Source organism: Carassius gibelio, chromosome B21 (assembly GCF_023724105.1).
Source record: "Carassius gibelio isolate Cgi1373 ecotype wild population from Czech Republic chromosome B21, carGib1.2-hapl.c, whole genome shotgun sequence".
Taxonomy (NCBI): domain Eukaryota; kingdom Metazoa; phylum Chordata; class Actinopteri; order Cypriniformes; family Cyprinidae; genus Carassius; species Carassius gibelio.
In genome coordinates this window covers 9,050,019-9,122,107 of record NC_068416.1, presented here as the reverse complement: position 1 = coordinate 9,122,107, position 72,089 = coordinate 9,050,019, and the positions used below count along the sequence as shown (strand labels likewise).

At 37.6% G+C, this 72,089-nt stretch overlaps 3 protein-coding genes across 4 annotated transcripts in view; 2 read left to right on the top strand and 1 right to left on the bottom strand.

Moving 5' to 3' along the window:
* The window catches only part of LOC127985682 (serine/threonine-protein phosphatase 2A 55 kDa regulatory subunit B beta isoform), a 72,622-nt gene extending 65,612 nt beyond the window's left edge, over positions 1 to 7,010 (bottom strand). Inside the window, exon 1 of the mRNA XM_052587735.1 lies at positions 6,623 to 7,010. Within this exon, the coding sequence (XP_052443695.1) occupies positions 6,623 to 6,701 (79 nt within the window). The 5' untranslated portion in view covers positions 6,702 to 7,010. The remainder of the gene's footprint in view (positions 1 to 6,622) is intronic.
* Positions 7,011 to 17,511: 10,501 nt separating this feature from the next.
* On the top strand, positions 17,512 to 24,619 carry LOC127986072 (prenylcysteine oxidase-like). The gene is made up of 6 exons (XM_052588270.1): positions 17,512 to 17,883; positions 17,983 to 18,189; positions 18,363 to 18,537; positions 18,831 to 19,042; positions 20,188 to 20,328; positions 23,417 to 24,619. The coding sequence occupies exons 1-6, from the start codon at positions 17,790 to 17,792 to the stop codon at positions 24,076 to 24,078; spliced, it is 1,491 nt and encodes a 496-aa protein (XP_052444230.1). The 5' UTR covers positions 17,512 to 17,789; the 3' UTR covers positions 24,079 to 24,619.
* Positions 24,620 to 33,989: 9,370 nt separating this feature from the next.
* LOC127986433 (CREB3 regulatory factor) lies at positions 33,990 to 70,029 on the top strand. Of its 2 annotated transcripts, XM_052588680.1 has the most exons (10): positions 33,990 to 34,147; positions 47,012 to 47,209; positions 47,300 to 47,425; positions 55,537 to 55,632; positions 56,966 to 58,154; positions 59,747 to 59,941; positions 60,919 to 61,108; positions 61,332 to 61,405; positions 61,609 to 61,731; positions 62,437 to 70,029. In XM_052588680.1, the coding sequence occupies exons 2-10, from the start codon at positions 47,093 to 47,095 to the stop codon at positions 62,553 to 62,555; spliced, it is 2,229 nt and encodes a 742-aa protein (XP_052444640.1). In that variant the 5' UTR covers positions 33,990 to 34,147; positions 47,012 to 47,092; the 3' UTR covers positions 62,556 to 70,029. The 2 variants fall into 2 exon arrangements, with proteins under 2 accessions (XP_052444640.1, XP_052444641.1); XM_052588681.1 differs by lacking the exon at positions 55,537 to 55,632.
* The last annotated feature ends 2,060 nt before the right edge of the window (positions 70,030 to 72,089 follow it).

The following is a 72,089-nucleotide window of genomic DNA, read 5'->3' as shown; positions in this document are numbered from 1 at the left end:
GGAGAGGCTAGGGATACACATCTCAATGTTTGGATTTTTTTGCAATCTATCGCCCTCGGCTGACTGCCTGGCTGCGATAGTGAAACATTTATTGTGTTTAATGAGTTGGGGGAGCACGTCGCCCTCAGCCTGTGGCCTGGATGCGATAATGCATTTTTTATTAAACATTCCCCTGAACTGATGGGCGTTTGAAAACCCAGTGTAAGTGCTTGGTGACACTTGAGAACGTTTTGAACTTGATTGCTTATAGCTGGAGCCCTTACTGAACTGAGAACAACAGGGCTGGACCCCCTCTTTCTCTTTGCGGGCGGAGAGAGAAGTGACGGGGAACATTCGCGTGTCAGGTCGCACGCTTCTTCTTCCGATCCTCGGGGTGGGGTGGGCGGTTTCTCGCCGCCGCGGCCGCAAATGAATGTTTCCCCCCGGGTCCGGAGCCATCAGATCTCGGACGATAGCCCACTTGCTGTCCGCTGGGAGGCGGTCTCACACTCCTAGCTCCCGTCTGCCTTCCTCTCGCCGCAGCGGCTGCTGCAAAACCTTGCCGTGCTGGCTGAGAGGGTGGTCGCGGTGTTTGCTTGCGCGGTAAACAGAGGTTAAAAGCCTCGTCCTCCTGTTTCCTGAGGGTGCTGGTTTCTCTCATTTTCTCGAGAGCTGGTCCGAAAAGGCCCTTAGTTGGGTCGAACGCAGCGTCCATCACCTCAGCTTTTTGAGCGTCGCCTAAACCAGACAGGTTCAGCCATAACGCTCTCTCACCTGAAACGGCCAAGCCCATAACACGGCCACAGCCCTGAACCGCGCCACGAGAAGAGCGGAGAATTAGGTCGTTTACCACACAAATCTCGTCCCAGAGAGCTGGGTTCGGCACTCCTGTATCTAATTGTCGCCCCATCTCCTCCAAAATCTCCGCCTGGTACGCTGACAGTAAAGTCACCGCGTTCAGCGAGCACACTGACTGCGCCGCATACTTGTACATCCTCTGATAGATGGACGCGGTCAGGCGCTCCATCTTGTTCGGCAGCGAAATTTGGGAAGAGGCAGAAATAGATCGACGATATGGATGGAGGTGATAGGCCACTGAAGACTCTATCGCTGGGGGTCCGGTCAGCCCCAGCTCTCCCATTCCTTGGATCTCAAGTTTAGAGCATCCCTTGGTCGGGAGCTTGCTCTTAAAGGGGCTACCCCAATGGCGGGACATCTCCTTCATGCACGCCGGCACGGCGGGTAGGAGTTGTCTCGTTGTGGTTAGAGCAGGCGGTAGCCTTTTCCCGTCATAAAGGTCCCTCTCTGCTCCCTCTGAATCCTGGGCCGCGGGCCACGCTAGGCCCAGTTTTGCCGCGGCTCGCTTGCATACCTCGTGCAGGTTACTGTCTGCCTGCGAGCCAGTGTCAGTCGCGCTAGGAGGTCTAGACTGCTGGACAGGGAAGAGAGAGTTGTCTTCCTCCTCCTCTTCGTCCATGTCCAAGTCGAGGAGGTCAGAGTTAGCATCGCCCTCTGCGTCCTCGTCTCCCGGCTCCTCATCCTCGTGTGCGAGAAGGCCATCGAACAGAGGAGGCATATCCGGGGATTCGGCTTCCATCATCTCAGCCCAGCTCGTCGTAGTAGCTCGCTGATGATCGTTAGCCTTAGTTTTCGCGATGGTTCCAGCCAGACATGGGTCCTGCTGACTAGCCACCGCCACTCTCAGCCTTCTCTCCAAAATTTTAACCGGCAATGACGCACAGTGAACGCACGTTTGTGGGTCCGCAAGCGACGTTTGAGCGTGCTTGGCGCCCATGCACACAATGCACATGGGATGGGGATCCCTGCCCGAGACGGTTGCTCCACATGATGATGGACACGGGCGGGGTGCGGGTTCCTTCTTCGACTCATTCCCTTTGGCGGGGGTAATGACTGTCGACATGACGGCTGGAGAGAGAAAGAGAGATTCGAAGACTCGTCGTAACACGTTAGTCCGATTAATGGTTCACAGGGTAGTTAGCCCTTTTCGCGGCTCGCCCTGACGCGTAAAGCCTATGGTGGCTTGACACCACTGAAAATCCTATCGTCGTGATAACACGCGATAATCTGAACAGAATAGCTCGCCTTGACGCGGACACTATTCGGTGTGACACTCAACCCAGTACCAATCCAATCCACTGATGTCGCGTTCGGTAGCGTACTCCAATGACGGCCCGCCAGTTGAACAGTTAAGCGAAATCAGCGAAAAGTTCGGACTTGCTGAGAGAGCTTGTAGTCCCTCACGGGAAGAAAGCGAGAATGACTTCGTAGGGGTCGACCTGAGTAATATAGGTGGGGGCGGAGCCTGATCTCAGGTCGACCTGTCTGTCAAAGACAGACGTGGTGGCATAGGAGCTTCCGTAGTTGGTCACGCCCAAAGCGATTCCCATAGTGAAACACCGAGCGAAGTTAGAAAAAGAACATCTCCTCTGCTTCTACACATGAAATGTTGGATGCTTTGTGACCACTGTATGATGGTATCTTTAGCAGTAAGTGGCCATTTAGCAGCTGCTTTTATACAAAGCAACTGACTGTGCACTCACTAAACACTTTCCCAAACCCTAACCATTAACTACCCTTGAAATCAGATGGAAATAATAAGCTGATAATGGTGTTCGAGCCTCAACAGCATATCTACCATCTGATTGATAAGAATACTGTTATAGAACCAAAGAGATCCAGGAACAAATCTCTCTTGCATTTTTCCGTGAACATATCAGCTGTACCAGCTAGAAACAGCAGTAAAGAAATGGTCGATCAACCTTTACATTTAAATAAGCAGTTGTTTATATACAAGAATAAAAAAAAAAGAATAAGGTCCTCGATATTTACCCCATCCGAACATACTGGTATGTACGACATCATATCAGCAAAATTAGGCTAATACGAAGTTCATTTGGAGTTTTTTCAGCTTGCCAAAGTTGGAAACAAAGCTTGACGTTTAATTAAATGTTGCAGAGCTTATAGAAACATTGTTGCTATGATCGAACTGCTGTTTTCTCACCATTTTTGTTGCGTTTATTTTGTTGAGAGGAAAGCACACAGCACCTTTGTACGCACACTGAATTTGTTTTGCACAAATCAGTTATTCCAGAAGTCGCCAGCTCTTTCCCAGGCCATTATTTTACAGAAAACAAGACTAAAGATGGAACAACAACAGCAAAAACAGAGACTGCAACAACAACAGGTGCCTACATTGAAAAATTAATAAAGTTGCTCAAGTTTTCACGTATAATCAACAAGGTTGCACAAATCATTTCAATTCCAATTACATTAAAGCAACTTAAAAAATTAAGTAAAAAAGTTTGCTTTAACTTATTTTGATAAGTTAGAGTAATGAACAAAAAAAAGTCGCTGTGACTTACTGATCACATCATTTTTTAGTGTTGTCTCTATGTAGCACTGATTTCAAAAATGGTCTTTCTACTGCACAGTGGTGTTGTCAAAAATAAATATTTGAAATGGTTTCAATTTTCAGTTTCCATTGTATTGATACACTGATACCACAACTGCTTTCATGTTCCAGCTTCTTTCTGACAGAGCGCTGAGACACACCAGTGTGTGTATTTTCATTTAGTAATTTAATCTGTTGTGCTGCATGTTTCAGAACAAAGAGCAGGACTGTGTTCTCACACACGAACAGCTCCCAGTATTTTCACTGTCAGAGGGATTCTGGGTCCCCGAGAATGCAGAAAAAATCAGGCGAATTCGAGTAGGAAGTGAGCTTCCTTATGCAGTACTCACTTAGAACAGCAGAGCCCTTGAAGTGGTGACTTTGGAGGGAGAATGGCACTTGTGTGTCATAATGAAGCCGTCTGGAACGCACTTGGTGAAAGGAGCAATGAAAGGCAACTTAATTTCCTCATTATCTTCACCTGGAATGTTACCATGACAACTCTAGGCAGTGACAACAGGAATATATTATTACTGCTGTTAATGTGTTGTAAATGAATATACATTTTATAATGAAGTTTTTCAAATATTATTTGCGCGTGCGTGTGTGTGTGTGTGTGTGTGCGCCCTCTCTGCTCTTAACTTTATAAAACTTGCCTTTTATCTCTTGTTTGAACCCTGCATTTAACTAATATATTTACTATTTAGTGCTGTCAAGCAATTAATCGCATCCAAAATACAAGTTTTTGTTTACATAATATGTGTGTGAACTGTGTATATTTATTATGAATATATATAAATAGACACACAGACAGTATAAACTGTATTTAGAAAATATTTACATGTGTATATTTATTTTCATATTACTGATAAATATATTTAATATATAAACGGAACCTATTTTTCTTAAATGTTAACATGCATATGTGTGTATTAATTGTTTGACAGCACTTATACTATTAAATACATTTCTTCATTATATTGTATTTAATTCATGTATTTATCTTCATAGCACACACACAAACAAGCTTCACTCGTAGTATTGTAGTGCAGCATGTGATCAGCAAAAGCATTTGAATTTTGACATTAACATGGATTTGTTTATTTCTAATTAAGGCAAAAGTACAATGTAGCCTTAAACTGTAAAAATTCCCAATGGAGCTCAGAAGCTTGTCCCATAAAAGGAAACTCCCTGGCACCAGAATGGACTTCAAAACAGAAACTGGTAACATAGGACTGCATAAGACAGTATTGTAATACATCATTGCTAGCAAGGGGACTGTAACCTTTTAAGATCCAATCGATCCGACTTGAGCAGCAGACACAGATGGAGACAGCAAGAGATGAAAGCACAGAGCCATGCATGAAGACAGACAGTCAACGGAAATCTTTCACAAGACTCTGAGAACCACATGATAATCCAGTGTTTGCATCCTCCCGATAAACGAGGAATCAAAGGCAAATGGAAGAGAGCGAGTGGAAAGAGGAGTATGGGAGAAGAAGACGTGTAGCTGCAGGTGTTGTATGGTATTACATGTCCAGTATGTTGGCTACAGGAGGAGTGTTCTGGAGATGGGTTTGTAATGAAATATCTCTTTCCTGACAGAAACTCAAGACTTACTGTTTCAGGGCCCTATAGAGATATCTTCATATATTAGAAACTCTAGTGCTGCACCAGCAAGGTATTTCCCCCTAAGGTCCATTCAGTCCTATATACAGCTAAGACAAGAGGTATGAAGGTAATATGGGCCAAACTGCATCTTTGCAAATGCAATTTTGTGCTGCTATAAAGGAAAATGCTAGGTTACTGTTCAAATAGGCGGCTGAACTCAAGTTGAAATTAACCTACTCATGCATTAGATAATGTTGGATTATTTACAAACTGATTAAATGTAATTAGATTAAATGAAATATTTCAGTACTTCACAGATTTTTGAAAATACACATATTATAATAAATATCCTTAAAAAAAAAAACTAATGTGAAGCTCCTTAGATTAAAATATAAAATGTATGTATAAAATACAAAAATACCTGTAATACAGTACAACGTCCCTCTGGATAAGAGTATATCTGATTTCAATGTAAATGTTATTAAGAAAAACATCTGGTTTAAAGCTGCTGTGGATGCCAACAAAAAAGGTATGTTTCAATTGGGTTCTCATAATGTCTGTACATAACTTTGTACCTCATATTTCCATATATGAGTTGACTGACAACTGAATGCAGGAGACTGGAAGAGTAAGCTCATGCAAGAAGGAAGACATTCTGCTGCCTATAAAAGTTTGAGTTTAGTGAATTCAGACATGCAGTGTGTTAATACTTGTTATCTTCTGTATTTATTAAAAACAATAGCCCTAGAGTGTGATGTCATATCGTGATGGCTGTAACTCTCTGAAGTAAATGTGAAATGTAAAACTGCTAAATTTCTAGACTGATTCGCTATATTCTTTATTAAATATAGTTCTGAAACCTATTCAGTTTAGATGTTAACCCTATTTATCATATTTGTCACATGAAGACCTCTAAATAATGAACATGATTGAAAATTTGCAGAAACGCCTCCTGGTCTGTCATCTGATTTATAGTTCATACTTTTAAAATTAAAAGGCCTTTAAAGTCTAAAAATTTACATCTTCAGGTTGTGGTATGGCTTTTTTGCTGTGATTTTTTTAATAGATGTTTTATAAAGTCAAGGTAAGAATAATTGTTATACTTTTAGTTACAGTATGTTCAAGAGTAACATTTATTTGACTGAATAAGCTTACTTCATCACAGGTCATTTTTAGAAACGTCATGTACAGTACAGTAAATATATAATATGATATAGACTTATAAAGAAAGTTTTTTTTCTCAAACATCGTTGTATTGTCTTGTGTTATAGCCTATGTTGTTACATGCATATATACAACTGATATTTATATGCATGTTTATGTAAGTAGTCTGAAACATATAGAGTACAATAGAGTAAAACCACAAAAGAGTTACCACAAATGTAGTACTTGCAGCATGTTTCGAAATCTGCACAACGCTATGGAGCATCATATACAGTATTTAAACGCGAACGTGCCTATGATGCCCCAAAATGTTGTCTAGATGGATGAAATGTAGAAACGTTGTCTTAGGTAGACGACTGTTTTCACAGCCCCCGTTTCAAACGAAATACGACCCAAAAACATTAACAAACATCTGCTTCTGGTTCTGGCATCGTCTCCCCTCACTCACTCACTCACCCTCGGTGTGACAGCTGGACGAGAGGAGGCTACTCGGCGGTCTGAAGATGTAAGGCAGGTACCGGGAGAAGCATTTCATCTTTTGACTGGATTTACTTATTAACTGTCCTCGTGCAGCTCACGGACACGGTCCTATCCCACGTTCATTATGTCGGTGTCTGTCGGTTAGAAGACATCTGTGTTGCTCCCGTCGCTCGCTGGAGGATGGCTTGTTTTGCCCCAGTCTGGAGGGTGGGAGGGGTGTTTGTTGAAAAAGCTCCTGCGTCTGTCCGCCTACTGGCGGCTTCGAATTTACCGCGTCATCCAGAAGAAACCCTCCGAAGAGCCGAGCTACTGCTGAGCTCAGCCCTAGTGCTGTGTGCTGGCTAGATTTTCATCATGTTTTTATTTCCTTATATATTGGAAACTTACAATATTAAACTGTAAATTGTGTGGTCAGTGAATTTTAAATAATGTAATTATTTTGTTGAGTGAATTGTCCGGTTCTTATTTAGCCTACAAGCAGGAATTGTATTTATTGTTTGATTGTAGGGGGAGCTTGGCTCAAACTAACACTTTTAAAAAACTTTCTTAGTTTGTGTAAATCCACATGGGGTTCAGAGTGTATTTATCCACAGTCTAGTACGGATATGTCGCTTTGTTTCAGAATTACAGGCCTATGTTTTTCTTTATTTACCCTCAAAAAATGGAAGTGAAATGTGACAACATGCCCCATGGGTGTGGCACATTGTAACAACTGAGGGGCACATTAAAACATGACAATATTACAGCTTAAAATGTTATCTTATCTTTAATGAAAAAAAGTATATAGTATATATATATATATATATATATATATATATATATATACAAGACAAACTAAAATATTTTGTCAATAAAATAAAATTATTAACTTTTTCAGATAAAATAATGGCGTATATTTAAGGATTAGAAATATTCTAATTTTGGAGTTTGACAATGAACACGTTGCAACCACGCTTGGGACGGCCCACATAAATGAGCCAAAATGCTTTACAATTCTTGAAATAATAATTTCTGAATATTAAACATTGACTTTCAATCTTTATTCACCTGTGGTTTCTTTCAATTCTTTGAATTTCTACAGTGCATTAAAGTAAATTGTGTAAATTATATCGCTGATGTCATAGAACAGCATAGATATTGTATGTATTGTTATGCTAGAAATATTGAAACCATGTGTGTTACAACTAACCCTACGTTAGTTTGTGCCCTGCGCTCCCACAGTTTCCATCAAATAGAAGTTGAAGTCAGAATTGTAAACCATTGTGCATCTCTGAGCAATAAAGTCAAGGTGTAGTTTTCTTCCTGAATAAATCAGTGAGTGCACTTCAAACACCCAGACGATGCACTTAGGCTTGTACTGAATGGTAGGCCTGCGTCCCTTTCCCAAATGCCACCCTAAACCCTCACGGTCTTCCTCTGAGTCCACACTTTCGTGACGTTATGTGCATCAAAGGTGCATAGCAATCCCTTCTGAAAGCTAAAACGACAAATGGGACACATTGGCCAATGTAAGTTCTCAAAGTGCACATGAAGTGTGGACACATTTAATGATGTTGGATGACAAAATAGCCACATGAAATTCATATGGTAGATAGTAAAGTACACTGTGCATAGTAAAAGCTCATAGAGAATGCTTTTGAACAGATTGAGTCACTTATCTGCACCTGCTGGCAAAAAGATCTCACAGAAAGTATAAATCCCATACCATCAGAGTGGGCATTGCATTTGTTGAAGGACATAGCCCTACATTTAGAAAAGTCTGTGCAAGTATGCATGTGTAGTATAAATAGGTCATGTGACCTATGAGAAGTTCAAGCCTGGTGGGATTAAAACCTACAACCTTTCAGTTTTCCATCCGCATCCTTACATACAACACAGTGGACTCGAAATATGCCAGATAAATCCATTTATTCACATTAAAAAGACAGCAAGACGTTAAGGTAAACAGTTAACAAATAACAACAAGTGACACATTTTAAATGACAGAACAATATAGATAAATAAATGTGAACGTGTATGTGTCAGTTTTTGGTCATCAAAAGTTAATATATATGGAAAAACAGTGAAGCTGAGCAGTAAAAAAGACAAAAATCACCTTAACACAAATAGTTTGTCATAGGTATAAGCAGCACAAAGTACTTCTCTAGTGTGTACATTGCTAATACTCATTACTGTACACTGTAGAATACTGTAACATAGTGTGACCCAAAGTACCGTAATATGTCATATGAATTTTTAACTGCCCACAATCTCTAAATAATTTAGATATTTATACAGCAGCATACTCAAAGACAGCCAAGTCTAACTGGAGCACACAATTGCACTTACTGTATGTTCTTGTTGATTATTATAAAAGAGTTCACATTATGTTGAAGCTGGTTTACACCATTCTCTTGGCTTAAAGGAAGCAAATAGTTCTGTTTATCGTATGTATTCTGATAAAACCTCCCTGTGTGTGTATCTCAGAATAGTTGAGTTGCACAAGGGAAATGTAAACATGACCTTTGATGAGGTCACTGCCAGGAAGCAGCGATTCACGCTTGTCTTATTTCCTCTTTGGGACAGAATGCAGTGTGTGTGACATGTAAGCTTAGAAATGCAAGCCAAAACTTCACATCTCAGCTGATTGATAGAGACATTTTGAGGATAGCATATAGCTGAGCTTCCGTGTCTGGTTTCCTTCAGAGTCTCATATGTAATTATGTCCTTTTTTATAGCAGAAGCTTAATCAATAGCGGGTCCCTGGGTATGCGGAAAAGAGGCCATCTGTGTGGATAAGCATATGAAAGGGCTAACACTCACAGCGCCAGATTCTCCTCTCTGCACTGCCACAACATAATGAGCTGAACACACACATTGATTTTTCCAATGGACACCCACAATGCATTTCAGTGTGTGTGTGTGTGTGTGTGTGTGTGTGTGTGTGAGAGAGAGAGAGAGAGAGAGGAAGAACATTTCTTGAAAATCAGGCAATTTAACATTTATTATATCATGGATTTGTTACTTTTTAAATAAACTTGATAGATTGTAAATACACAAAGCATTCATTCCTGTTTGTTATTACTTATATGTTGATTTAGTTCTTAAAGGGGGCATACTGAGTTTTTTACACTGTTAAAGAGTTGGATTCCCATGCTAAACATGGACAAAGTTTCAAAAATTAAGTTGTACGTTTGAAGGAGTATTTCTGTTCCAAAAATACTCCTTCCGGTTTGTCACACGTTTCGGAAAGTTTTTTTCGAGTATGGCTCTGTGTGACGTTAGATGGAGCGGAATTTCCTTATATGGGTCCTAAGGGCACGTCTGCCGGAAGAGCGCGCGCTCCCGTATAGCAGAGCAATGAGAGGCTGAGCACAGACAATCACTGATCAGAGCGAGAGCGTCGCGAAATGTCACGAAGTGTGTTTTTCGTTGCCAGGGCAAGACAACCCTGCATAGATTACCAAAAGAAAAACAGCATTAAGGGACCAGTGGATGGAGTTTATTTTTACAGAGCATCAACGGAGTTGTGCAAGTGTTTTTGTTTGTTCCCTGCATTTCGAAGATGCTTGTTTTACAAACAAGGCCCAGTTTGACGCCGGATTTGCACATCGTTTATTTCTTAAGGATAATGCAGTCCCAACGAAAAAGGGTCACGATCGTGTGTTGGAACCGCAGGCGGTGAGTAAAACTGCTTCAAATATCTCTGTGTTGTTAACTTAGCTATCGGCGCGTAAGCACAACAAGTAAACAACATGCGATGTTGTCATCAAACTGCACTTTCCACATGTACAGCTTAAAAAAAAAAAAAAAAAAAGACGACAAAGTGGAACTTAGTCATTTTCCAAAACCGCTAAGCAAATATATTCAGTCTCAGTACATACCACATAGAGACGTTGTTGCTGGTGCTGCTCTTGTTAAATTTCAGCCTCTGGATCTGATCTGGATCATAAATATACGCTGAATCTGACTGTTACCCATGGTTTGTTTTGGTTGGTTTTGTCCTCAAGCTTCCAAACGCTCTCAACTCAAAAGCCTACTGGCGCTCGTGATTCTTTAGCTCCGCCCACATGTCACGCCTCCAGTTGGTCGTGTTTTTCCGGGAAAAATCGGTACAGACTATCTTTCTCTTATAAATATAATAAAACTAAAGACTTTTCGGAGTTATGAAGGATGCAGTACTACTCTCTAGGTACTCAAGATTAACAGGATATTGAGTGAAAACGAGCATTTCACCCCCCCTTTAATTGTTGTTTTATATTTAATTTTAGTTGAAAATGTTGTCATTTTTGTCATTTTCAGTCATATATATATATATATATATATATATATATATATATATATATATATATATATATATATTAGAAATATTTATTTCCATTTTAGTTATGTAGTATGTATTGGATGTGGTATATTTTGTATATTTTGTCTTATAGAACAACTGAAATATTTTTTTTTCTCCCCTGTAAAATGTACTGTTATTTATTTATTTTTTTTGCAACTTCAAAAAAGCGGGGTTTTTTTTTTTTTTTTTTTTTTGTGCACTGTAAAATAATATTTTTTAAATGATTATGATTTATGAAAAATTATGATTTTTGGAGTGTGTATAAAGAAAATACTATTTCAGACTACTTCAAAACTTTACTACTTCAAAACTTCATGTTTGATGGTGTTTCTTTATAATTATTTGTTAAATTTACAAGCAAAAAGAGTTTCAATACCATTTTTATTTACTTATTTCAGTTTAGCTGAAAGAAAATAAATCTTATTTCAAGTAACATATTTTTTATGGTTTTATTTTTCGTTAACTAACCCTTGTATGAGACTGTAAAAGGGAGATCTATGCGTTCTTTTTCAGGCAATTATTGATTCAAATGAAAACCTTGAGGATGGCTGTTTAGAACTTGCTACCACAATCCTAACGTGTTTTGGGTGACCGCCAGTTCATTTCTATGGGCTTTCTATTTGTAGCGCGTTGCTGTGTGGTTTCTAAAGTGTCCCGGGCGTTTTTATCCTGTTACTCTGCATTTGCGTAAGGGTTCTGGCCACTTTTAATGTGCTGTTATTTGGTTGCTAAAGTGTTCTGTTTTTTCTAATGTTGTGTTCTGAGTGGATGATTAAAGGCCCAAATCAAAAGAGCCTAATCACTAACTATACAAAAACAAGTAGTAAAACAAACTGCATGAGTTTAAAGTTGTGATATAACAGAAATACAGAAAGGACCTTTTTTCTGTATTGTGACTTATCTGAGTTCAGTGGATTATTGAAAAAGAAAAATGTAGGGTGTTCTATACTCTGTTGTTTAGTTTACCTAAAATAAAAATAATAAATCTGTCATCATGTACTCCCCCTTAAATTGTTCCAAATAGAAGAACATCATCTTTTTTTAACCGACATTCTTCTTCAAAAAAATAAATAAAATAAAATAAAAAATAATCATAGATAAAATATATTCTTTTTTTTTTCAATAGCATAAAGAAACTCATACAGGTTTGGGTCAACTTGAGATTGAGTAAATGATGAAAAAAAAAAAAAACTATTTTTGTTTGGGTGAACTATCCCTGTACCTTGATGGAGGCAGGTCTGAATGCGAGCTTGTAGTTGATTCAGCAGAGAGAAATCTATGATTTTGAATAAAAGTTACAAGGTCAAAAATAAAAAGAATAAAAAGAAAATAAAGAAATAAAGAAACTTGAATGAATCATTCACTGCATGCAATCACAATAGAAAATGGATTTCTAAGAATATTGACATCATTTACAAGAACGCTGTAAACAGTTTTTTTAGCAGTTTAAATGTACTATTTTGATTAAATATCTAAAAACAATTACTATTTAATCATAAATACATAATTTTTAGTCCTGTCAGGCCATCCTTGACAATACAGGACATTTGGAGGTTTTATTTTAAATATGCCAAGAACTGAGTGTGATTTAACAACTGGCCATCAGATAAGAGTATAAAACATAAAATAAAATGCATATGTTATTTTGGTTATCAACTCTTAAAGCAACTTGGTAATAAAATGTAGGAAAATTTGATGAAAATCTCAATTTTGCCGCTGACTAAAAAAAAAATTAAACTTCAAAGTATTTTAGTGATCCAGTTTTAACGAAGTACTGAAAGTTAATAACGAATAATAACGTGTAAAATTAGAATAAAAATGCATATCGTATATCATACTGATATACTTTTTTTCCCCCACAGCATTTCACAACAAACGTTAATCAGTATTACAATAAAAAACTAATATTTAATATAACTGTAATTTGTGCTGAATTATTTTCTTTATCACAAGAAAAATACAGTTTTCATGCTATCATTCTGTCTCGACATCAACAAAGTATAAAAATATACAATGGAGTATTTTCACCAAACAAGTTCTTCACTTAAAAATCTGGGCACTAGTTTTCTATTAAATTCATGACATGATTATCCACAACCAGATAGAATCCACTTAATACAAAGTTGATGAATAATTCAGACTAGTAACTAATTCATTAAGAAAAAAGCGGTCATCTCTAATCTGAAAGAAGAGGACTGGGTTAAAAAAAAAATAATAATAAACCTTGCATAATAAACTGCATCAGTACCTTCCAGTCCAGAAGCAGGCGTTTTGGTTCAGGTCGTAGGTCAGCGTTGATGCCGTGAGCATCCAAACTTAAGAACTGAACTCCGTGGGCTGAATATACAACAGACACCCTTGGAATTCAGTTCTCAAAGCTAGGAGCTCCATTCAGATCTACTGCAAATGCTTCAAGCGGGTGATTTTATTTGACCTAAGCAGAGAACTAAACATAAAGTAATGGTACAATGTCAATAAAAATCACCCAACAAAAGTAGAAAATTTCTCATATGTGATAAGATTAGTGTTTTTTAGATGGTAAAATGTGCAACACAACTACTTCGACTCCCGTGTAGCAGGATTTTTGTCTAGGGTTTCCTCGTTCCTCATCATGACTCCAGCAATTCTGTGTTTGTTCAAGAACATTGTGTTGAAAGTACTGCATGCTCAGATGCATCCTACTAACATTTGTCAAGTTCAGTTCAACTGCCTTGCAAGAAACAAATAAAACTAAGATGAATCCCTATGATAAAGTATAGTTTAAATAATGTTTACAGTCGGTTGAAATTTGTTTCTAGACAACTTCATGCTGACTTTTATTCCTTGTGTGTGAATGTTATCATTACAGTTTCTCAAAATATTTTTTTACGACAAACAAATGTTGTAATATGATTTATATTATTGTTAACAGCTTGTATTATTGTCTATTCTTAAAGTGGCACACAAGAATCCCATCTAACAATGTAAAACGTTTAGGCTGTGTAAGAATTTTTATGTTTTTGAGGATAAAGAACACCTTTTTATTTTAAATAGTAATCTTTTGTAACATGATAATAGTCTTTACTAACTTTTCGGATTAATTAATGCACCCTTGCATAATAACATATAATAGTTCTTTAAAAAAAAAACTATAACTTTGAACTATAGTATATATAAAACTACTGAAAAAATACCTCACAAATTTTTTACCATATGCTACATGTCACTAAATGATGTGTTTTACTTCAACATTTATTAGACGTAAAAGAACTGGCATCATAAATTATACATTTATAAAATTCCTCCAAAACATTTCACTTTTTTTTAATCTTAAGTGCATGAAATGCAACGATAATACCTTTCCCATGGAATTACTCGTGACACTTTCTCTTTTTTTTTTTACTTCTTCAGCTCCATTTACTTCTTCAACCCACATGCACATCTGTCATTTATCTGCTTTTTATCACTCACCTCTTTAGTTTTCCCCTCTTTTCTCGACAGGTCCACATCATCTGTTGTTGGTGAGTCATTTCGGTACCAGTACCAGATGAGGATGCTGAATCATGTCTCTCATGCACCTGCAGCGAATGATAAGACACATGCAGAAAAGCTCTTCTGCCGCCTACTCGCTCGGCGCATCCCTATATAAACCGATCGATTAGCTCGCTCATTTGCATGGGCGTTTGTTCCACACTACACACATAGTCATGGGAAAGTCCCACTGCTATCCATTTTGCTCAAAGTGCAAAGATAGCCATAATTGCACAACACACAACCCATGATAATAGACCCACGTCACACCACCAGAAGCACATGCTGCTGCAATCGTGTTTAATGGATAAAGTTGATCGAATAACATTGTTTTTCCATCAATAGGCTGTTATTGCAGACTAGGCTACGTGTGAGCGACGTTGGTGTTGAGAAAACCCCAACCGCCAGTGCAGGAGGAAATGTTGGTTAAGTATTTAACGCACCATTTCCGCTCTGTAAAGTCCGTGGGTTGAGACGGGGAAATCCTAACCCTGTTCGGTTTGCCAATCAAGAGTGCGAGATCTCGTCTTTGCTAACCGTCATATGGCTGTTATTAGATTAACTTTTTTTTCACTTTCCTTATACATACGAGAGTCCTTTTCAGCCTAGTTTCCAAGGGTACCAAAAACACCGCCGAATGTCAGACCTCCTGCTCTGGAGATCATTTTGGTTTTCGTGCTTTAACGCATTTCCTTGCCCGTATACGAGAATGCCCTGTGTTGTTATTTTTCAACAATAACCAATGATTTCTAAAGACATTTCCATTGAAAGTAGGCCGGCCATTTACTGTGTTTCTTTACCGTTACAACAGCACAACATGACGGTAAGCGTCAGAAACCATTTTGCAAATCCTGGACTGACTTTTCTTTAGATGTTTTTATAGTATCTTATGACATCAGCCATCATGATTTTTCGGTGTGCTTGCATATCATGTCAGTGGCCCCATGTTGCGCCACAGAGTTTCTCTCTCTCTCCTCACATGACAGAGGAAGTGAGTCAGATCATCACAGGCTCCAGATGACCTGAAGTCATGGGCCACTCGTGACGAGAAGACGGCGTATAAATAAACACTGCCCTTTAAAAGTGCAAACGTGTCAAATCCAAGATTAATAGCAGTTTAGGATGTATAAACTGCCTTTATAGTATATAAAACTGTATTACTTATGGTGTCATAGTTCATGCTGTTTTTCCTCCTTTGTTTCAGGAATATTATACATATACATACATGAATTTAAGAATTTTGGTTTGATACATGAAATTTAAGGAAAAAATGTAATGCCTGGAATGTGTAGATAATAATAATAATAATAATAATAATAATCTTTATTTACTGTAGCATTTTAAGGCAATGTTTGAAATGGTGCAAAAATACATTTAGTTGTTTAAATTGTACCCACAGTTCAGCCATTTTTTTTTTTTAAGCTGTTGTTTAAAACTGTAATCTATTCTAAGTCTACAGGGTATGGCCACATCAATATTTCCTGGACATGTATCAAGTCTGTTCCTGGCACCGGTCATTATGACTTTCTATGAAAATCCCTTTTAATCTTGAGCATAATCTTTGTTTGGGAAATTAGCAGGAAAAAACATAGCCTCTAAGAAAGCAGGTGGCTAAAAGGGAATTTCTATTTGACCCAGAATTAACTAACAACTAACACTCCCGTTGATGGCCATCTAACAGAAACACTTAGTTTAAAGGGGATAGTTCACCCGAAAAATGAAAAATCTCTCATAAATTTTTCACCCTTGAGTTGTTCCAGACCCATAAGACCTTCGTTCATCTTTGGAACACAATTTAAGATATTTTTTGATGAAATCCGAGACCTCTCTGACCCTCCCATAAACAACAAGGGTCCTTACACGATCAAGAAAAGTACAAAGATTATCTACAAAAGTCCATGTGATATCAGTGGTGCAACTGTAATGTTACAACGCTACGAGAATACTTTTTTTGCACAAACAAAACAAAAATAACTACTTTATGACACATTTTCTTGTATACTGCGTCACTTGTGGATGTGTGTTCATGGCAGTAGCATGACGCAACCGCAGGTTGAAGTGACCCCAATAACGTGATAATTAGCCCCTGAAATGCTCATTTTACCAGGGGAACCCCACCAAAAAAACTTGAAATGCAATTTTTATAGGGGGACCCCTTCTAAATACAATTGGGCTAGTTTTGGCCAGTTTTGAATAGCAATTGGGCAGGTTTTGTTTTGAAAACCCTTTCAACCATTGTAGCGTCGTAACATTACAGTTGAACCACTGATGTCCCATGGACTACTCTGTTGATCATCTTGGTACTTTTCTGTGTCTTGACCATGAAAGGACCCTTGTTGTCTATGGGAGGGTCAGAGAGGTCTCGGATTTCATCAAAAATTTCTTAAATTGTGTTCCAAAGATGAACGAAGGTCTTACAGGTTTGTAATGACATGAGGTTTAGTAATTATTGACAGAATTTTCAGTTTTGGGTGAACTATCCCTTTTAGTTTTTTTTTTTTTTTTTTTTTTAAAGACAAACAAATAAATAAATACATTCCATGCAATTTATTTGAAAAATAAATTTCTCTGTTCAGTTATTTAATTTAATTATTTAACATTAGTATATTTTAATGGCATTGTATTTATATTAATTGAACATAATTTAATTGAATTGTTTAATAAAAGTGATTCCCTTTTCAGCTTAGTTCTAATTTTAAGACATTTTGATTTCACACAAATGTCCTACTGTCCATATGATATTAGCGTAGAGTCAGGGGAGCGGCCAGCCCCATTTTACCCATACGGAAACACTATCCATCAGTCAGTCATATTGCTTATTTTAAAATGTCTTGTGTTTTAAAAATAGGTCGTGTGATAGACGGCAAGTCGCCGAAATCGCTTTTAACTTTCAATAAAAATTACACTTGACCAGTAGTTTTTAAGAAACCCGTTCCATTATCAGGATTCATTGCATCCCGGAAGAAAGGAGGGTTCTCCTACTCCAATTGGTCGAGTATAAGTTTCAACTGCTCTGATTGGCCAGAAGAGAATATCTTTCGCTCTGATTGGTGAAAAGCGTGCGCATGCAAGATCATGCGCTCTTGTTGTCGTGCGGTAGCCGAATAGCAAGCAATTATTAACGCAAATATCTTTTACTCTTCTGTCGAAACGAACTTGATCTAAATCATTAGATATTTTGCGTATTTTTTTTTTGTATCACAACCGCCAAGAGTTGAGAAGAACTGCACAAAGGTTCCTGCATCCATTCAGCCCGACAGCGCGTGCATCCTCTGTCCATGAAAGGAGTTTCGTCTCTTATAAACAAACATGAATCACTATCTATTTGTTCTTCTTTCTTTCGTGCATGTACTGGCGGATTCGGATTTTGCGAAAATCGATGGTGCTCCGCCTTCAAAAATAGGTAACGTTAGGCCAAATGTACATTATATGAATTATTCTGCAATAAAAGTCATTGTAAAGAAAAGAGCCCATGATAACGAGGTCTGATGTCGTTTTGCAGCTGTTGTTGGAGCTGGAATCGGAGGAACCGCTACAGCTCACTTCCTAAGGCAACATTTCGGACCGGAAGTGAGAATAGATGTGTTTGAGAAAGGGTCAGTCGGGGGTCGTCTGGCTACAGTCACAGTGAACCACCAGGACTACGAGTCCGGGGGATCCATCATTCATTCCCTCAACCTACACATGCAAGACTTTGTCCAGCAACTGGGTGAGCTGCATTCATTCATATTGCTGAAATATATCATTTTGTAACCACTGACTGAATTAATGCTAGTTATGAGCAATAGTCTTGGCAGAGACTTCTTATAATTCTCATATTTAGAGTAATGGGGTTTGTTTTCCTCAGTGCTTTATGCAGTCTCTCATGTCACCCGTCCACAGGGCTGAAGTACAGAAAGAGTGTGGCTGGGAAAACAGCAGTGTTCAATGGAGACGAGTTTATTTTGGAGGAGACGGATTGGTATCTGCTGGACTTGTTTCGCTTGTGGTGGCGCTATGGGATCAGCTTCATCCGCCTGCAGATGTGGGTGGAGGAGATCATGGAGAAGTTCATGAGGTGAGGTGAAGGCTGAAACATCTGGTTTTCTGACACTGAGGAACGAAGGCTCCACAGCTTCGCACTAAACCTGATGGTCTCTGTTATCCAGCATGTTTTGAGAACGTCCCAAATGAAGGAAAGCAAGGAAATCTATGTGAATGATCCATAGCTATGCCAGATGCATCCAAATAGTCTTTTTATATTCTGATCAGCATGACAAAAATTTGTGTGTAGATGCTGGAATTGGGGAACCTTCATCCTCTTTTCTGCTCATTTGCTTTAACACGATCTCCTGTTAATTTTTCTGCCAGAATCTATAAATACCAGGCCCATGGCTATGCCTTCAGTTCAGTAGAAGAGCTGCTGCACTCTCTCGGGGGTTCAGGATTCATCAACATGACCCGCCGCTCACTTTCGGAGTCTCTGTTGGAGCTGGGCGTCTCCCAGCGCTTCATTGATGAAGTCATTGCCCCGATCATGAGGGTCAACTACGGCCAGAACATCAGCATCCCTGCGTTTGTTGGTATGCACAGCACATCCTTGATAGGTTATTAGAATGATACACGAAGCTTTGCACTATTATACACTTCTATATTCTAAAAATAACCCCTAATTCTTTTAGTTTCAGTTTTTATTTTCTATCTTCCCACTGATGAACTACTTATGAAATTATTCACTGACTAATAATCACCTAGTATAGGATAGTAATCACAATTATAGTTATATATAGTATGTAAAGTGATCCTGCTAAAACATTAAATTGAAACAAAATGTTTTAATTTTGTTTTCTTTTTTAATATTTTAATAATAGGTTTTTGCACCAAAGACAGAAGTTTGTGGTCAGACAGTTTTGTTGTTGTAGAATCGCTACTTATATTATTACTACTTATTATTATTACTTATTCAGCATGAATGCATTCAATTTATAAAATGTGGAAGACATAATGTTACAAAGATTTCAAATTAAATATGCTATTCTGAACTTTCTATTCATCAAAGAATCTTGAAGTATACACACAAACACACTTATATATGTATGTATGTATATATATATATATATATATATATATATATATATATATATATATATATACCAGGGTTTCCACAAAAATCTAAAACAGATAAATCGGTTTAACATTGATAATAAGAAGAAATGTGCCTTGAGCACTAAATCAACATTAGAATGATTTAAAATAGCTAATATTTCACAGCTAATACAATTTTAATTGAAATTGTAATAAGATATGTTTTTACTGTACAGTATTTTTAACAACAAAAAACAACAATAAAGACTTCTTTCAAAAAACATGAAAATAATATTTTGAATGGTAGTGTATATTTTTCTATAATGGTTTAATTTTATTAATAATTTTGTGACTTTGTGTAAAAAAAAAAAAAATAATAAAAGAAAAAAGGTTTTGTTGATTGGTTTCAATGAATGTGTTTTGGACACCGTTTTATTTAAAGAGAACAAAAAGAAAGAATCGAGTTTTCCTGATTTGACACCTTGTTTTGTGTTATGAGGCTAAAAGGAGAAGAAAAAGTTCCGAATCATCCTGAAACAAAGCACATAGTAGTATAATACTCATAAATTGATCTGGCCGTCATAGTTGTCTTCTCAGCAGCTGGTTTCGTGTCTGTTCTGAGTCGTCTGCTCCTCTTTGACAGGTGCTGTGTCTCTGGCTGGGGCACAGGCCAATCTCTGGGCTGTGGAGGGAGGAAACAAGCTGGTTTGCTCGGGTCTGCTTAAACTAGCAAGAGCCAATCTCATCCCAAGTCCTGTTACAGCCATTACCCTCCGATCAACAGGTATTCTACGAAACCATCAGTTAAACAAAACATCTTCTCCTTCGTTGATAGTAGTCCCAGCACCTGTCACCTGGTCCCAGTGGTCTCTGATTGTTATGGGTCACTGACAAATAAAAGTGTTTAGCAGTAAAGAACAAGAAAAAACACCCAAAAATGAATGTTTGCTGAAAAGGCCATCCTATATGCAGACAGGTTTCTTTCTTCATCAGAAATGTTGCATTTCTTCACTTGCCCACCAGTGGATGCTCTGCAGTGAATGGGTGCCGTCAGAATGAGAGTCCAAACGGCTGATAAAAACATCATGATATTAATCCACAAGTAATCCGCACGACTCCCGTCAGTTAACATCTTGTGAAGGGAGAAGCTGCATGTTTGGAAGAAACAAATTCATCAAGATGTTCTTTTTTTAACTTCAGACTTTTGCTTTTGACTAAAATACGACAAAATATGTGAGAAGGGTCCAGCTGCAGACTTGCACTTGCTCTCAGACACTTGCGCTTCCGCTAGCAATGTCACTTGCAGTCTTATATATTTAAATTTTGTTCTATTTATTGATTACTTTTTGTTTGAAAATCTCAACATTTTACAACAGTAGCCAGGTGGATAAGACAAGAAAAAAGAAGCTAAATTACAATCTCCACTTCCACTCTCCGCTACCTGCAAAATCACCTGTAATCGACTCAAATCATGCGTGTTGCCAATGGAGACGAGACGCTGGGGTGGTGATTAAACGATTAAAACTAATTTAGTTCTATAACGTACAGGGTCCCGCAAGAAAAAGATAAGACCGGCAAATCCGGGCAACAGAACAGCAGAATATGAACGCATGTGCAAAGTCTCTCGCTAAAAGTTTTCCTCCTGTAGAAAAACATAAACACTTAACATGTCTTAATTTATGAAGTTACATGAAGTTCAATTAAAAGACCAATTTCAATATATAGTTATTATTTAATGTACTACAAGGCAAGCAGATGGCTATGAACACAATGCGCAAACTTTGTCCTCCCATGCAGCAGAACGTTTAATGTGGTGTAATAACGGACTAAGATGAAGAAGACAATTCAATAGGTCTAGTCTATATGTCTTGTTGTTGACTCAAAGTATATACAGACCAGCAAATATGAACGTGCATTATGAAATGCAATAAGTGATTTTAAAAGCATCAACTCCGTATACAGGCAAGCAGATGAGTACAGAACACAGTGCGTTAAATTGTACGTTTAACATTTTCCTCCTATAGAAAATCAGGTAGCACTTTATTTTACAGTCCTGTTCCTCATGTACATACTATGTACTTATTATAGTAATTACAATAACTATGTAATAACTAGGTACTAACCCTGAACCTAAACCTAACCCTACCCCATGTAGTAACCTTGTATTACCAGAACTTTCTTAGATAAATACACTGTAAGTACACTATACGTACATGTTGGTACACGTACTGTAAAATAAAGTGCAACCGAAAATCATTATCAATAAAACACATAATGTAGCTTAATGGACAAAGACAGTGATATAAAAGATCTGTAGACAGTAGTTTAAGAAAAATGCTGAGAGTGCAAGTCTGAAAGTGCAAGTGCAAGTCTGCAGCCGGACCCTGTTGAAATTTGCATAGATCAAGCACCCTTTGCAAGCGAAAACAAATATATCTGTGGTTTTTATGTGAGAAGACGAGGGTATGGACTCATATTTGGGTCAGAAGTTGCTTTAATGATGGATTTGTTTCTTACAAACACAGTTTGCACTACTTGTGGATTATTGTGATGTTTTTATCAGCTGTTTGGACTCTCTGACGGCACCCATTCACTGCTGAGGATCCATTGTTGAGCAAGTGATGAATGCTACATTTTTCCCAATCTGATGAAGAAAGAATGGATGTGCTTCTCAGATTTACATTTTTGGCAGAACTATTCCTTTAAGAATCTAACTTCAAATGTATACGCTAAGTTCTTAGAAATAAACTCTTCGTGTACATGTTGGATTCAAATGGTTTTGATGTTTTAATGACAATTTAATAATCATCAAGAAGAAATGTATGTTGTTTTCTTTAGACCTGAAACATGTGTGTCAACATTTTTGAATATATTTGTAAATATATCATTAATTCATGAATAGGGTTTCGAAAGGGTGGAAAATTTCCAAAAATCCCTGGAATATTCCAAAAACTCCTGCAAAGTTTCCAAAATTTCTGAAATATTTCTAAAATTTACTGGAAATATTCCACCTTTTTGCAACCCTATTCATAAATATAATTTTGATATTTTATAACCGTATATATGTTTTCAATATTTTTTTATCAACATTGTTAAAATAAATACCAAACGACCCCAAAATATCAAAATTAATTTTAATTTTGAAATTAAACTATGTTTATCATAGGCGATATTGTGACCTTATTTTAATGTGTATTTGAATTAATTAATAGATCATATAACCAAATCTTACTGACAAGTAAAGATTTAGAGTTGGTTTGTCATTGAACAGTGCTGTCTTGCTGGTGATCTTATGGACTGATGTTAGGGCTGGGGGTATGACCTAAAATCAAAACCTTGATTAATTGAACACTTTAAGGATTATTGAACTTTTTTTTTTCTTTGCCCTCATAGTTCATTAAAGGTTTGTACTGTAAATATAATCAACTATTAAACGTGGGATTTTGTTTTTCTAATGAAATTTTTTGCAAGCAAATGAATATTGCCATGTCAAAAGTAGAAATAAATCAGAATCTCTTACAAACACAATATATTTAAAATATTGTCACGTGAAAAGTAGCAAATAACTTGTATCTCTTATAAATGAATATTAGTTTAATGCAATGTGAAAAGTAGAAAAGAATAATGTGAGATGCTGTAAAAGACGCAAGCGCAACAATCACGCCTACTACGGTGGTATGTTTTTAAGGGGAAAGTTTGTATAAGATTAAAAAAACAAATTAACCAAAATGGGACAATTGTCACATCAGAGGTTCTGAATTTTGGTTCTAATTCCTTTTCCAATAATCATCCAGCCCTAATTTATATAGTAATATACTTTACATTAAGTAAAAAAAGCAGAATGAACACTTAACAATATTTTATTTCCTCAGGAGATTACCAACAATATGAGCTCACCTACGACTCTGAAACTGAAAAGTCATCAGAGCTCTATGACATTGTAGTAGTAGCGACGCCTCTCCAGGAAAACTTCAACTCGGGCATCTCATTCCAAGGCTTTGAGCCACAACTTCCAGAAATAGCGGGCTCCTATCACCAAACTGTGGCCTCCATCATCCACGGCTACCTAAACTGCTCTTACTTCGGCTTCCCCGACCCAAAGCTCTTCCCATTTTCCAGCATCCTGACCACAGACACTCCGGGACTTTTCTTCAACAGCGCCGCCAGCGTCTGCCCGGTCAACATAACCTCTGGCTTCCGCCGGAAGCAGCCTCAAGAGGCCGGCGTCTACAAGGTCTTTTCCCCAAAACCTCTGGAGAAGAGCGAACTGAAGACACTTTTTAAGTCCTACTACTCCGTGCAGGTCACAGATTGGTTGGCGTACCCTCACTACGGAAGCACCCAGGGCTTGCCTCCGGTGGTGCTGCATGAGAACTTGTACTTCCTGAATGGAATGGAATGGGCTGGGAGTGCGATGGAGATGAGCTCGGTGGCAGCTAAGAATATAGCACTGTTGGCCTACCACCGCTGGAACAGACAGCTGGAAATGATTGACCAGAAGGACCTCATGCACAAAGTAAAGACAGAATTGTGACGCAGCTCGTACTGTACGTCATTATGAAGACACTGTGAAGTATGATAACAGGGATTATATTTGTCAAACCTACTTAGAGACTAAGTAAGCAACAGCATGTTTTAGATTCAGCACAACGCGGCTTATGTCTTAGTTTTCTTTTTTGATGCAAGATGCTGAAAGGTTGCATGTCTGCTTGTGTGCCAGATGTTGTGTGATCTGTATCAGGCGGCGGTAATGTGTGGGACGATTTCTCCATTGCTGACCAGCTTGGTGCGTCTGTGAGCTCACTTGTCATGAGCTTATGTGATGAAGTGAAATCGTTGCGTGGAAAGACGTGAGAGTAATTCTCCATTTGTTTAGGATTTTTTTTCAGTTTGCTGAAGAAATCTTATGGTTTCCAATTGATCTTGTGTTTTACATGCTATGTATGTGTAATGTCACCGTGCGAGAAAAAGTATTAGCAGGATTTTTAACTGATTTTTTTTGGAAACGAATTATTATGATGACTTGACTTTCACATTTCAATAAATAATGGCTTATGGTCATCTCTAAATAATAATTCTGAATTCTGCCTCAAATCTGTTATTTCTACACAATTCTAATTGTGTGGTCCTGAAAAATTGTACACGCACACATACACACACACACACACACATATATATATATATATATATAAAATGTACATTTGTATGATTTTATTTTTTCAAAGAAGCCTCTTAAGCTCGCCAAGGCTACATTTATGTAAAATAAAAAAAGCTATATTTTTAAATATTATTATTCTATTTTCTAGACCATCACACACACACAACACTGGTTTTCTACTGTAATTTAAAATATAATTTATTCCTATAATGTACAACGATATATAATTAATTGTAATTTTCTACAAAGTTTTTAACAAGAACTTATTTGTTATAATTAAATAATTCTAAAATTATTTTATAATGACAGGACGCTGAAAATTCTATATACCTATATATGAAAATAACTATAAATAAACTGTATATTAATCACTGCATTTTTTTCAGAAAGATGCAGTGGTAACCTTAACATTTTATTTTAAGATGTAACATTTCTAAATGGTCTAAGAGTTTTACAAATTCTGAAAATTTTTTAGAGCTCATAATTTGTTTAACATTTTTTAACACATTCATGAATAAATCAGTATTTATGACATTTTTAATTTAAGTGTCATGTTGGTGATTTTTTGTCATGTAAGTTATAGCTTCTGACCTTTAAATGAGAATATACTGCAGATTTTATGGCATTAATTACTGCTTTATTTAATCAGAAACTGTCTAAATAATTTTTGTGTATTTTGCTTTAATTTTATTAGAATTAGACCAACAGCGCCCCCTAGGGGCACTTGTGGCATAATGGTTAGAGTTGGACTTGTGACCTGAAGGTTGCAGGTTTTGCAGGTTCGAGTCTCAGTGCCAGCAGGAGTTGTATGTATTGTAGGGAGTTCTTCCACCCACAATACCCATGACTGAAGTGCCCTTGAGCAAGTCACTGAACCCTGAATTGCTTCCCACACTGATGTGTGTGTGTGCTCTTGGATGGGTTAAATGCAGAGCATAAATTCCGAGTATGAGTTACAATACTTGTCAAATGTCAAGACTTTTTACGGAATTGAAACTCCTTACTGAGGGCTTTAGGACCTGGGGGAGGCTGACGCTGCACCTGCTGTTACGGTTTACATCTAACGCATTCTGTACGTGCATTCTCAGATTAAATGTAGCGATCCAAAAACAGTGAATTCAATCACCATTCAGGCAAAACTTTGCTTCAAGAATGATCTAATTGCAAGTGAGCACATGTGAGTCGATGCATTCCTCTTTTAGGTAAGACATATCTGCATTATTTGCTGATGCCGATATTTACATTATTTGCCGATTCCGATATTGGTCCGATAATATTGTGCAGTTGTGCTGCTCAATATTCTTGTTGAAACAGTGATATCGTGTTTTTTTAATTCTTTTTTTCAAGGATGAAAAGTTCAGAGGATAAACTTTTTAAAAACATTTGAAAGGTGTAAAAACATTTGTAAAATTATTCAATACATTAGGCAATGTGGATCATTATAAAATAGCCTACTTCATTCCAATGATTTTATATATATATATATATATATATATATATATATATATATATATATATATATACACAATATGTACACTGTTAAAAATATTCTGTAAAATATACTGTAAAAAAATGGCAGCTGTGGTTGCCAGAATTATACCGTAAAAAGTACGATAAAACCGTTTTTGGTTTAACTGTTTTATACCGTAAAAAATACAGTTACACTGTTGTAGGTTTAACGGTTTTACTTTATATTTACAGTTTAATGCCATAATTTAACTGATATAATATTAATATATGAACTTATTGAAGTACTGAAATCTGTTTTGTACCTTTGTATTACACTGGTAACCACCAAAAGCAGGTGGTGATGAGAAAGTCACGTGGTGAAACAAATCCCATAACAAGCAGCTTTTAAATAATAAGATACATAGAAGGTGCATGGTGTCATTCACACAAGCACTAAACACCATCATGGTGAGACTCATTAAACAACATTTTATGTAACATACAAACCTAATAAACATAACAGATGAGAAAAAATTAAGAAGAAACATAGTTATTTCAAAGAAAAAACATCAAATTCAAACAAAATTTGAAATGCAACGCAGAGAATTCTGGGAACGTATGTTTATGGTTTTTCCCTGTAAAGTTTACAGGAAATTACCGTTAACCAGTAAACAGGTTTGTACTGTAGCATTTTCACAGTTCTTTACCGTTAAAATCGCAGTCATTTTTTACAGTGATGTATGTATGTAATATATATAATATGTATGTAATCATATACATTCAGATTTAACATTTATGGGGAGTTACACATTTTATTTCATTGTAGGTAATGTTCTTTAGTCTGTGTGCCACAAAACTTTGTAAAAGTATCCCATACTACATGTATCTTCTACAGTTCAGTAGTAATTATATACAAAAAAACAAAACATAACATGAAACATACTGCTAATGTCAGCAATAACAGAAGAGGGCGCTGTTACAAGAAGTGAAGATTTCTCTTCTTTCTGGTCTCTCTGCTTTAAGTTTGTAGGAAAAAAAAGTCTTGTGTGTTTAGCAAGTCTGTGAGGCAAGTATTTGAGTTTCAGTCTATCTTTGTGAAGCACTCTTAGCCAAAATTGCAGAAAAGCGCATCCTGTAGGCCAGTGTATCCTTTATTTGATAAAAACACAATGTTTTGTTGATGTTGTGAGTACACACAAATAAAAGTAGACCCTTTATGGTTCCAAGTGATTTATTACTCTTACAATTATGAGCAAAAATGAAGGCGCCTCCATATCCTGTAAAAAACGCGCTTTAGCTCTAAGCACACATGATTATGCGTCTAATAGTGCACATTTCTAGGCTATAGGTTAAAAATTTAAACTAACACTGTGATATGCTTGAACTGGTTTATATCTATAGATTTTTTTTTTAGGGAAGTCATGATGATTTAAGGAAGCTAAATTGAGCAAACATAGGCTATGATCAACTCACTGTCTGCCGCTGGCTGCTTGTCATTACTTGTGACTTACTTGGTCATAAAAAAAAAAAAAAAAAAAAAAAAAAACGTACATTACGAACGAATAAAAGCTCCAAACATTTTTCACATTTTTTTGAAAATTCAATGAATAATTTTTTTCAGTCAACTGTAATTCACTTTTTTGTTGTATTGGGTACTAGACCACTCTGATATTCACAGTGCGCTGATGTAAATAGCCAAGCATCAAAGTTATAGTGCAAGTGAGCATTGCAAACTTAACTGATTAGAGAACTAGCACAACCGGATCCAGGAAACAGCATAGACAAACAGAAAAGGCTTTTTTCCACTTCAATTGTTTGCTGAATCTATTTGCATAACACACTCATAATATTGAGCCCATTTCAGAAGCATATCTGCTTGTAACTGTGCTATTGTGTCCACAGAGCACCTGAGAATAGCTGTAACCAGAGTAGATTCAGGTCTTTGGTAAACTTAGGTTCTATCCTTTCTCCAAACCACTGATCCTCTTTAGAGTTGCAGGAAAAATATTCTATAAATAGACATGGTTTAAAAGGGCTCACTTGATATTTGACCAGTGTTCCTTATCTCACTATTTAAAAAAAAAAAAGAAAAGCATTTTGTATTTTGCAATGAAACATTTTTCCCCTTTCGTGGTTGTTGTTGTACATTTTTTTCTTTTTTGCAACTAAACTAAAGTAATTTCCCTCCCAAAATCTCATTACCGTAAAACATTTAGATTTTTTCCCCCACTATTAATTCATTCAGAATTTTTATGATGGTACTCGTGAATACAATACAATACAATATATAAAAGCTTGTTTACTTGTAAAATAAAGTACAGTATATATATAAGTTGGGTTGAGAGCTGGGTCTATACTAGGCGAGCTATGATGACTTTCACCTTGATATTTGAGCGCAGATGTATGCCTAAACTAATTGCACTGTAGGGGGAGAGAACGAGTCTTCGACCCTGTGTGTATGCCTACTGTGAAATTACCACATCAAACGTGGACATGCTAACATGGATGCAGCTAAAGCTGCCGGGTTTGCTTCAGGGGATTTTTTTTTTAAGAAGCTTCCCAATGGAAACCTCGACAAGATGCACACCTGTTTCACACATACTCCGTCTGCAGTCCGTGTGCGTTACGTATGTGGTGCTGAAGCAGAACGGACTCATTGTGCTTTCACACAGGACGCGTTTGCAGTCCACAACTCGGTACGTGAACGATCGCTGCACTGCTGCAGACGCAATGCTCCTGGAACGCACTGACGGACCACAACCGCGTGAACGCTGGAATCTGTTAACATGGGTGCGTAAAAAATATGAAACGCATACGCACTGCAGACGGAGTATGTGAGAAACATGCGTAAGGTTGTTTGCACCTTGTGCAATGTTGAATTTGTTTACAGCTTTCTCAAGCAGTTTGTGATGCATTTTGGAAACAGGAGATGTGCCCCTGGTCTAATGCACCATCTGTCTTGAGCAACCTGTTCTCAAAGACTTACTTGTTGTCATTATTTTGTTTGGGCAGCACACGTATTCTGAATGCCTTTTGCAGAATTCAACTGAGCCATTTTAATCTAGATTAATCTAGATTAGAAAACATAATCTATGCCCACCACTAATATATATATACAAATATACAGTAATCACCATAAATATTGGAACAGTTAAGACCAAATTGCTTTCTCTGCTGTGGAGTCAAGACATTTTATTATTAGTTCTTTTGCCATACGTTTTACCAAATAAAAACAACAGCACTTTTAGAATTCATCCCACTATTTGAAGTGAGCATTAGTATTGGAACAGTTGAATTTAAGGCAGATGTAAAAGATTAAAAGCTAATGTTTAGTTGCAGATCCCTTGCATGGAATCAGAGCAGTGAGTCTGCACCTCATAGACATCACCAGACTCTTGGTCTTTGAAATGATTTTCCCCAGTCTTTAATGCAGTCAATTCCAACTGTTGCTTGTTTTGGGGAGTCTCAGTCTTTAGTCTCCTCTTCAGCTGGTGAAATGAATGTTCAATCGGATTTAAATCTGGAGATTGTTTTGGGCAATCTAAGACTTTACATTACTTTGCCTTGATAAAGTCCTTTACTGAACTGGGAGGGTGTTTTGGGTCATTGTCCTGATCCAAAATTAAGTGCTTTTTAATGAGTGTGGTGGCATTTTCTTTTAATATTGGTAGCCAAGATGATTTTGTAGAGTTCCAAATTCATTCTGTTACTACATCATAGATTAAGCCATCATTAAAATGAAGAGGTCCTGTTCTGGAGACAGCCATGCATGCCCATGCCATGACACCACCTCCACCAAGCTTCACAGATGAGCTTGTATGCTTAGGATCATTTGCAGTTCCCTTTTTTCTCCACACTTTTGGTTTTCCATCACTTAGATAAAGATTAATCTTTGTCTCATTGGTCCATCAACTCCGTTCCAAAACTCTACTGTGGCTCACATTTGTGAAGAATCTTGCTTTCTATTTTTGATGCTGATCAGAGGTTTGCATCTTGCAGTGTAGCTTCTGTAATTCTGAGTCAAATTTTCATGTGGACTGTATTTCAGTCCACCCCAGCTTTCTGGAGGATGTTTGTGATTTTACAGACATGTATTTAAGGGTTCATTTTCACAGCTTTTATGATTTGTCTGTCCTCAACTACTTTTGTTTTTCTCAGTCGATCAAGTCGTCGTTGGTTGCTGATGTCGCCGGTAGTTTCCGAACTCTTCTCCATACCCTTTGTTTTTCCTATAGTTCTAATTGACTTCCTCTTTTCTTTTAGCATCCAAATTGCTTGCTTTTCTTTCAGAGTCGGCTTCCTCGTCTTCATCCTGGTTTGTGTATGCCATCGTTGAATGCAAGACTTAGAATGCAGAAGCAATGGATATAACTGATAAGACACATTCCCTGCTTTTAATATCTGAAGAATTAATGCAACAGGTCTCAGCTGAACACTTAGAAAGACCTGTGAGGTCTTGTGACCTGTGAAAGGGAGATGAAACTCTAAAAGATTTCTTAGCTGGTAAAACATCTTTGTGTTGAATCACCCAATAATAAAATGTGACATTCTGTAGTTTGTGTCATATTCATCTTTAAATCATATTTACAGATTTCTTGACTCCACAGCAAACATAACTTTTTTTTCTTTACTGTTCCAATACTTATGGAGTGTGTGTGTGTCTGTGTGTGTGTGTGTGTGTGTGTGTGTTTATATATAGTGCCCTCCATAAGTATGCAGTTTTTAAATATAGTATTTATTTATTCATTCATATTTTGGACTTTTTTTATGTTTTAGTAAGATTCACCATGAAACATTTATCTTTCTTATTTAAAAAGCTGAATTATCAAATTATCATGATTTGGTGCTCAGTTAACTTATAACTGGTTATTAATCATTCTTATTACCAGTGTTGGAAATGTTTTTGCTGCTTAATAATTAAGTGGAAACTGTGAAACAGTACTGTGAGTGGTATAAGACTATGGAACTTTCCGTAGCATGAAAAGTCATTTCCGTTTGTTTCCAGTTTACACCTGTATATTTATTGATTTATCATTCGGAAATATGTGCTCTTTCTCTGTGAATGACTAAAATACCCTGAAGGATAGTTTTTTCGTTTTTGCATTGAAACTCAATAATAATCGCATTGTACATCTTGTCCTTTCTTTTTTGTTTGTGTACAATGTGTTACCATGACAAAGTGGGCCATTCATTCTCTCAGGATCCCAAAGAATGCAGAGTTTGGCCAAAAAAAAAAAAAAAAAAAAAAGTTGAGAGTGCATTTGGATTTATTCTGACATCACTGTTCTTGTTCTTTCACAGCTGGCCCAGTTGATCCCCTTATTTGGACCGACACTAAGCAACAGAACCATTTCAGACGTGTAGATCATTACACTAGAAGTACAAATCACCTTTTATTATTGCTATTATTTAGTGAAAGGCTTGGTGTGCAGCCTGGGGCCTTGGGAAGATTCCTACTGACGGAACTCTTCACAAGCAAACAAAGGCCCTTTCCTCCGATGGAATCACTGGGACATCTCAAGCACATTATATACCAAAGCTACTGAAATTTAGTCTGGATTTGAACTGGCCTTTAAAGGCAGGCGTACACGGTATGAATTCGGATGATCGGAAGATTGTATGTCCTCCCACACGTCACGAGTAGGGTGGCCAATCATGCCGTTTTCGCAGGACACGTCCTGGCCAGGAATTTTATATAGCCAAAAATTTACTTTGATTTCCTGTTTACATACTTAATGACGGTAATGATCACTTGACCAATAACCTGCAGACATTGTACATAAATCTGTAAAGACTCTGAATGAGGAGTCGATTCCCCTTGATAGAATAGATTCCAACCATTGGAATCGACTCTCGATTCCCAACGCCTCGGAATCGATGAATCCATTATTTTTGGAATGGATTCCCAGCCCTACATTCTGTGCAACGGTGCTTCAAGTTGAACATGCCTAATATAACTGCTCTCCCTCTCTCATAACTGCATATGAAATATTGATACGAGCCGTGACTGTTTCCTACACATACAGGTTCTTTTTCAGCAACAGGAAACCGGGACGTCTGGTCACCCTAGTGTGTGTGTGTGTGTGTGTGTCTGTGTTCTTGTATATGGTTTATAAATATCTGACATAGGTATTACAATGTAAACATGGTTTTATGAGGACAATTCCTGTGCCCTCTTAAGCCAAAATGGCTTAAAAAATACTAAAAGGTGTTTAACTGAAATTTTAAACATGCATTTTTCCGTGATTTCAACTTCAGCTAGATCAACAAATCGGCTCGTTCAACCACACACATCACAAATTCAAACCGATAGCTCACAAACTTTTTAAACATGTTTAAAAATGATCGGGAGGTCGGGAAGTGCTCGTACTCTGCTCGGCTCGTAATTCCTCGTGCATGATACGAGCCACGACCATATGAGCATACACGATTTCCACACGATTGAAAAAAATTGCATGCAAACTCATACGATCGCAACGTGTACAAAAATCGCAACGTGTACGCCCGCACTAAAATTAACATATTATGGATTATGTAATGGATATTGCTATGTGATGCAATAGTGAATGCTAACAAAGACATGTTTCATTATTTGCAAACTTAATACATTAATTTCTATTTAAGGCATAAAATAAATTATCAGCCTAATTTTTTCAATGTTGCAACAATACACAGTAAAATAATGGAATAATTAGTTTTTTTATGTTTTTGAAAGAAATCTGTTATGCTCTATTTATTTGATAAAAAATACAGTAAAAGCAGTAATATTATGAATCGCATGAGGGAAAACTCGTTATGGTGTCGTATTACATTCGCGAAGCACAGTCAAATTTGCTACATGCAATAAATCGCAACATTATTCATTTATCATTACAAATGAAAAAACAAAAATTCACCTTCCTCGCATTCTTTGTTTCTCGACACAAATTCATGTAAGGTCTCCATGCAGCTGCACTGTCTCAAAATGGTGATGACTTCTCTTTATATTTTGCGGTCTCCGTGTATCGCCCCTCCCCCAACATAGAACTTACAGATACGAGTAAAATGAACTTTTACAAGCCAGACAAAACTCAGTAGTCAAGACAACATATTACTTTGCGATTCATTTTTTATAACGTATAAACTTAAGTTCAATATCCAAAACTTAAAATGACTGTTATGAGCCAAAGTTGTTTGTTGGTTGTTTCCATTCTGCCCTCTTGTGTTCTATGTGTATGTTTGTTTCAGATGGGCGGTTCCTGGAGATAATTTATTGGAGGCTGAGATTGGTTCTCCTCTTCAACTGATCCAGATATAAGTACTGCCCCAAACACTCAATCGGGGCCATGATTGTGCCATCGCATTTGTGACCCCATAGTTTGCTGTTTGCCTCGTTATTGTTGTTTGCTTAAATTTTTGAGTGTCTTGCCAGAGAGATGTGTGTTTATGAGATTGTGATCTGTGATAATTCTGTTGTATTGTTTTTTTTGTTGTTGTTTTTTTTTTTTTTCTCAAATTTGTGATATTCCAGGTTAACTTAACTCAAGCCTGATTGGCTACGATTTTGGATTCTGATTGTAAATTAAGTTAAAGAGAAAAGGTAAGTTCATATAACTTATTTGGGCTATGATGTTTTACAGTGCACTGTTTTCCTAATTAATATTGGTCAGTTGCTTTGACACAATGTTTTTTGTTTAAAAGGCTATATAAATAAAGGTGACTTGACTTGAGTCAATATTGACATAATTTTCATTTTTGGGTGAACTAACCCTTTAAATAGCTTGTTTTGGGTCAAGAACGAGCGCTCGTTTTGATTGGCCGACTGGAGATCACGTGACAATTCAGTCACGAGCATTCTAGAAACCCGTCAGGAAGAACACACACACACACATACACACACACACAAAAACAGAGAGGAAGACGGCGTGAATTGAAAACAATTGACATTAAGTTTTCCGAAAGACGGATAAAATCGGAATTACAGCCTTTTTTGTACTAGTAAATGGGTAACTTAAAGGTGAGTCATTTTTCTGACTATGACAGCGCTGTGAAGTGTGTGAGGATTGTTGTTTAAGGATAATAAAAACATTGTCACTTGGAGTTAGCTCTCTGGCTAAGTTTCGCTAGCAGAGGGGAGGGACACGGAGGCCATAGTGTGAAAGCAGCGAAATAGTTCCTCTTTAAACCCTAACCTGTCCTCGACTGTTCCCCTCGCTTGATACAGCGATGTGCTGAGTGTTTTTGCAGCTTGAGGTGACGGTGTGTCCTTTTAGATCAATATATTTGTCTCGTGGTTGCTTATCTGGCCAGTCATTGCTGCTGAGTAAGATGTTTGTTAGCTTTCAAGTACTCGAGATCTTCTTGAACATTGCTTGGACCCCATCACTGCACTTTTTGGAGATAAATAAGCTGATTGTATACATCAAATGTATTAAGTATAGGTTCTTAGAATCGAAAATTATTGTTTTAAGATAAACTTTCCGGACATTAATTATTAGGTTGGTTTTATGAAATCCCTGTCATGGACTTAAAGCGTTCAGGAACATTTTGTACCATTGTTTGAAAGTTGTGTATATCTGTTTATCAGAAATATATTACAATGAGGTGATCTGATACATGTATGTGGTGATCAAGTTTTTTTTCTTTGTATTCACTGATGATTTTACGATGCCTTAGAATTAACTGGCATGAAGTCTGTAAGGTGCACGCCCCCATCAGCATGATGCAGGGTCAAATGGAAACACGATAGTCTCTGCAATATCTAGTCAGCCTTTAGCAGATAGATAACTAACGTTAACGATACGATTTAAAATAGTTTTGATCGTGCATCAAAAGAAGCTCGAACGCTTTAAAACGCAATTTGTTATCCGTCTTAACGAGTCATTTTATGGCGAAATTGTGTTCATTTGCCAGCTGCGTTGTGAAAACTTCAAAATTTAGTGTTTGTGTAAATTAAAAGTTTATGAGGAGATAATGTTTTGCATTTCATCTGTTTACGTGACACGAGGAAGGCCTGCAATATTGTTTGTTTCTTCTCGACTCAACCAAACGCTACGAGGCGGGACGTTTATGTGTAATTGTGCTTGATTGACATCCTGTAGGTTCAATTGTTTGGTCGCGGAGGCGGGCTATAAAATTTGCATACAGCCAATCAGAAAGCGCCACTATGTGGGTGTTGGCGCAGATACGCGACGGGGTAGGTTGAAGCTTTTTGTTTTTGAACGGGGACATGGTGAGTTCAATGTGTTGTTAAGTGTTAGTAGGTCAGAATAAAGAATGTTATTGACCATAACGATCAAATTACGCTAAGCGTTTAAGTGCCATTCGTTTTAGATGCGACTAACCGGCGAGGTCTCTGAAGTGTGAAAATGTGAGCTTCTAGGACATTCTGTCTTCATGTAAACAGTGCAGGGGTGGTCACATGACATTACTTCTGCAAGGTTATATTCGCAGTTTATTATTACAAACGCACGTGAAGCTTGATGAATAGACAGAAAAGTGAATAATTTTGATAGACAAACAAGGTTTTGTTGGGACTTAATTCTGTGGCATGTGCTGATAGTAGATGCACATGTATTATGGCAGGATTTTACTTTAATTCTCATGAAATATTAAACTGCTAAAAGTCGAACAGTCAACTCTGAAATGCAGCTTGTATTTTGTTTATTCTGTAAAGGTTCATCCTACTTTGAATACGTGATGCCAATTGTGAAATTAGATTAAAAAAAAACTAGTTCACGTCAAAATGTACTTTTATTATTTATTATATTCCTATACATTCATTGCACATTTTATGCAGTATTTACACAGTGTTTTCTGAAACAAGTGATCAGATGATCAAAACAACTTCAGCTTTTTGCACATTAACATGGTTGATATTAACATGATATTAATGTGTTGCTGTAAACTCATGGTGAGTCCATTACCTGTAACATTTATTTCGAGAAAGCCATTCAATGCACAAAGCTTGTTCATTAGTCAACCAGAAAATAATAATGCAAGGAGCATTTTCCTGAATATATGCACCATTTCAGCTGTTTTTTAAAAGTGCTTCAGTTGTCCTTGACTGGGAGGCTGGCGTTTACTACTTTTGCCATCTCCGCATGCAGAGACCTCTGACATTTGCAGAGTAAGTCTGTCCACATGAAGGCTGGACTGCAAAATGCAAGCTTGTTTGTAATTAACTCAGACTGTCCTATTAAGGTGCAGACAGACCTTGGAGCTAATAAGACATGTCTAAGGTAAATATGAATTGTAATATACTCTTGTTTTACTTCCTGTGTATTAGCCATTCTGTTTTGTAGCTTTAACGCAAAGGCCACCAGTTTGATCACAGCACGCCTACTACGCTTAAAGGAACACTCCACCATTTTTTGAAATAGGGCTTATTCACATTATTTCCTACATTTAGATAGGTGGGCAAATGCATTTTTGTGTCAGTGCATGCATTGTTTTAGTTTGACTGGGTCGGCGTTAGCTTAGCTTAGCACAATGAATGGAATCCTTTGTAGCCAGCTAGCATGGCCTGAGTAAAAGTGATCAAAAAAATGAAAAAAAAAACCCCACCTAATTACTTCTTGTGGCCTGCGTATTCACAGCGAGTACAAATAGCGATCCAGATTAACACTAGGCGATTTCCTAGGCAGATATTGACTTGGGACTATATTATGGGGAAGCACAGGCGAAGCACTGCTGCTTAGGCGAAGCACTGCTACTTCGGCGCAGAGATATCACGCAACACATGAAAACATCAACTCTATGTGAATACAGGTATAATATGGGTCGATCTATACATGCGTCATGATTAAAATAATCACTTACTCTGTGGACAGCTGTCCATTTGGTCCATTCGGCGTGGGGCGTTTTTTCTGCTGTAGATTGTAAACATACTTGAACGAAAACAAGTGAACCACATTATTTTAAATTAGAAGTATGTCACGACACTTAGTGCCATTAACCGCTCAAAAGGGATGATTTTGAAATCAAGAGACACTACAAGTACATGGATGGGCTCATATATCATCCATTATGTATTATCTGATCTGGTTTACTTTACAGGTGTGTTTTATAATATCTGAGGTCAATGTTGCTTTGATTTGTGTCATACTGATTAAAGTGCATAATATTTAGGGCTAATGAGCATTCAGTGAAAGTTGTATGAACAATGTAAATAGTTTTAATAACTATGAAATTAACTGCTTTGTCACCTTGGCAGCCAAATGTTTGCTAAGATCAGTTGTTAGTTCTCGGCAAACAATTTGAGTTCAATAGAGATGGTCAGTGTCTATGCTGGGTCCTTACCTGTTGGACGTGTTCGTATTCAGTCCGATTCATGAATGAATAATTCAGAACAATTTTATGAATCTGTTCATGAATCTAACCTTGCTACTTGTTTATACACTACCAGTCAAAAAAATTAGGCAGCAGAACTGTTCTCAGCATTGATGATAATTAAAATGCTTCTTGTGCAGCAAATAAATGATTTCTGAATGATTCTGGGAAACTGACGATTTGGCATAATGGCCGCTGAAAATGTAGCTTTGCTATAACAAGGGTGTATTAGATTTAAAAATGTTAAAATTAGAGCTGCACGATTAATCGCATGCGATCGTCATGCATGCATCTTGTTAGTAAAGCCAGTTCCGTGATTAGCAGTAGTTTGCTGACAAGCTACGCAATATCGCGTTCATAAACGTGATGTTCATATGAACGCGATATTGCGTAGCTTGTCAGAGAACTTACGGCTCTGTGTAGTAAGTGCCACTCCATTTGAAAGCGGGCAATGGTTATTTACTGCTAATCACAGAAACGGCTTTAATTTACTGCTAATCACAGACACGCATGACAATCACATTCGATTAATCGTGCAGCCCTAGTTAAAATAGAAAGCAGTTATTGCAAATTGTAATAACATTTAACCACAGTATTGCTTTAACTTTATTTTTGGCAAATAAACACCGCCTTGAGTATAAGAGCCTTCTTTAAAGTGTAACTGAACCCCTGGTCAGAGCCTGACTCCACCCACTGGCAATATTTGAAAAATTATGAAAAGTGTGGAGATAGAGGGGACGAACCGAGGGTGGGGCGTGAACCTGACGAACCGAGGGCGGGGCTGAGCGGGTGGGGCGTGAATCTGAGACCCGCAGTGATGGATTAATTGACAGCTGCTGTCTGAATACCGGCAGAATTCACATTTCTGTTGTAAAAATAGAAACATTGTGCAGAAGTATTATTTGCTGTTATACATGTGTGTATATGTACATGTGTGCAGCTGCTGTGTGACGCGTGTTCCAAAAAAAAAAACTGGACGCGCTCCGAGAGAAGGTCGTTTAAATCAATTTCCTATTTTCATTTTCGAAACTTGTGTGGGTTGATTTGTGCAATAGATTTTCGAGCATAAAATGACAGTCGACAGGTTTTTTTAAAGAAAAAACGTAGCCTTCATTTGTATGTAGGCCTAGGCAATTTATATATTTACAATACTTACTAAAATATAATTAATATTATTTTATTGCTTTTGTATTAGTTGTTTGAAGAGTAAAAAAAAAAATTGGTCGGTCTTCACGCAAATGTACACAAATTTGAGTCGGTCCTAAATTGACAGGGTCGGTCAGGTTACGGCAAACAAGAATATTTTTAAGGATGACCTGAACTATTCCTTTAACAACCCCAAATTTAGGATGAATAGTGTGCATTATACAATTATATATACGAGTATATGTGACCCTGGCCCACGAAACCAGTCATAAGTCGCTATGGTATATTTGTAGCAATAATCAACAATGCATTGCATGGGTCAAAATAATAGATTTTTATTTTATGCCCAAAATCATTAGGATTAGGTTTAGGGCTGGACGATTAATCAAAAAATAATCAAAACCGAAATTCAGAACCTCTAACCGACATAATTTTCCCATGCCGGCTATTTAGTTTTTTTTATCCTGTTTAATAAAAGTACTTAAACATCACACACTCGTCCGCATACATGGGGAGTCGAGTGAGGAAAAGAAAAGAAGTATACAAACATCTAACTCCAGTCACAAAAGAAAAGATTAAACTCAGAGATCGGTAGAGCGGGTAACTCCTTTCCCCACCTATCAGTTCAAGCTCAGACACCCTCTACGATTACCATAAAAGTGATCGTTACAGCAGCTTAGAATCTCAAAACTTATTTTAGCATATTTTTCTACTTTTGAAGGAACTAGGCTATTTACAACCCACAGCTTCACAATAATAGACGGTATGACTAATTCACACACGCAATCACTCGTACTGGTACTGTGATAATTTATCTTTATCTGATCTTTATTTATCTCTTACACTGAGCAATCTGTAAGAAATGTTACGAACATAGATAAAAGAACTGCTGATAGTGAGCTATGATGTCAGATCGCTCTTTTAACCCTTTAAAACCGCACGTATCATATTTGATACACGAGTTTCTAAGACATATATTGAATCAGTGAGAGCAATACTTTCTTTGAAAACCTGTTGTATCTATTTTGATACGTGTATTCTGCCATCTTGTGGAATTTCACTGTACTGCAGGCAGTAGAGGGGTGATTTTTTAACTTTTCAAAATGGCAGCTGCGATTGGATCAAGCCAGACGCTTTCGGCAGGAAAATAAAGGCTAATTTCAAGTTGTTAAGGTAAAAAATGATATTGGATTGCGCCTGATATAATTAATTTAACACTTTCTGAATTGAAATAATTCATAATTACTTAATAATTTAATCATTAAATTACAAGTAAATCGTGTTGGAAATTGTGTATCAAATTTGATACATCAGGTATTAATGGTGCTTTATGTCTAAACAGTAATGTCAAATTGTAGTAATGTTATCTACTTTATGACTACCACAGTGCAAACACACACAATATTGGGATGATTCAATTAATGGCAATTAATGACTGAAATGTCATATTAAAATATATATTGTGTTAAAAATGCACATATTAAATTTGAAACTGCAGGTATAAGGTTCTTTATCCCTGAATAGTCGTGTCAAATATTTTTTTAATGTAATCTACAATATGCCTACCACAATGTCATCTTACAATACATTTAGGTTATTTTTACAGTAACAATTCCTCTAAAATTATAATCAATATGCTGGAATCATCCATTTTTATGTGTATTTTTAGATGCCAAAAAGATTAGAGGAAGAAGAGAGAGAAAAAAAAAGCATCTTCAAAATGTAAACGGCATAATAATGGATGGCAATTCAAGTGACCTAGAGCAGTTAGAGGAAGAGGAGGAGAAGGAGGAGGAGAATGATGAGGAATGGATTCCTCAGGCCATGCATGATAATGGAAGTTCAGACACCAGTGATGAAGAAGATTATCAAGTTGAAAGTGTAGTCCAGAGCAGCATAGAAGTTGAGGTCCCAACAACACAGGACAGATTCAAATGGCAGTCGGTGAAGGATAATGCAAAAAAGAAAGAATACAGATGGAGATAAAAACAATTTCAACCTCCATCTGTCGATTTCATTGCATCTGATGAGGAAGGGACAGAAGACAGGTGTAACTGGACTCCATACATGTATTTCAAACAGTTTGTCACTGATGAAATGCTACAGGAAACGGCAGAACAAACAAATATGTACAGCGTACAAAAAGAGGGCAAGTCAGTAAACACAACTGCCAAAGAGATAGAGAAAGTTGCAATTATTGCACCAACAATCACTTCTCACATGTGTACTGTAAGAAGTGTAAGGTGCATCTTTGCCTGAACAAAGACAGAAACTGCTTTCGTGACTACCACAAAGTGAAATAAAAGGACTGGAAAAAAGATCTATGTAAAAAAAAAAAGAGAGAAAAACTGCCTAAAATGTTCTATATTTTCAAATTGTTAAAGGCATAATAGATGTTTTGGTATCTAAAATCTACACTGTTGTAAGCAAAACATTCCCTAAAAGCCTGATGTATCAAATGTGATACAAAAAATATATCATAAACAAAATAAGTTGGCAAAAAAATTTTTTTGGGATTTTGATTCAAGGATTAATAAACATCTAATTTCCAAAAATATATAATTTTCTGCCATTTTTTTAATGTGTCAGGCTTTAAAGGGTTAATAGGAAAAAATATCTCGCCTTTAATAGTCAATCATATTTACAGTACAAACCTTGTCAGTGAACTATGAGGGCAATAAAACAAAACAGAAAAAAATAATCATTCATTAATCGTAATTGAGGTAAAATGTTCAATTAATCAAGGTTTTGATTTTAGCCCATAATTGTCCAGACCTAATTAGGGGTGCACAATATATATTGGCTGATGATTAATGCGCATCTCGTCAATAAAGCCGGTTGTTACTACACAGAGCCGTTGTTAACTGACAAGCTGCGCAAATCCAAGCTGATAATGAATGTTGATTTGCACAGTTTATCAAGTGAACAACGGCTCTATGTGAAATCACGCACCTGATGGAATTTACCGCTGATTATATAACTGTCTTTACTGATAAGATGCGCATTAATCATCGGCCGATATATATCGTGCACCCCTAATTAGGATATTAAGTAAAGATAGTGTTCCATGAAGATATTTGGTAAATTTCCTACTGGCAAAACTACATTTTTTATTAGTAATATGCATTGCTAAGAACTCAATTAGGACAATTTTCTCCAATTATTCTTTTTTTTTTTTGAACCCTCAGATTCCAGATTTTCAAATAGTTGTATCTTGGCCAAATATCGTCTGATCCTAACAAACCATACATCAATGTAAAGCTTAATTATTTAAAAAATTGACCCTTATGACTAGAGATCGACCGATATGGTTTTTTCTATAGCCGACGACGATGCCGATGTTTAGGGCCGATATCTTGAAATTTTCCCCTTCATTTGCATGCTAAAATGTCACACTAATAATAAGTGGATGCACAAAATTTCTAAACTTATCATCATTTATTGAGCACTGACTTGAACCATCTCTCGAATCGTAATTTTGTGCACTGCACGGTATTAAAATAAAAAATGTATCCAAAGTTAACCAAACAAATTAATAAACTGACCAAGTATTAAATTATATACATGTCAATCATTTACATAAAAGTTTTTGAGCATTTATCAAGTAGAATTTTTCAAGTTTGTTGGAACATAAATGTAAACATAAATATATATTTAAATAAATTCAATTTTACAAATTAAAATAAAAAAACCAGAAAATATAAAAAAATAAATATATTAAAAAAAAAATATTAGTGCTGCAAACACAAAACACACTAGCAACCAGCAACATTTGTGTTTAGTATAAATGACACAGAACATCTAAAGTGCATTCTAATTTCAAAATTACATCGCAGTCTCTTCATTATTAAAATAAAGTACAGTCAACCAAACATATAAAAGGTTACACTGGTCCATTTAAATAGACCGTATTATACCGGTCCACTCTGCTGTTATGCCAAGGACGTTTTTGCTCATGTGAAGAGGATGATATTTTCCGTCTAGTTTACATAAAAAAAAAAAAAAAATATAGTTTAACATTCAGATACATTGCGAATATGGAAACATTTGGATATGTGCAGAATGAGACCTGAGCAATAACCTCCAAATACATCTAGTCAAACCCGCGCTCGCTCGTACCTCGTATGCATCGGATCATTTTTCGGGTCAGCAAAAAAAAAAAAAAAAAAAGCCAAGACAAATAAACATACGTTTTTTTTTTATTTTTTATTAACATTAAATTATTAAATTAAAATATATGAAATCAACAAAGTGCACATGGCATAATATCTTCTTTTTAACATAAAAGCCGGATTTCTCATCTCCCAGTCTGCTGTGATGAAGTGAGCAGTTATCGTCACATATCTCTCTGTCCCCCTGGACGTCCACCCCTCTATCGTGAGCGCAACAGAGGATGCTCGGGATAGTTTATCCACAACTTTTTTTCTTCTCCTGTTCATAAAGATCTGGCACAATCTTTTCACTCTAACCTCTTTCCTTCATCATTATATCTGACAGGGAAGCCAAAATGCGCGGGGCGTTCAAGCTCCTCCGTTCCTCCGCTCGCTCGCTGAGTGTGGACTGAACATGCGCAATTTTTTTTTTTTTTCATAAGTCTATCCGCGGGTCACGTTTGTGCCGAACCGAAGATATTGATCTGAACGGATCACGGATCAATGATGGTCCGTTGCACCACTACTATAGTGTCATTTGAAAACATTGCAGTTGTGTTTTAAAATACAACAACGAGCACCACGAAACCATTTAAAGAGGCACATTCAGTGGTCTCCTCGACGAGAAACAGTCAGCAAAGATGATCTCCAACGTATGGCGCGCTCTCTTAATTTTATCAAATGATCATAATCACATCTATTCATTTTACAGTCCTGCTACTAGCATTTTATTCAGACTAAAACCCCTTTAATTCGGATGAGAAAGCTTTTTTACCAAGTGGCTTTTGCACATAATAATAATACCGCTGCAGACGCATTTTGCAGCATTGATTGATCGTTAATTTAAACGACGATCGATCATGGAAATTATCAAATATTGACATCCCTAAATACAAATGAGTTGGATGGAAAACTGGTTATTGTCTGCATCAAACCATGCTTCCGAACACATGTGATTCACCGTTCTGGGGCAGCTCCAGGACAGCTGTCTCTCAGAGCGCGGTGCTGTCTGTGAGCGGGGCGGAGTAACGGAGCCCTCAATCACGCTGCAGTGTTTGTAAGAGCTGACAACTTCTCCACCCCATTTACAGAGTGAAATTCTCTGACTCCCTTTATCTCCCAGGGCAGTTGTTGAATCTTCCAAAAGTTTTGTCTTGGGGTGCTTCACATGAATCCCCACAGAATTCAGCAGCAGCACTTTCCACCGCGCCAATAACACGGGGCTGCCCGCCGACGTGCCTGACTTTAAATCGGCGCTACAAAACACGGATATTGGCCGATGCCGATGCCAATATATTAAAAAATTACAAATATCGGCCTGATATATCAGTCGACCTCTACTTATGACTGGTTTTGTGGTCCAGGGTTACATATATTGCAGTGATGGAAATCATCCTCTTTTTTTAAATCAATGCTATTTAAATTTTTATTTTGTGATATTCCCCACTGAGGTGAAGTTTTGCCCATTCAAACTGGGATTTGATTGGCTAACCTCATACTCCATCAGTTGACATTTTAAAATGGTATTTTCTGGCAAGGGTATTCAGTGCAAAACCATCATTTCAAAAGCACTGGTATCATGTTTCCTCTGAGCTATAGTCCGATCCTATTGAGAGACCTTTCATTTCAGCCGCTCAGGGACTTGTGTTCATGAGAACAATGCTTGTTTACTACACAAGATAATCAGTATCAGCTGCTCCGTTTCTCTTTCTCTCAGTTCCATGATCTGTCCTTCTGTATTTTCACATCATAAAACGTGTTGCTATTTTGTCTTTTTAGGCTAGCATATCAGAATTAATATTGGGAAATAACGTGTAAATCCTGATCTCTTCAGTGATATACTGTACTATGAATGTAGGTCTGCTGGGTAGACGTTCCTCCACATTGCCCTCCTTATAGAGATCGTGCTGAGATGAGTTATAACAACAGGTGGACATACATTTTGGCAGGATTGCTCATACAGAGAGCATGTGCCTCTTCCTCATTTCGGTTTCCAAATGCAGATGTCTTATCACTCTTCCTGACAGAATTGCCCAATAATGTCCATTAACAGCCCAGCCCCAGTTTTGTTTTTTTGTTTGCCAAAACCCAGAAATAAGTTAGAAATTTATCACCTATGGTTTCATTGTCCTGAGCTTTTAATAATTTATTGGGGGGTAAGAGCCTGTAATAATGTGGTTAACAAAATGTATTTTTGTATTTTATTCTGCAACATAAACAAAACAGTGTTTTGTTAATAGTTTATGCATTTTAATTGTTATAAGCATTGATTTGTCTTGCAAAAGCTACACTGGACTACAGAGGTCTTGGACATTAAAAGTCAAACAGTAAACTCATCTATTTACTAGTTCACATTTACAGACGTATCGTGTTTATAATGGTGCTCTTAATATTCTAACACAAATTTCAGGGAGAATGTTTTTTAAATACCGTATCAGAGTTTTCTGAAGCTTAATGTTGGTGAAGTTGAAGTCATGTGACTGGTGTAGTTTGTATATACCCTACATTTAACTATTGTATGTTTGAAAATTGCATTTAGTTTTTATTATTCATAAAAGTTGTGATCAGTTGTGATGATGAGAATCAATAACACAACATGTAAAGGCTGGAATACACTATAGGATTTTTTAAATCTGAGTGGCCGTAATGCACTAAACTCAAATCAGCAGACTTGCTCTGAATTTTGGCTACCAAGGTCAACATGTCCAGCCTGTAATTGGACCAAAAATCTGGGCAAAAGTCAAGTATTGTGTTGCAGCTTTAAGAACTATAAACATTTGTTGGTCACAGAGCTTATTTCATGCAATCATCCAAAAGCCAATGGAAAAATCATGTTGGGTTTCGGTGGAGGAAACCAAGCTAATGCTAACTTCTGGTTTGACCTACAAACTGTAACATAAAACCCACTCTCTTTGTCAGTGGAATATTGTGAGTATTCAGTTAAGGGCCTGATTAGTATTAACTGGTGACCATAAAAAAATGATAATGAATGTTAATGATAATGACTGTTTGTATTTAAATTACTGTGGTGCGTAATCTCTTATAAACAAGGGTTATGACTGCTTGAATCAAACTCTCGTATCCTGCAGGAGATGTCAGCCTATGAGCTCTACTCCATTTTGTACTATTTGTTCCAAAGAGTTGGTGATCATTTGCATGAAGTTAAATTTATAAGTTAAACTCCCACATCCTGTTGTCAGTGGTTAATGTCGCTCATGTTGTCGGAAACTGGGAGCTCTCACTGTTGTCGTTGTACAGTTCTTTAATTGTGATCTCTTCTTTTGGGTTGGCAAAAACAATACTTCAAATTGTGTGGCCTGTTGAAGAGGCTTGGCCAGTAAGAAACAACCCTAGCAACTTCTTAGAAACCACCCAAAACACCCTAGATGCCTCTTAGCAATGTGCTGAACCCAACCAGAGCGCCCTAACAACCAGTCAAAGTTTTGCACCACTCCGAGATTAAAATTAAAGATCATTTTAGTAGGCTATTGGTGAATAAACAGTAGAATAGTGGTGCGCTGAAGGGAGGTGTGTTTGTTTTTTTCTCACTCTGGTTCTGTGGGCTGTATGCAAACCCTGGCGTGCACAAAGCTAAAGAGTGATAAGGCGCTTATTTGACTTGCTCTGTGCACCAGGAGGAAATGATGTCATCAAGCACAAGACAGACAGGATTGTTTTGCTCAGCGCTGAAGCTGGCCAACACAAGCCTCACATGCGCTGACATATTATTGTTGATTGGTTATGCAAAGAGTGTCCATCGTTTCAGGTCTCGCCGCCTATGGCTGTCTGTCTGTCAAGGGGAAAGGGTTCTGCCGGAGTTGTTTTAAAAATAGCCCTTGTGTTCGATGCTCTTGCACTATCACAGACCAACACGATTTAGGGCTCCCTTCTTTTCCTCCATGGATCTCAGGTAACCTCCATAACTTTTTCGACCATAGCTGGACCTTTTTAGGAAAACCCCATTCTTTCTACGGATGTTTGCAGATGCAAAAATGCATTGGTGTCTATGAGATGAACCTTTCTGTGGCTGTTCTAATGTCAGCTCAAAGTTGTTTTTGACAGCTGTTTCCTGTTAGGGTTTCATAGTCTCTGCCAGTTCACAGCTTGTAAGTGACATTTTGTTTATAGACTTGCTCTACCAGACTGTGCAGGTCGAGTGTCCTGTTTTGTGCACTGATGTTTGTGAAGATGGTGTGTGTTATTGTAACATTTGTGCTAGCTAATTGCTCTCATGTTCTGTTTTTTTTCTACAGATAACAGTCAAGAGAGAAGGACAACTCAGCCCCACTTAAATGTGCTGCTAAACCTCTGTATTAAAAAACAATTACTTTTTTATGTTTAAAATCAAATATCCTCCAAAGATTGACGAAAAGATAGGGCGACTGAGACCAAGGAGGTGGCAGAAAAGTTTCCGTCAAGGAACTGAAGATCTGTGCTCTGCAATGCCTCAGGTATGGACCAAATTTCATTCAAATTTGGGTGCCCGTTGAGGTATTTTGAAATAGGTGTCATGGGATGCTTCTCTTGCTTTCTTCTTACAGCCCAGCATTAGCGGAATGGATCCTCCCTTTGGGGATGCCTATCAAAACTGCTCTTTTACTGACCAGGCACTGACCAGCACAGACCTGTTGGCTAACAGTTCTGACCCTGATTTCATGTATGAACTGGTGAGTTCATACACATAGTATAACTCATTTAGGTTTATTTATACCTAGAGGATTTTCACACTACAGAACATATGCACACAGAAAAACAAGATATGTATAACTAATTTGTTCCTTTGTTAAATTGTAGCTGTATTTCACCAAATTAAAACGAGGGAATGAAATGGTGACCACACTTATTTAAAATGTGGCCATGACGTAATCATGTAAATTATACACAATTTCTGCCTGATGCCATATTTTAGAGCTGATCATAACAAGAAAATTTATATTCTTTATGGAATTGACCATGATGTTTTAAATAATTAATTTGCATGACTTTACCAGGTCTAGAAATCACCCAAGTCTTCTTGGGGCCCACTTGGACATTTGCTGAGGCCCCTTATAATGGGCCCGGAACGCTGAAAATTGTATTACATTTAGTTCATCTACTGCAATGATTACACATTGGGTCACGTATAAAAGGGACAAACTGACAGTAGGGGTGTCGCGATATGCTGAAATTGACGATAATGTGATAATCAAAGCAACAATTATTAGGGGTGTGAGAAAATATTGATTCAGGTGAGTTTCATAATATTTTGTTTGACAATACTGTATTGAATCTCAAAAGCGGAATATCGAGATATAAAAAAATAAAATAAAACTTTAGAGTTTTGAGTTTATATACTGACCACTAGATGGCAGTCTTCGTCTCTGAACAAATCCTGAGTGACAGGAAATACTAGCATGAGGGCACGCAACTAATGTTAGCATTAATATAGTTCGCTGCTAGTAATGGCGGATGAACGAATTGTCCCAATTCCTGTTTCAGTGTTCAAAGCTGAATTGTGCCGTCATTTGGGCTCTTGTGGTAATGTCCACTGAGGGAATGTGGAACGGGCGCCTTCTTAGTTCAACCGCTTGCCTTCTCCCGTGTGAAGAGGCTCACGCGGAGCGAGGTGGGCGCTTAGGGTCTAGCTTTCTCTAATTTCGGGGGCTTTTTGTAAAGTTTGTGAGGTGCATGTGTCGCGGTTTCGGCAATTCCACTCAGAACATAAATACAAACTGAAAAACCTTTGAAATCCAAGTGGAAAGGTTCAATATCCTTTAGGAATCCTGTAAGCACTTTATTTTTCGTTGATATTAAGCAGATGTAATTATTAAGACCTTTATATTTACCTTCTTTACTCATACTGCACAAAAAGTGGTTCAGTAAGTTGAATGTTACTGGGACTGATTATTACAAATGCAGATCCCATTGTGTTCTGGGTAAATAATTTTTTATTTATTTATTTATTGCTACAGTTTGCATAAGGTGGTGTGTCCTTAATGACTGCTTTCCTAGAAATATATCCTATTTCTAAAATAAGAAGTATCCTTATATCGCCTTGCTTGCAGTATCTCAACATATTATATCATAACCCTTGTATCGTGATATGTATCGTATCGCCAGATTCTTGGCAATACACAACCCTAACAATTATCGATATCATATTAATTTAGTGTGTGTTGATATACCACAATACATAAAATGAACAGTTCTCTTATGATAATACAACATTTAAATACTCCATCGCCATTACCTGGTTGAGCATTACCCGGTTGAATGTGTGGCACTATTGTGCCTTAACGCTGACACCTGTCAAACAAGAAGAAATCACAGTGCTCACAGCTGCTCCGAGGAGAGCCGTGTTCATCAGAGTAAGTTGCCATTATTTTACTAGTCATAGAATGGGAAATGTTATATTAACCTGTTAAAAGGCGGTTTTCTGTGTTCATATATTTAACCCTCTGGTGCTCTTCAATCACAGTTTTGAATTAAAAAAAAATCACAGCCTCATCGGGATGGTACCAAACTTTATGGCATTTGGAATGTGAAAAAAACAAAAAAATAATTGAGGGCACGGCTATTCGAGAAGGCTTGTCTTTAAAAAAATAGTCACACTTGTGCTCTTTGGTCAAAATGACCGACCATAGGAAATTGATGGGAAATCGACAAACACACAAACATTCAGATAATTTTTCTGTGTACAATCTACAGATCGGCCACAATGCTGAAATAAAGTACACAGCAGTAAAGGGATGACACTCTAAAACATTAAATGTGTGATATAGCCACTTCCACCTACACACACACACACACACACACATGATGTAAAATGCAAAATGATGTAGTATACATGCCAGACCAGTATGTGGCGCTGTAATTCTGCCACAGAGATATACTAAAAACAGAGAAGAAGACTTGGACTATGCTCATAAACCTTGCGCGTGGTACACAAAAGAACAATACATTTATTAATCAGTGTTAATGTTAGTTAATAAAAAGACAATCGTTCAGTGTTTGTTCATGTTTTTGTTGCTGTTACGTGAAGTAGAGGTGTCTGACTAGGGGGGAGAGGTGGGCTGATGACGTCATCGTTTCAGAAAATATACGGATTAGCCGTCCAGACGAAAACGCAAAGACGCCGTTTTCAAATTTATCCACTCTGGGGCCCGGTTTAAATAGCGGGTTCACCTTGCGAAAACGCCGGATCCGTGTGGACGAAACGCCTATCCGATAAAAAATTTGTGCGTATTCACAGAAACGCGTCTCCGTGTGGACGGGGCCTAAAAAACACACCCATTCATAAACACCCATTTACACCTCACACAATTAAAGCAATGTACAGCGACATGCAAGTGAGAGCTCCCAGTTTCCGACAACATGAGCAACTCCTCACAACCCTTGACAATCCATGGAATGTTTTTTGACTGTCTCTCTCTCTCTCACACACACGTCCATACACACATACACAAATTAACTGTAACATAGCAAATTTGGATAATATGAGACAATAAGGAGCTTATGGGATGGTGAGATGAGGAGGGCGATTTTTCAGGCCACCATGCCATTGAAAATGTTTCACAAACTGTCAGGGGTTGTCAGATTTGATGACAAAATAACAAGACATGTGAGAAGACAAACTGACAAGCTTGCACCTATCAGAGACATCTGGAAAAATGGGTGGAGACACTGCCTCTGATGTACAATCCTGATCTCAGTGTGAATGTGGATGACTGCCTGATTGCATTCATGCGGGTGCTCTTTCAAAAAGTACATCTCAAGTAAGCCTGGAAAATATGGCATCAGGATCTGGGCTACCTGTGATGCCAAAACAAGCTACTGCTGGAATATGTAGGTGCACACAGGCAAACCTGCAGGAGCACAACCTGAGAGAAACCTGGGCAAGCGAGTAGTAATGGAAATGATACATGGCCTGCAAGGACATATTGTCACATGCAACATTTTTTTTTTTCATCACATGCTTTTGGCAGAGAGATCCTTCAAAAAAATTAAGAATGTTTGGAACAATGCTCAGGAACAAGCATTGGAGCTTCCGAATGCCTTGACAAAGGCAAAAGACAGGGTTAAATTTTCCTCGAAATATGCTTTCACAGAGATGCATACCATTGTGCCATTCTGTGCTAAAAAAAATTAAAATGAGCTTGTCATGAGCACCATCCACAAAGAGGCAAGAATAAGCAAGTGAGAGGATTCTCGATTACAACAAAGCCAAAAGTGGAGTGGGCACTCTTGACAAGGTATTTGCTACTTTGCATTTATTATTGTTATTGTCTAAGCTAATTAGCATATAAAGTGAATTGAACTGTCACTAGTTGACAGTAGATATAATACATTTTTGTGTATGTGTTTGTGCAATATCCCAAACTGTTGCAACATATTCATGTGGGACGAAAACTGATGGCTGTCTGATGGCACTATTCTATAATATGCTTGATGTGTCTGCCTATAATGTATTCGTGCTGTGGAGGGAAACAAAGTGCCCCAAACTACAAGAGGAGGTTTTTTCTGGAGGAGTTATGGAGAGCGCTTGTGTCCCCTTATGTAAAATCAAGGCAGTATGGCACACGCACACCAGCCTGTCTGCTTCTCCTGAGAAAACTGCAGGAAGAAGATGAAGCAGCTGGTCCTTCACAGCAGGTCCCTCCAGGGAAAACTCCTCCACGGCTGTCCCTTCCAGAGGAGGTTCCTTCACGGCTGACCCCTCCACAGCTCGCCCTTCCAGAGCTGCCCCTCCACTGCAAACCCTTCCATGTCTCTCTCTTCCAGAGCAGGTCCCTCTATGGCTGACCACTCCACGGCTGGCCCCTCCAGAGCAGGTACCTTCATGGCTGACCCCTCCAGAGCAGGTCCTTCAATGTCTGACCCCTCCACAGCTTGCCTTTCCAGAGCAGGTTCCTTCACAGCTGACCTCTCTACGGCTCGCCCTTCCAGAGCAGGTCCCTCTACGGCTCGCCCTTCCAGAGCAGGTCCCTCTACGGCTCGCCTTTCCAGAGCGTGTCCCTCTATGGCTGACCACTCCACGGCTGACCCCTCCAGAGCAGGTACCTTCATGGCTGACCCCTCCAGAGCAGGTCCTTCCATGGCTGACCCCTCCACAGCTTGCCTTTCCAGAGCAGGTTCCTTCACAGCTGACCTCTCCACAGCTCGCAGGTTCCTTCACAGCTGACCTCTCCACGGCTCGCCCTTCCAGAGCAGGTCCCTCTACGGCTTGCCCTTCCAGAGCAGGTCCCTCCACGGCTCGCCCTTCCAGAGCGTGTCCCTCCACGGCTCGCCCTTCCAGAGCAGGTCCCTCCACGGCTCGCCCTTCCAGAGCGTGTCCCTCCACGGCTTGCCCTTCCAGAGCAGGTCCATCCACGGCTCGCCCTTCCAGAGCAGGTCCCACCACGGCTCGCCCTTCCAGAGCAGGTCCCACCACGGCTCGCCCTTCCAGAGCAGGTCCCTCTACGGCTCGCCCTTCCAGAGCAGGTCCCTCCACGCTCGCCCTTCCAGAGCGTGTCCCTCCACGGCTCGCCCTTCCAGAGCAGGTCCATCCACGGCTCGCCCTTCCAGAGCAGGTCCCCCCACGACTCGCCCCTCCAGAGCAAGTCCCTCCATGGCTGACACCTCCAGAGCAGGTCCCTCCACGGCTGACCCCATGGAGAAAAAAAGATGCCGAAGATGCCTCCCAAGGGATGTAAAGACCACTTTTGTTTTCAAGAAATGTGAAAATTCCATTTGCAAAAGTCACTGGATTCTAATCTGTGACCTCTGCTACAATCCATAGAGCAGTTATCTACTGTACAGTTTATAGTTAGCATGTATTATATTATTTATAATATTTAATATATAATTATAAATATAGTATTATAAAACAATATTGTATATAGTTAGTATAGTAGTTTCCTTTTTTACTTTTACAAAAAATAAATGTTCATTTAAAATTGTTTACATAAAGTGTTTAAATTGAATTAATTGAATTTTTCTGTTGCATTTCAATTCTGAATAAAAAAAAAATGGTAAAAAAATGCTTCCTTGTTTTCTCTATTTGTAACACAATGGTTAGTTTGATTGTAATCATTATACAAAAACCAACACTTCGACTCTTATTTTTAACAAAAAATCGCAAACTTGATAAGAAATAGACTTTGAGATTGTTTAAATGTATGTTTTACTCTTACACCTAATAAAAATGTTGAATCAGTTGTTTAAAAACAACTAGGCAATTCACAAGCTGCTCGATAGAGAGCTATACAGGCACCAAGTTACACATGCCATTACAGTAAACTCTTTTTTTTATTTTTTTTTTTTATAACCAGATTGTGTTTATCTGCCTTCCAAAATCGGGGGTTGAATGGCTGAGTCTCTATTTTAACCTGAAATACTGCATTAATAATAATATATTTGGGAAAACATTTATTTAAAAAAACAACAACTTTATTTTCAATTGCAAAAAACTGCACATATATTCATTATTACCACATAACCCTTTCAAAATGCAAAAGAAAAAATATTATGAAACAAAAATGAATTAGAATGGTTTTATTGAAAAAAAAATAAGAGGTTACATTACAGGTGTCCGGAAACTTTTGACCGTTAAGAGCACAAGTGTGACTCCAAAATGAGGAGCACCAGAGAGTTAAAGGGTTAGTTCACCCAAAAATCAAAATTATGTCACTAATGACTCCCCCTTATGTTGTTCCAAACCTGTGAGACATCTGTTCATCTTTTGAACACAGTTTGAGATATTTTTAATTAGTCCGAGAGCTTTCTGTCCCTCCATAGAAACTGTGTGTATGGTATACTGTCCATGTCCAGAAAGATAAGAAAAACATCATCAAAGTAGTCCATGTGACATCAGAGGGTCAGTTAGAGTTTTTTTGAAACATCGAAAATACATTTTGGTCAAAAAATAGCTAAAACTACGAATTTATTCAGCATTGTATTCTCTTCTGGGTCTGTTGTGAGATCGTTCAAAACACTGCAGTTTAGTGATATCCGGTTCGCGAACGAATCATTCGATGTAACCGGATCTTCTTGAACCAGTTCACCAAATCGAACTGAAACATTTGAAACTGTTCGGGTCTCCAATATGCATTAATCCGCATATGACTTAAGCTGTTAACTTTTTTAATGTGGCTGACACTCTCTCTGAGTTAAAATAAAGCATTATCCCGGAGTAATTCATTTACTCAAACAGTACACTGACTGAACTGCTGTGAAGAGAGAACTGAAGATGAACACCGAGTCGAGCCAGATAACATACAAAAGATTGATTCGTTCACGAGTCAAGAACCAGTAGCATCGGTTTTCGGATCGCCAGTAGTTTTTTCGGACAGTTCAAATAACCGGTTTAAGAAAACGGTTCACCGGTTCATTTGCGCTCGACGTAATGACGTCATTGGTGATGATTGCCCTTCATTCAAACCTTCGGTTAACCTGGGCTCAGTTCAGAATCAATCACCAGAAAAAACAGTTTGGTTCAGACATGTTGGGTGTCATTCTGCTTAACACTGAATCACACAACACATGCGCAGTATCATCAGTTCATCGGTTCTCGAATCGGACGCGTCCAAAAGAAATGGTTCTTGACTCGAGAACGAGTCAATCGTTCATTCGTTATCTGGCTCGGCTCTGTGTTCATCTTCAGTTCTCACAGCAGTTCAGTCAGTGTACTGTTTGAGTACATGAATAACTCCGGCATATTGGTTTATTTTAACTCAGAGTGAGTGTCAGCCACATTAAAAAAAGTTAACATCTTAAGTCATTTGTGGATTAATGCGTATTGGAGACGCAAACTGTTTCAAACTATTCAGTTCAGTTCGGTTACATCGAATGATTCGTTTGCAAACCGGATATCATACACTGCAGTGTTTTGAACGATCTCACAACAGACACGGAAGAGAAGACAATGCTAAATAAAGTCATAGTTTTTGCTATTTTTGGACGAAGATGTATTTTCGATGCTTCAACAAATTCTAACTGACCCTCTGATGTCACATGGACTACTTCGATTATGTTATTCTTACCTTTCTGGACATGGACAATATACCGTACACACAGTTTCAATGGAGGGACTGAGAGAAAGATATTTTAAGAAATCTAAAATATCTTAAACTGTGTTCCAAAGATGAACGGAGGTCTTACGGGTTTGGAACGACATGAGGGTGAGTCATTAATGACATAATTTAGATTTTTGGGTAAACTAACCCTTAAAGTAAAGGGTATTATATTAATAAGTACCACATTTTCTTACTTGTCTTTTTTTGTATTTGCAATCAATATGGTCTGTGACTAGTAACACTTTATTTCTTTGTTCAAACCTGTTAACTGTTATACGATTAAAACTGATCTTGAAAAACTGAGCAACCAAATTGCTACATTAAACTAAAATATTAACATGGTCGCAGTGACATGCACTTAATGCCTCATCTGCGGTCATTCTTCAATAAAGTTCATTAGTTAATGTGTTAATTACATTATTTAACATTTAGAATTAACAATATTTCCACAACATTTATTAATTTTAGTTCATGCTAATTTCAGCATTTACTTATGGATTATTAAAATCATAAGTTATGTTTGTAAACATCAATGCACTGTGAACTAATATGAACAATGAATGACTCTATTTTTATTAACATTACCGAAGATTTATACATTTTTATAAATATGTTTTTAATATGTTCATTCATATTAGTTAATACAATAATGTTAACAAATGACATCTTATTGTAAAATGTTACCATTGATATTTATTCATCATATTGTTGAACATGACAGTACTCTCTCTCTTGTTATTTCATAGGAGCTTCAAAGAAGACGGAGAAAGCCAGAGTCTTGTGCCCTGCGTTTATCAGTATCCTTATGTTCGTTGGGTGAAAAAGAAAACTCAATAAACAAAGTAAAAAAAAAATGATATGACTGATATCTTTTTTCCCCCCAAGGTTTCTATAGATATCACGATATATCGACATTGTGAATTCTTATGGCCACAATAACCGTGATATGAGAAATCTAATATCTTCCACAAATGGACAAGCAGTCATTAAACCAGGCTTCATATTGTACTTGTCAAGTAAAAGTTACTAACCTCATAAATATGAAAATAAGAACATTACCACAGGGCTTACAAATAAGCAGTGTAAAATCTTGAAAACTGACAACTCAGAACTAAAGGGTAAGTTCACCCAAAAATTAAACTTAGCCCATGATTTAGTCACCCTTAAGTCATCCTAGGTGTATATGGCTTTCTTCTTTCAGACAAATCCCGTCAGAGTTGTATTAAAAAATGGCTTTGCTATTCCAAGCTTTAGAATGGCACTCGGTGGGTGTTACAGTTCATCAGTCCAAAAGTAGTGATATTAAACGAATACATCCATAGTAAAAAACACGCCTCACACAGCTCCAGGGGTGGGTTAATGGAGGCCTTCTGAAGCAAATCCATGCATTGCTTTAATAAAAATGTACATATTTACAAATTTATAAACATTTTTCTGTCCTTTCCTGTAACTGTCGTACATGCGTTCATTCCGGGCGGAAAGACGTAGGACGTATGGGCATTTGCACAGGTGAGAAGTGACAAATGCAGAAACAGAGAGGAGAGAACGAAACAAAACACTTGGCTCAAATTAGAAGTACAAAATGAGGATTTGTAGAGAAAAATGTCAGATGATTTTGATATAAGCCAAAAGGAGGTTTTTCTTTGCTCTTGTAAACAAATATTGGTTTTGGTGAGTCTAGCGTATTTTCACCGGCACATGCGCTACGCATATGTCCTATGTCATCTGCCCAGAACAGCTTCTGTGTACAACAGTTAGAGCAAGCTACAGAAAAGTGGTTATAACATTTTAAATATGGATATGTTCTTACAAGAACGCATCGATTTGCCACAGGTGGTCTTATTCATGTTTTACTATGGATGGATGCACTTGATTTCACTTCTTTTGGACTGAAGAACTGTAACACCCGCTGAGTGCCATTCTAAGGATTGGAAGATCAAAGACATTTTGTTATATAACTCTGACTGGATTCGTTTGAAAGAAGAAAGTCATATATACCTAGGATGTCTTGAAGGTATGTAAATCATGGGCTAATTTTCATTTTTTGGGTGAACTAACCCTTTAATTACAAACTCAAGGTAAAGTTTAGACCATGTAAAAGTTGGAATGCGATTACGCAGGGTTATGTTAATGACAATTGGTACAAAGTTGAGTAATATTTTTGAATGTTTGCAGGATCGGGACATGACTTGTCGCCAGAGCCCTAGAGGAGATATTTTCACAGTCGGAGACTGCAAAGACTTAGACAGCATGGATCATCTACCTGAGCTAGCAGACAACGACCCTGCTTATAGCTCAAACTTTGAGCAGTGGGACACATACTGGGAGGACTTGACGAAATACACTCGCCTCACCAGTTGTGATATCTGGGGCACAAAGGAAGTTGATTTCTTGGGCCTTGATGACTTTTCTAGCCCTTACCAGGATGAGGAGGTGATAAGCCGGACGCCGACCCTGGCCCAGCTCAACAGTGAGGACTCGCAGCCAGTTTGTGACACTCTTTACCATCCGGATTTGCTGGTGGGTCAAAAGCAGCTTTTGTTTCCACCTCCCACCATGGCCAAAAAGACCAACAAACTCAGCAGCTCTGCAAACAGCGCCTCATCTAGTCGCAACCTTCTGCCAGACTTTCCTGAGGGATCCCAGAAAGCTACCTGGCCTGTTGCCTCCAGCACTGACACAATGGCCAAGGCCCAGCTTCAAGGCCCTAGCAAAGCCTCTCCCGCACTTCTGGACAACATGGATTATGTGCGCAAAGCCAGGGTACGCATCAGCTTACCACGAAAGCCTATAGTAGAGAGCTCCACCCAGATTAGCATTTCTGCCTCTCCCCTTATCCAGGAGCATGAGTCATCAGCTTCGCAGATCAGCGAGGATCCAGCCGTCGTTGTTGCAAACACGGCATCCTCCATTAGCTGCGAAAAGAGAGTGGAGACACCTAAACGTGAGGTACCGACTTGTCCTGGTGCAGAAATAGGGACCCTGAAGACCGTGCCACACACACTGCACTTCCCTGCAACTGCCGAAAGTGAAACCTTGCTCACCGTGAATGCCCTTGGATCCGACGCGTCTGCCGCTGACAAAAAGGAGGAAGAGCACAACTACTCTTTATTTTTAACCAGGGCCAGGCTGGCAGGGGAGGCGACTGCTGACATGGAAGAGGAGGAAGAAGAGGAGGAAGAAGGCGAAGAAGAGGAAGAAGAGGAGGAGGGATTGGATCTAGATGATGAAGACCATGATGAAGGGTTTGGCAGTGAACATGAGCTCTCGGAGAATGAAGAGGAAGATGAGGAGGAGGAGGACGACGATGAGGACTATGAGGGTGACAAAGACGACTACGTTAGTGATGCATTCTCAGAGCCAGGTGGGAAACTATGTTTTAGTTGATTCTGTTGTAGCCAGATGCATTGATAATGATACTTATATCGATACATGCTGCGCTGTATATTCAGACTTTCAGAGGTCCAAAATTCATTGCCACCAAGTGAGTGCACAGTACATTTAGCACAAATGGGCCTTCTACTGAGTGAGCAGGAAGAGAGAATATGTAACATTAATTCTTCTAGAATGTCATTGCTCTACAGTAGCATTGGGAAATCCAGTTCATTTTAGGGATTTGGAAAGTGCATTGTAAGGTTGTGTGCAAATAATCAAGGGGAAGTGAAAGTAACAGGCAATCTTATCCAATACTTTGTTATATAAAATAAGACATAAATGACAATCAGTGTGATTGTGATGCCAGCCAAAAAAAAAAAAAAAAAAATCTATCTATCTATTTTTTTATTTTTGGGAGTGGCATTATGGAGCTAATAATTTTAGAGATTTTAGACAATGGGAACCAGAAACTTGGTTACCTTCATTCTTTCCTTTAAAGGGATGGTTCATCCAGAAATGAAAATAAATCCATTAAAGATTGTAATGCATACAGATTGTGTGATTTAATCCAAATCTTTTGAACAGACAGGATCATTTTATAAAATGAACCGATTTAATTTAGGCTTTTTTTCAGATATGAACACTGATCAACTCGCATACATAGAGCACATCGAAAATGATCATTTTAACCGTAATTGCTCGTTGGTTTTTGTGTTTCCTTTGACAATATTTGATGTCTATGGAATGTCCTCATTTAGATAGCGAAGTAAACATAGTTATTTATTTATTAAATTACATTATGAATATTTTACTTTTGTAAAAAAAAGACTAGTGCATATGATAAATTGCAGCAGTTTGCGATTTCAGGTTTGAATTTGTCAAATAGTGCAGACCTAGTGAAGCCAGTTAAGATGACAGAACACATTTAGATAGGGATCTTTGAAGTATGATAATTTGTGTCAAACTGTAAGCATGTCCTCCTCCACCCATCCTGTTGGAAACTGAAGAGACCCACATTTCCATCTGTTAAAAACAAGAATTGGAAATGCCACTCAATGGACATTTTTTTTTTCTCTTGCAATTTTTTGTTAGCTAGTCGGCATAAATGAAGCCTGAAATGAAAAACTGCTTTTTTTTTAAGTTGATCTAAAGGACATGGAAGTGTTGCAAAAGTTGTTGGTAAACAATGCAACATTTTACTTATTGCGTTATGCTGCTATAATCTGCTGTATATCTGTTTAAGTTAATATTTGATGAAAATAATAATCATCAGTCTAACTGCACTGTACTTCAAAATTATAATGTTACTCAAATACTAGTATACATAACAGTAAATACCAAAACAGAAGTATCGGAACTCATATTTAGTACTGTTTTTGCATCTCTAATGAAAACTCCCCTAATTTGAAACTGTGACGCTGCTAATATCTTGAATGAGCCCTTGAGACTTGTTATGGTTGAACTGAGAATCATGATTGTGCACTTATGAGATCATAATGGTTAAGTTTGTTTTAATGCAGGATAGGAATAGATCATTGTCCATTTCTTTCTTCACTCATTACTATCCTATCTTTTCAACAGGATGTGACATTGACATGGCTGATGATGTCAAAGGCCTGACGGCTGGAATTTCCAGAAAGAGGGGAAAGCGTCGATACTTCTGGGAGTACAGCGAGCAGCTCATCCCATCTAAACAGGAGCGCATGCTGAAACCATCCGAATGGGACAGAGACACGCTTCCCAGCAACATGTACCAAAAGAATGGCTTGCACCATGGTGAGACATTCACTGTCCATTATATAAAATCTGTGAACAAAGAAGGGGCTGTTCAGTTTATGTTACAGATAATTACAGCAGATCGCTTTTATGAAATTTAGAAAATTCATAGGGAGAGAAGTAGGTTTTCCTAACTATTTATTAAAGACATTAAAGATCTTTTAAAATCTTCCTTTAAGCCTGATAATACAAACTCAATTCCAAAACAGTTGGGACACTGTACAAATTGTGAATAAAAACAGAATGCAACGATTAGTTTCAAATTTCACTATTATATTCAGAATACAACATAGATGACATATCAAATGTTTAAACTGAGAAAATGTATAATTTTAAGGGGAAAATAAGTTGATTTTCAATTTCATGGCATCAACACATTTCAAAAAAGTTGGGACAAGGCCACGTTTACCGCTGTGTGACATCCCCTCTTCTTTTTATAACAATCTGCAAACGTCTGGGGACTGAGGAGACAAGTTGCTCAAGTTTAGGAATAGGAATGGTGTTTCATTCTAGTCTAATACAAGTGCTGGTCATATAATTAGAATATCATCAAAAAGTTGATTTATTTCACTAATCCCATTAAAACATTTGATATGTTATTTATATTATTATCTATTTGTTATATATATATTTATATCATTTATAGTGTTCCTGTAGCTCAACTGGTAGAGCACTGCGCTAGCAAGCAAGCAAGCGCAAGATTGGGGGTTCAATTCCCCGGGAACACATGAAATGTAAAAATTGATAGACAGAATGCACTGTAAGTCGCTTTGGATAAAAGCGTCTGCTAAATGCATACATTTTATACAATTTTTATTTTATTTATTTTATTTTAATTTATATTCTTTTGTGAATAAAATATAAGTTTATGAGATTTGTAAATTATTCCATTCCTTTTTTACTCAAAATTTGTACAGTGCCCCAACTTTTCAGAATCGGGTTCTTATTTAACATGAATGTTTGTCTGAATTGTTTAGGAAAATACACACTGAAGAAGTCGCGGCGGACGGATGTGGAAGATCTTACTCCAAATCCTCGAAAGCTTCTTCAGATTGGCAATGAACTCCGGAAACTCAATAAAGTCATTAGTGACCTGACGCCGGTTAGTGAGTTACCCCTAACCGCTCGGCCTCGCTCTCGTAAGGAGAAAAACAAACTTGCATCCAGGTAAAGCCATATTGCTTATTACTTGAACTACTACTGCTTTCATTTTTATTAAAGCTCCCATCCCAACGTTTTCCCTTAAAGTCCTGTAAAGTAGTACCTTTACAGTTAGCCTAGTTAAGCTACATTGTGTGCTGTTACGGATTTAAAATGCTGAAATACAGCACACCAAAATGTATTTTTTAGCAAAATACTGTTCTTGATTCTTCGTTGTGTTTTTTCTTAGGGCCTGCAGGCTGAAAAAAAAAGCGCAGTATGAAGCCAACAAAGTCAAGTTATGGGGCCTTGGAACTGAATATGGTACATTGTTTAGATATGGAAATTAAATATAAAAAGAAGTGCTTGATATTGTGTATTGGAGAATGTCTCTGTCTTGACCAGACAGAGTGTACTTTTGAAAGACTTGTTTTTAGATCAGTTAAGTTTTTGCGCATACGCATAACCAAGCAGATTTGCCAAATATGCAGAGAATGAGACAAAGATATGAATATCTTCTTTTTCAGATCGTTTGCTGTTTGTGATCAATGCAATCAAAGAAGAGATTGTCAGCAGAGTACAGGATATCTCACATGACAAAGGAAAAAGCATGACAGAGAAGCTGGATAAACTCATTGAGGATACCATAGGTAAGAAAATTTTCTACATTGCATTATTATTAACACTTGTAAACGTGCTTTTAGAATTAACACTGCAAATGCTAATTATGTGTGATCTTATACAAGCAAGTTTCTCCTCAAAAAGCTGAGTTGGAAGAAATCTACTTGCTTTATAAGCGTGATCAAGCTATCCTTGTGTTCTTGTGTCTTCAAGAATTTAAAGAGCCTTTTCATTGTTTTGCTCCGTGCTGTGACCTCTGTTGTATTGAAACTGTTTTCTGAATACATTTTTGTTAGCACATCACAATCAGCACATCACCACATGACATGACCTCATCCTACTGTTATATAAGCTACGAAAACAACTTTAAAAGAACATAAGATGATATTTTTTTCAACATGTTGGAAGCTCATGATCTCAGCAAGGTTTCCCCAAAAGATTGGGAAGTAAACAGCCCAGTAATCTTGTATATCCATTTAAAGGGCTAGTTCACCCCAAAATAAAAAAGGAAGAAAATTAATCGTGATTATGATTATGTGACCGCACTAAAATATATACATGAAATATTTTCAAAATATATACTGCATATATGTGCATTTACATTAAAAATATACACAGTACACAAACATATATTATGTAAACAAAAACTGTTACTTTGTGATGTGATTAATCCTGATTAACCATTTGACACCATAAATATGGCTTTCTTAAAACGCTCCGTTTTGTTTATACAGTGCAGCCACCAGTGGCCGGCCAGACTTCAGACTTTGTGAATCAGATCCTGGAGAACACTGGGAAAGGAGATCCCACCGGAGGGCTGGTGGGGTTGCGTGTGCCCACGTCGAAGGTGTAGAGTCATGCCGACTGGCGAAGCCATCCACGCCATTCTTGTCCCACACTGTAACGGCCCGACACTCTGCATGCCCATTTCACTTGGAGACGCATCCTCACATTTAAAGTGAATACATGCATACGATACCGCTTGTCCGTGCATACGTATGTGTATATTCACCTTGTGCGCACCAATGGAAATGCAACTAGTAGTTAACCTTTGCACTCAGTAGTCCATTTCCTACCATGTGTGCATGTGGCTGGTGGTATTGTTTAACAGGCCGCCATTTTGCAAATATTAAAAGCCAATATACGAGATACCTCCAACAAATGAGAAAAAGAGAGAGAACATAGCTAAACAATGAGCACCAGTTCTTGCTGTAGCAATTTTTTCTCTTGCGTCCAGCTAAATCTGTCAGATGCCCATTGAGAGTTTTGGGAAGCAGAGGCACACTCTGCAGAGAAACTACGAAGGCATTAGTTCCTTTGATTTGGCAGTCAAAAAGGTGTAAATGCAGACTTTGCAAGTTTTTGAACATGGCGTGTACGATTTGACCCTTGTTAGGCCTACTTTATACACTTATTAAGTGTCCGGGGGAATTCCTGTTTGAAGCAATTGTTGTGATGATCAATTGAGATGCAACAACTACAACAAGGCAAACGCGAAGGAATACAAATACTGATATTTAACACAAAGTTACTGATGTTTGGTGTATATATGTAGAACAGGGATGTTTCAAGAGAGTAGCATGTGAGGAAGCGGGCCTCAGATGCCCTTTCCCACAGATCTGCGATCGTCTCAGGTTGGTAAGAGAGAAAGAGAGTGTGTGAGTTTTTTTTTCCTTCTTCTTTCTTTGACTTGAGCATATGGTCAGTTAAATCCCTTATTGTAAATATGCAGATTGATTGATTATTATCCACTGGTGAAATCTTTTCCTTTCTACGCCTTTGATGTTGTTTTGCAAATTCTCAGCGAAAGAGGCTTAAAAAGCTGAATCCCAGATTGGGTTTTGTTTATATTTGTACTTTATACAAGTAAGATTCATTGTGCCTTGTAATCGTGGAGTTGAGGAAAAATAAAACTCGATAGAGAGCGCAAATGGACCATTTTGCAGAAATACTCTGAATGTACATAGGAACGTGGAGAATATAGATATATGCCACAGAGTCTGTGCTTTGTATCATAAGATGGCTCTGGCCAATTTTTTGGGGTACTTCGGGGGGTGGGCCGTGTCGTAATATAAGAAATATTCACATATTAAAAAAAAAAAATATATGATATTTGCACACTATATTTTGATTGTTTTGTTTTTTGTACCAAAGACACATGCAACTTAAAAATGGCAACTAGCCAGTCTAAGTAAGGTTTTGCACAGCTTAGCTAACACCGTTTTGAATGTAGGAAAAATGGTAGGGTCAGGGATTTCTAATGAACTGTGAAATTTGCTTGGGTCCAAATCTTTGCAGAAAGAAGCGTTCATTTGCATCCTCGTAAAATTTTGTACTGTTCCTTTTGTTCTCATAAATATCTCTACCACCATTTGGTTTCCCCCGACGGAAGTTTTGTCGCGTATTTAAAAGAAGAGCTATAAATTTCTAAAATCTATTTTGCCCATAGAAGATATTGTCACGAAACCAAAAGGTTTACTATTCTTTCTATAGTTGTAGAGGAGAGTGCATATACAAAAATGATACATGTCATTGTCTTGTTTAGAGTTTGAATACGCATTAATCTGTGCATACATTAAAGATGCTACCTTCTGAAATACGATGTTACTCATTAATGTTAATGAAACATTTCTATGCTTGTCTTCTTACTATTGTTGAAAGAAAAAATTAATTGCGTATATATTTTTGTAGAGATTGCCTTTATATTTCCTTTCTGTGCTATCCACAGATCTCTCTTTTGAAAGCACTTATCTTGCTAAAGGACATCAGATGATCCTTTGCAAATCGTTTAACGATAGATTGTTGGTCAATATCTTAATTTAAAATTGCATTTAACACAATCTTATGTATACCTTATCTATACTTAATTGACTGTAACAATCTCACAATAAAAGCCCAGGTAATTTTTAACCCCAGTATCAAAAGAAGAAAAAAATCATAAATTATATTTTGCATAAAGTGAAGCCTATAAAAAAATGCACTTTACACTCAAATTCTCAATACCATAGTTCAAACAATTCAAAACCGCATTACCGTGATGTATACTTACAATTGTACTTTACGATTACGTTAAGTAAAATGAGAATTACTTCAATGAGAATTGAAGAGGAAAGGTGCTTAACTGTGATGAAAATAATGTCATAAAAACTTAAATAGTCCGGCTCCATTTTCATTATGAAAAAGAAAAGTTCTTATTTGAGTTGTGACCTGTGTTTTCGTGAGATTTCCTTGCCACCAAAATCTCAAGCTGCTGCGAGTTTGTTCGTTCTGTAAAATCTCTTCCAAGTGGAATTGTTAATAGTTTGCTAAAGGCCTTTTAAAAGTGACTTTGTTCTTGATGCTTGATCAAAGAAGGGAGAATATTTTTTCCTTTAAAATCTAAACTAAGAGTTTTGTAAAGCTATGTTTCTTTGCTTTTAGTAGCATAGTAAAGATTCTATATACCGTCCATTGTTGAATTTTTTTTTCTACTTTTTGTTTGTACATAGACACGAACTCAAATTTATTCTAAATGTGGAAAATATATACAGTATATATCTATAAATGTATATTACATGTAAGAATGCAAAAGCACTTTGTCTAGACACAAAAAAAACAAACAAAAAAAAGCTTTCCCCCTCCCATTTGCTGCTAAACCGACCTCGTTTGAATGCTGCGGTGTGTACTTGACTTTTGCCATCTTGACCAGGGCAGTGTGACAGAGAGGTCTTGAATGGAGACAGACGTTCGTATGTTTCTCATTGAGTAGTGAGATCTTCATTTGCCTTCGGTAGACATTTCCTATGGAAAATACAAATTCTATTTTGGATTTTTCTTCAGGTCGTTGTACAGTGTTGACATTCTCTCTGGCCAGAGACAGGTATTGTTGTCGTGGATTTTTTTAAAGTAATTTTTTACTTGCTGGGGGAAATCTGAGTTATATGAAAAAGTAGCTCAGCAGAAAAAAATAAATAAATATATATATATATATATATATATATATATATATATATATATAGAAATAGAAATATCGCTGTACTGTAAGGCAGTTCCATTTGCCGTGGGGAATCAATTGGATTAAGTTTTTTTTTTTTTTTGTCTTTAAGAACCCATCCATTCTTTAAAGACAGCAAAGCCATTTGTTATGGCGACAAAGACCGGCCTTTTTTGTGCCATCTACAGCTCAAAGCTTTGCAGAGTGGCAAAGCTGTAAAATAAGCTTGATGGCAAGTGACAATGAGCATATGGAGAATGAAATGCATGTTGTCCTTCTGTCGACAACCTGTTGTTTTGCGAGCGTTTGGTAGTTATCATAGTGTGCTGTCGCAAGCTCTCGCATTCAACATGAGGTTGTGAGCTGTGCAGTTTAGTGTTTTAACCTGGGGACTCTGTGGCATTCAAACAGTTAAGGAAAAGAAAAAGCCAGTATTTGATCTTTCTTCCTTTTCTTTTTGCTTATTCTGTTTTTATATAAAGAAAGATATTTAAAGCACACATAGACATAGTCACATGCACACATTTGTATAAGTGTGTTTGTTTTGCTTCATAGTGTGATTCGATATTAACATTCACAATGGGCTGTCACATAAGAATTCATTATAATTATTTTATAATTATTTCTGCCTCCAAAAACAATGATATATGCATCGAAAACAAAAAAATACCAGTTCACAAAAAGTAAATATAATTCATTGTTTATGCCGCATTTAATACAGTATATTTTGCAGTTATTTAGATCATTTTACTTTTTCAAAGGGAAATATTGTAGCCTTCTGTTTTTGAATAATTTGCGTGCTTTTTTTTTTGTTTGCTTGGGTTTTTTTATTTTTTTTTATCACCCATAACGTGAGATGCTGAAAATAACCTGAAAAAAAGATTAGGCTAGCTATTACATCGATTCTTTGATTGATTGATTGTTTTTATTGTCTGCATTTTGTTGATGATTCAATAATTTTGGACCGAAGCTGCTAAATCATGTTGTAAGTAGTATAGAGTATCATTCCCTGTTACATTCAAGCTATGAGCAATGACTTTTATACTGTAAACGATTATTTATCGAGAGATGGATCTTATGCCACTATATTTATACCGCGGGTTCATCAAACACATTTCGATCTCAATGGATACTTTGAATCCTTCTAAAATGGCTACAGTATATACTCAAGAGCATTCAAACTAGCATTTACACCTTTCCTTTGTAATGGTTTGTGTAGATATGTGTTTGTTATATAAAAGAAAGATTACTCTTATTGGTGCACTATGCAGGTTTCACTCTGTAGAAAGACAGGATGATGCTTAAGATTACATTACTTGTATTTTTTTAATAATTGAATCTGGAATTGTAAAAGTGGTTATCGATGGTAAACAACAAGGTGAATAAGCTGACAAAGCATTTGATAAGCATTTCACGGAAGGCGGCCTGTCTTATTGTTGCTAAATAAACATGCTCTTTCCAATGTATTTAACCTGTTGAATGTTTTTTTTTTTTTTGTATGTTCAATTTCCTTTTATGCTGTTGTTTAATGGACCTTGATGATGAATAATTTTACCATTCTGTGCATTTTGTTACTCTGTATCTTGTGGTAATCGTTTCAACTTGTGTGTTCTTCAAAAGTAGAAAAGACCTTCAAGCTTTTTAGATGGGTTTAGCTGCAGAAGATGCATTCCAACATATCATGCATACCAGCTGTTTGTTAATGTTCCATTTACAAACCTGTATGCTACACTCGATCCCTTTAGATATGATATTTGAAACCATGGATATGTTTGTATATACACATGACTATCGTGCATGCTAACCTTGCTAAATTGATATTCATGGAGCTTTTGCAACAGACGTAAGAATGGTCTCACTGTCTTAATTCAAACCAATGAGCACAAGTGGGGAAAATACATTTTGATACTTCGGTGTAAATCATCTCCATTGCACTCCAGCTCGCAGCTGAAAAGACCCACATTGCACTTGGTTTTACAGAATTTCTGATGTTATTTTTGAAATGATGCCTGCAAAATCAGGTGCCTTATTCAGACATGAAAACCCAAACTTGATCTATTGACATTTTCTACAGAAACGAGATTTTCCCCTTTATGCCAAGAATGAAATCACAAGTTTCCTCTGAAATTCTCTCTTATTCTTTTTTTGTTTTTTTTCTGCTGTGTCGAGCAGTAAGCTTGCTTCAGATGAGAAACTGTTGCTGCTTTGCCCTCATACAGTTTTTTCATTGAAAGATGAATGTAGTCTTCCTTCAGTGGAGTTCAATATGATTAAACGTAGACTGTGTCCCATATGTTTTGTTTGAGAGACTATCCAAAGAGTGCTGCAATCATAGACTCATTTTTTTTTTTAAATGTTTATATCACATATAAACCATTTGAGATTTCTTCTGTTCATGTTCTTGGTTGGAATTGTGACTCTGCCTTTGTTTTGACCTTGGTAGAAGCAGGTAAATCCATTTGTACATGATACATTGTAACTTTTATATATACGTTGGACATACGCAGTGGTGGATTCTGCCGAAGCCGTTAAGAAGGACAAAAAGCTTTGGAAAGACAATGTCAAACCTTGTCAACATTGTGTCCTTTCACCAATGCTTAAGATTATTGTGCCTCCCGATTCTTCTGGTTCTACTGTTCCTCAGATCGCCGGCTATGACCTGGAGCAGAGTCACTCACCAACGAACTGAAATGGCCTTCAGCAGTTGTTCTCCAATGAACAGAAACAAGTTTTTTCCATGACACAAAAAGAGGTGCGCATTGCTCGGCCTAGATCGTCCTGAGACGGAATTCGGTCGGCAAGTCTTGGTGGACCAGCAAACCGATAACGGACGTCCCTGTTCGCCCAGTCGGGATGCTTTCCTTGCACTCAATCACTCCCTCAGAGAAAAGTTGAGTCTTCTTTTGGTGGTTTCCGCTGTATGGTTCCCTTTTACAGCGATGGGGGTGGGGGAAGAAGCTCTTCGTTTTATTGGGTTCAAAAAACTTGGACATTGGGTAGGAGTCCTGTCTCACCACCCATGGTGCTGAATTTCAAAATACGTACTTGAACACTCTCAGAGCTGTGACTTGGCATGCGCTGTCAGGTCCGTGAACTCTTCTCCTTCCCCGATCTTATGCTAGAAACCGTTCCGAAATAAAGTTGCTCTTACGACATCTGCTCAAGCCACTGCAACACCTGTGCCAAGACCTGACCCCACACCGGGCACTCATGTTGGACTTGGACTGAACCAGTGGTTGGGTGGGAAAAGGGCCGTGCTAATGTAGCGGTGATAGCTTATTTTGATTGTCTGTTTGCTTGTTTGTTTATTTTAATTTCTATTGAGGAAGATATGGAGAGCTAGTAGGGTCACTTGGACTGTTGGACCCAGATCTCTTGCACTGAAGTGCACCGGACTCACTCCAATCACTATTCTGAATCCAACGTTATCAAAAAGGTAGTGGAGGAACACTCGCACCTGTCCGATCACATATTTTTCTACACTGCAGTGATTTACATTCCCTTCTGACCGTTTGCCAAATTTCCATCAAGCGACTAAATTGACCTTCAACATTGGAAGCGGGTTTGCGAAAATTTAACCAGGGCCACTGAAACCTTTTTGTTTAGATTCTTTTTAGTTTCGAAAATGCATACAACATTCAATTTACAATGATTGTCAATTATTTGAAAACAAAAATACACGATACGTGAATTTGTGCTTCTAATGTTGTATGGTATTCTACTTGATAATTTAGCATGGGATTCTTAAGTAGCTAGTACTGTGTGTGTACTCCCCAAGTGTAAAGTATTTCCTTTTTTTATTTTTATTTTGTGGTTCTAGTCACAGTAGGAAGGCTGTATTTCATTGCTAAGTGCTCTGTCATAGATCTCTTGTTGATATTCTTAAGCAAAACTCTGCAGAAGTGTATCCTACTGAAACTAACAGTTACTTGATCCTATTAGCAATGTCTATATTTGTAGTTCACATATATGCCTGTTCAAATACAATATCTTGACAGTTGTTCTATTTATGTTTCAGTGTTGTGCTGGGTTTCGACATACATAGGACATTTTCTTTCACTGTTATTTCTTTCTTTTTTTTTCCTATGGCACAACTAGTTGGAGAACAGCTTGGTTTATCGAGCCTTGTTAGTGTACAGATGTGAAGTAGGCTTAAAAGCAGTTGTGATTGATCTTCAAAATGTGTCTGTTTGTGTTATTGTGACTCTTATTATTTGATTTCATTTCTTTCTAGTATCCTTAATTATGTCACTGTATTGTATCAGCCAGGAGTTGGTACCACAATTCTGCTTGTAACCATGATAGTCTAATTCTGTTATTGATTTTACTATCAAAATAAACATTAGAAACTGCACCTCTTCGTCTGTTGTGCATCACCTTAATAAATGTACATTTACATTTAGATATTTAGCAGACACTTTAATCCAAAGCTTCTTACAAATGAGGACAATGGAAGCAATAAAAATCATCAAAAGAGCAATGATAGGCAAGTGCTATAAAAGTCTCAGTTAGCTTAATGCAAAACATGTAGCAAGGTTTTTTTTAAAATCATACAATAAAAAGAAAACCGATAGAAAAGAAAAAAATAGAGCAGGCTCAGTTCAGTTCAGTGAAAGTGATTTTGAGCCTCTTTGAGATGGCACAATAAAGTGACGTTCACTTGCAGAACGCAAGAGCAGAGCAATTGGTGGTTTTGTAGGCAAACATCAATGCCTTGAATTTTATACAAACAGCTGTTGGTAGCCAGTGCAAATTTATAAACAGAGGTGTGATGTGCATTATTTTTGGTTCATAAAAAATGTATCTTGCTGCCACGTTCAGGATTTGCTGTAAAGGTTTGATAGAACTGGATGGAAGACCTGCCAAGAGAGCATTGCAATATTCCAGCCTGGATGGAACAAGGATTGTGCAGCATGTTCCGAAAGAAATGCCCTGGTCTTCTTGATGTTGAATAATGCAAAATCTGCAGGACTGGTGGTCTGAAAAAGTCAGCTGATCGTCAATTATATCTCTAAGGTTTCTGACAGTTTTTGAAGGAGTTATGGTTGATGTGCCTAAATGGAAGTTAAAATTGTGATGAAACGTTGCTGTTCTGTCTTGGCAAGGTTGAGTTGCGATGGTCCTTCATCCAGCAAGAAAGGTCTATTAGACGAGCTGAGATGCAAGCGGCTACCGTCGTATCATCAGGATGGAATGAGAGGTAGAGTTGAGTGTCATCAGCATAGCAGTGGTATGAAAAGCCATGTTTCTGAATGACAGAACCTAATGTAGACAAAGAAGAGAAGTGGTCCAAGAACTGAGCCCTGAGGCACCCCAGTAGTTAGATGTTAGAGTTTGGTCCTGAGATGCCCTTTGACAATAGGGTTGACAGGAGGATCTAGTGGGAATGCAGTCTCGGTTGAATTTCCACTTCTGAAACCAGACTAGATGCTGTCAAGGAAGTTGTTCTGTGTGAGAAAGGCAGAGACTTGGTTGAAAACAGCTCATTCAATTGTTTTTGCAATGAAAGGAAGAAGGGAAACCAGTCTGTAGTTCTCTAAAAGAGATGGGTTAAAGGTGGCTTTCTTAAGTAGTGGGGTTATATGATCCTGTCTAAATGTTGAGGGGAAAACACCAGTGTCGAGGGATGTGTTAATGATATGAGTGAGTGCAGGTACAACTGCAGGAGAAATGGCTTGAATGAGATGAGATGGAAAACATCATCCTACAACTTGTCCGCTTGATCCTATCAAGCGGACAAGTTGTAGGATGATTAGAAAGGATGAGTCTGAAAATGTGAACAAGTGTATGCTTGCTGGTAAGATGTGGTTGACAGATTGTGGTGCGTAAAATTTTGAACTGATGGTTTTAATTTTATTAATGAAGAATATAGCAAGGTTTTGAGCATTTATAGCTGCTGAAGGAAGGAGAGAAGGAGGAAAAAGGAGGGAGGAAAATGTTTTAAAGAGCATGTAAGAGTTAGACAAATATGCTAATACTCAGAGAAGGTAAAGGAGTACATTTCCAGTCATTAGAGATAAACAGAGCAGTACCTCCACCTCTTCCAGCCAGAAGGGGAGTTTGGGGAAATGAGAACTTATTGGAGAGTGCTGCAGGAGTAACTGGTCTGGTTTGATCCACGTCTCTGTAAGGACCATGAGGTTTAGTCTTGAATGACTAGTGATAGATGTAATTAAGCATTTACACTAGACTATTGAACCCCAATTTACTTCTTAACTCAGAGGCGGGCAGGCAGTAGGTTTGCTCGCATGCGTCACAAATGACATTGGCTCAGTGACCCAGCTACCTCATTCTGTTCTTCCTTTCTTCTCTTCCTCCAATTCTTTCTCTCTTCCTCACTCAGTTCTTGGATGCCTATAGCGTTTCTGGCAACAGTCATGCATTTCTAAGTCAAAATGAAACCACAAACTTTCC

What these genes read in the sequence shown, in the direction of transcription:
- LOC127986072 (XM_052588270.1), top strand. Translation starts at nt 17,790, where the DNA reads ATGAATCACTATCTATTTGTTCTTCTTTCTTTCGTGCATGTACTGGCG. An exon ending in AGACTTTGTCCAGCAACTGG is followed by an intron (nt 18,190 to 18,362) that starts GTGAGCTGCATT and finishes ACCCGTCCACAG; the next exon opens with GGCTGAAGTACAGAAAGAGT. An exon ending in CAGCATCCCTGCGTTTGTTG is followed by an intron (nt 19,043 to 20,187) that starts GTATGCACAGCA and finishes CCTCTTTGACAG; the next exon opens with GTGCTGTGTCTCTGGCTGGG.
- LOC127986433 (XM_052588680.1), top strand. Translation starts at nt 47,093, where the DNA reads ATGTTTAAAATCAAATATCCTCCAAAGATTGACGAAAAGATAGGGCGA. An exon ending in TGTGCTCTGCAATGCCTCAG is followed by an intron (nt 47,210 to 47,299) that starts GTATGGACCAAA and finishes TTCTTCTTACAG; the next exon opens with CCCAGCATTAGCGGAATGGA. An exon ending in AAAGAATGGCTTGCACCATG is followed by an intron (nt 59,942 to 60,918) that starts GTGAGACATTCA and finishes TGAATTGTTTAG; the next exon opens with GAAAATACACACTGAAGAAG.